Genomic DNA, 71,334 nt, shown 5'->3' with positions numbered 1-71,334 from the left:
TGTTTGAGGCTAAATCTTTTATTTCAAAGGCAGGAATGAGATTCTCAGGTGTGTTGAAGGAGCTTCTCTAGACTCCCTAGGGTTCTAAGAAACAGAGAAAATGTAGCAACATATGTATCATGTGGACAAGTTGTATTTGCAGAAAACAGTCTGAACCTGTGAAAGTGAGGGAGAAACCTTGCATTGTAAACAATGCTGTAATGGCCTATCTCTATTGGCTGGGGAGATGTTGGGGTCAAATAAACTCATACAGAAAGTTCTGGATCTGAAGCCAAATTCCTGATGGCTTGGAAAACAGTAGAGAGCTGGAGTAGCAGGAAGCTGCCTGGATGGGCAGGAAGCCAGAAACTGCACTGTGGGCTTAAGGAAGTCTTCCTATTGTTGTGAGCACCAAGCCTTGGAATGGCATCTGTATGGACAAACTGAACCTGGAGCTAAGCCACAACCCCAAAAGGACCAAAGTGGGCTTGGTTACTGATAAAAAGAGAAACAAACCTTGTTTGGAGGAGAGCTCTCCAAGTTTGGTTCAGAGCACTCCCGCAGAGTCTGATCAGCAATGAACTCACAAACTGGATTACCAAACACACAAGAAGTCAATAACCTTGAGTAACAATTAGCAGAAACAAGAAACAAAGATTTAAATTTCCCAAGGATTTCAAATATTGGAGTTATAATTACACACATGTAACATAAAACACAGATGTGAGAAGTGGTTGGGGGTTTTTTTTTGGTTGCCCCCATGGCATGTGGAAGTTCCTGGGCCAGGAATCTAACCTAGGCCACAGCAGGGACCCAAGCTGCTACAGTGACAACACTGGATCCTTAATCCACTGTGCCACAGCAGGAACTCCTGTGAGAAGTGTTTTAAATAAAGCATACAGTTTAAAAAGTGAATATTCGGAGTTCCTGTCATGGCTCAGCAGTAAGTAATGAACCGACTAGTATCTCTGAGGACTTGGGTTCGATCCCTGGCCTCACTCAGTGGGTTAAGGATCCGGTGTTGCTGTGAGCTGTGGTGTATTTCGCAGATGCCTAGGATCCCAAGTTGCTGTGGCTGTGGCTTAGGCTGGCACACATGGCTTCAATTTGACCCCTAGCCTGGGAACTTCCATATGTCTTGGGTGCAGCCCTAAAAATAAATAAATAATAAAAAGTTGAACATTCAACTAGAAACACTCAGGAATGAACAGATATAGTTTGCAAAAAATCCAAAAGAAATCAGAAATAGAAAAACATTATTGTTGGCAGCAAAAAACCTCAGTGGAGAGATTAACTAGATTGGATAACTCAAGTGTGAATTTGTGAACCAAAAGATATACCTGAAATACTGACCCAGAATGCAGTAAAGAGAAACAACCAAAAACTATGAAAAAAAAAAACAAAAAACCCAAAAGATTAAAGGACATTGAAGATAGACAAGATCTAACAATTTGATGGCATTCCAAATAGAACAATGAGAAAGGAAGAGAGGGATATATTGAGCAAATGGCCATGAATTTGAGAGAACAGCTGAACAACATAAATCCAGATCTTAAAAGCAAAGAAGAAAAAAATCAATGAAATAGAAAAAAAAAAAATTCAAGAAAAAAACTGCAGAAATAAAAGGAGATGAGTCTGAAAATGTAAAGGACATATATTATTTTACAAAATGATCCCAAGTGGTCAATGCCAATATATGACCTTATAGAATAATTGTGTTGTGCTGCGTAAGAACAGAGACCACTCCAACTGAGAAGAAACAAATTAGGAGTCTTTAATACTGGCCAGGGCCACACACTGCTTAAAAGCGGCTTGAGTGTGAAGCCCCAAACAAAGAAACGAACTGCGTTTATTTATTTATTTATTTTTTTAGTCTTTTTGCCTTTTCTAGGGCCACTCCCGCTGCATATGGAGATTCCCAGGCTATGGGTCTAATTGGAGCTGTAGCCACTGGCTTACGCCAGAGCCACAGCAACGCAGGATCTGAGCCGCGTCTGCGACCTTCACCACAGCTCATGGCAATGCCGGATCCTTAACCCTCTGAAGAGAGCCAGGGATCAAACCTGCAACCTCATGGTTCCTAGTCAGATTCGTTAACCACTGGGCCATGACGGGAACTCCACGAACCACCGTTTATAAAGGCAAACTTACATCCATGTTGGGAGGGGGTGCACATGCATAAGTAGGGGTACAAAAGCAAAGTGGCGGTTAAATTACTTTAAACCTTAACTAATAATAGTGTATAGGTTAGTAATAATGATTTATGGTAAGGGCTGTTTTTCCTGACTTAAAGCAGGCAGCTTATGCCAGCGCCAAAGAGGTAATTAGATGGGCAACCTTGTAGCATCTTCAGTCCTTCTTATCAGCTAACTTTGTTCTTCTAAGGAAGGGGGCTGTGGAGGAGACCTAGGTGCCGGGTTGATTGCTTTACACCGGCACTGTGGAATGTTAACAAGGCCCAGGCTTATGTCCTTCAACTGGATTTCAAATATAAAGCATTCTTTGAAAGTTAAAGAAAACAAATTACTTCTAATGAGGAAAACAGGCTTTGTACTTCATCACAACATTCATTCCTGGAAGACATGGCAAGTAAAGCAATACAGATAAAATCCTCAAGGAAGGAGTTCCCATCGTGGCTCAGTGGAAACAAATCTGACTAGCATCCATGAGAATGCAGGTTGCATCCTTAACCCAGTGGGTTAAGGATCTGGCATTGCTGTGAGCTGTGGTGTAGGCCAGAGGCTACAGCTCTGATTTGACCCCTAGTCTGGGAACCTCCATATGCTGCGGGTGTGGCCCTAAAAAGACCAAAAACAAACAAACAAACAAACAAAAAAACAAAAAAACAAAAAAAAAACCCTCAAGGAAAGCAGTGTGGCCCAGAAAGTCTATATCCAGTCATACTGTTCCTTTCGTATAAAGGCAAATGAGGGAGTTCCCGTCGTGGCTCAGCGGAAACGAATCTGACTAGTATCCATGAGAATGCAGGTTCAATCCCTGGCCTTGCTCAGTGGGTTAAAGATCTGGCATTGCCATGATCTGTAGTGTAGGTCACAGACGTGGCTTGGATCTGACGTTGCTGTGGCTGTGGTGTAGGCTGGCAACTGCAGCTCCGATTCGACCCCTAGCCTGGGAACCTCAATATGCTGTGGATGCAGCCCTAAAAAGACAAAAAATAAAATAAAATAAATAAAGGCAAATGATCTTAGGGATATTGCTTCCATGAACTCATTTGAACAATCTGCCAGTGGACACATTTTATTAAACAAGAGATGACTAGAAAGCACAGGTAGATAGCACAAGGATTTCAAGATAAGTAAGAGTAAAACTAAAACAAGTGTGGGGATTATTGTTACTAATAATGAATGATGGGGGTTCCCATCGTGGCAGAGTGGAAATGAATTCAACTAGGAACCATGAGGTTGCAGGTTCGATCCCTGCCCTCGCTCAGTGGGTTAAGGATGCGGCGTTGCCTTGAGCTGTGGTGTAGGTGTCAAATGCAGCTCCGATTTGGCTTGGCTGTGGCTGTGGCTGTGGCCCGCAGTTCCAGCTCTTATTTGACCCCTAGCCTGGGAACCTCCATATGCCCTGGGTGTGGCCTTAAAAAAAAAAAGAACGATAATGAATGATATTTATGAATGATAAACATTAGGAAAGATAATATAATTAAATAAAATTGGGAAGTCATGGGGAGAAAGGGGAGAAGCAAGAAGAAAGCTACTAAATTTTTTTTCATATATCATTTATTTAAAATTAGTCACGTTTGCTACAAAATAAAGATAAGTGTCACTTTAGTTCAAATACAGATCTTATGAATTGTGGTTATAATAAAACAAAAAGATGAATCATTGTACAAAAAACTGAAAAGATCCGAAGTCCCCAAAAAGGCACTATATTGAAGAAAGCTACTACTACTTTAACTGTTGTTCAGAAGAGGGCATTGATAATACTGCCTAAAGAAAGAGAAGATTAGACATTACACAAAAATACAAACATTCATAGAGATCAGAAGACATGGCATGCATATGTAACCATGCAAAAATTTCACACGGGAAATGATTTTTTAACCTTGAAAACATGAGTCATAACGAAATAACATGACATAAACATGAATAAACATATCTTTCATTTCAATACTTATGATAATTATAAATGAGTTAAACTCACCCAGTGAAAAGGGAAAAGTCAGGTTGGTATACATACCCAGAATAATTCAACATTGTAAACAAAGGGAAACTTAAAACCATCGAAAGTATAGAAAATGAAAAGAACAAAATGATAAATGAAGGGACAGATTTGACTAGGCTAATACAAACAAAAGTGGCCATGATCTTCATTTCAAATACAACTGAGTTTGAGACAAGAAGTATTAAATAAGAAAAAGAAGGGCACTTCACAAGCTAAAAAGCCCAATTCAGAGAGAGTATGTTTATGGATATCTCTGTACAAATAATAGAGCATTAGTATAAGCATAGCCCTTAAAGAAAAGTTAAAACCTATACAGAGAAATAGACAGAAACACAGTGGCAGGACGCTTTAATTCATTCCCTCGGTCTGTGATTTTATTAAGGGAGACAGCTACAATAGGAAGATACTCAAAACCTAAGTGAGAAATATCTCTGAGATGGAGTGCCCAGGCATAGCTTTTATACTCAGAGACTGTGGGATACGTGGCTGTGGAAAGAGGAAGTGGTGTATTAAAACTGGTAAGAAAAGTCCTGACCTTAATGAACTACGTCAAATATTGCAAAAACAGAAAGGGCAAGGCAGGAAATATTTGTTGGTGGTTAGGTGTATAGGCTGGAGTTTGGGTCTGAGAAAGAACAAACAAATTACCGTGTGGAAGTTTGCATAAAATTCAGGGCCTTGCCTTCCTTTATCAGACTAAAGTCATGTCAGATGCTAAGTTTGACCAGTCTTATCATTGGCTATCAGTGCCTGCTTAAATGATTTTGGTTTTTAAGCAGATATAAATTGCATATATTCCAGGTAATGCTGACACAAAGCCTAGAATCTAGCTCTACAAATATTCCAAACAAGGTCGTATTCACAGATGAATAAATCACAAAGCAGCTAGAAGTCTTCCCTATATTAACTAATAAGAAAGATTGAAAACGAATGAAGCAAATATCCAAATGAAGTTAAAGATCAGCAAAATTAATCTAAGAAAGCAGAAAGAGGGAGTTCCCTGGTGGCTCAGCAGGTTAAGGATCCTGCATAGTGATAGCTGTGGTGTGGGTTCAATCCCTGGCCCAGAAACTTCCGCATGCTGTAGGTGCTGCCAGAAAAGAATAATCTAAGAGCTGGTTGCTTGAAAAATTAAACTTTTGGCTAAGTTAATGAAGAAAAAAAAAAGCAGTTTTGTGGTATTTGCACAACATTGTAAATGAACTATACATTAATTAAAAAAAAGAAAAGGAAAAAAAGCAAAAATATACTTAGTGCAGTAATTTGGAAATTCCAGATAAAATGGATTCTTTCTAAAGAAACTATAATTTATCAAAACTGATCTCAGAAGAAAGCCTAAACAGTAGTTTCCTGGGAAAACTGGCCCAGGAACTTCGGCATGCCACGGCATGGCCAAAAAAAAAAAAAAAAAGTTTACACAATTTAATTACTATAAAAGAAAAAACAAAACCAAACCAAAGCGCCCTAGGTTCTTTTCATGGGTGGTTTTGCTGCACCTTTAAGAAACACATAATGCCAAAATTATTTAATCTATCCCATCACATAAAGAAAATTTCCTAATTCTTTATACAAAGCAAGAATAATTTCAATACTAATCTGACAAAGACTATAGGGGAAAAAAACTGGTTGTTAATCTCACTTGTAAATATTGATGAAATAATACTAAGTAAAGTATTAGGAAAAGGAGTCCCACAATATCTTAAAAGAATAACATGACAAAAAAGGGTTTATTTCAATAATACAAGGATAATTATGTATTAGGACATATTTTATGAATAGAACTGAGAAAGATCAACTCTGCAGACTTCCAAAAGAATTTGATAAAAACATTTAACATCTACTTTTGAATCAAAACTATCCATGAAAGGATAAAAATATAGGATACTTCCTTAACATGAATCCATTTTAACCTCCAAGCCAATTTATGTTCAATAGGAAAATATTAGAGACATTCTCATTAACAAAAAGGTTAAATATGGCATCTTCATTTAAAATAAACTATCAGGAGTTCCCGTCGTGGCGCAGCGGTTAACGAATCTGACTAGGGACCATGAGGTTGCAGCTTCGATCCCTGGCTTTACTCAGTGGGTTAAGGATCTGGCGTTGCCCGTGAGCTGTGGTGTAGGTTGCAGACGCGGCTCGGATCCTGCGTTGCTGTGGCTTTGGCGTAGGCGGGCAGCTACAGCTCCGATTTGACCCCTAGCCTGGGAACCTCCATATGCCGTGGGAGCAGCCCTGGAAAAGGCAAAAAAAAAGACAAAAAAAAAAAAAAATAATAATGAAATAAAATAAAATAAACTATCAGTATTCTATATTTTTTTAAAAAGGTAAAAAAATGATGGCTACTATTTTCACTTTTTTCTAGCTAATGTAATTATCTTTATAGTTTAAGGAAAATAAAATAAAATATAATAATAATAAATAAAATTAAAAATAATAAATAATAAAAATAAAATAATAATAAAAACCAAAAATACTGGGCATGGGAGTTTCCACTGTGGTACAGTGGGATAAGGATCCAGTGTTGTCTCTGTGGTGGCACAGGTTCAATCCCTGGCCTGGTGCAGTGGGTTAAGGATCTGGCATTTCTGCAGCTGTGACATAGGTCACAGCTCCAGCTCAGATTTGATCCCTGACCTGTGAATTTCCATATGCCATGGATGTGGCCAGAAAAGAAAAAAAAACAAAAACAAAAAACTGGACACAAGGTCACCTGCTCCTGTCACTTTTATTTAACATTGTACTGGAGATTCTAGTCAGGGCAATTAGGCAAGAAAATGAAATAGATGATATCTAGATTGAAAAAGAAGCAGTAAAATTATCTCTTTTTGCAGGTGGCATGGTCTTATTTATATAAAATCCTAAAGAATCTACAAATCTGTTAGGGCTAATAAATGAGATCAGCAGTGTTGCAGAGCTATAAGATCAACATACAAAAATAGGTGTATACACTAGTAATAACAATCCCAAAATGAAATTGACAACAATTTCACTTACAATAGCATCAGAAAGAATAAATATTTAAATTTAACAAAAGAGATGGATGGTTTATTTTATTTTATTTTATTTTTTTGCCTTGCCTAGGGCCGCTCCCATGGCATATGGAGGTTCCCAGGCTAAGGTTCTAATTGGAGCTGTAGCCGCTGACCTAGGCCAGAGCCACAGCAACTCAGGATCTGAGCTGCGTCTGCAAACTACACCACAGCTCACCGCAATGCCGGATCCTTAACCCACTGAGCAAGGCCAGGGATGGAACCTGCAACCTCATGGTTCCTAGTCGGATTTGTTAACCACTGTGCCATGATGGGAACTCCGAGATGGATGGTTTATACTCAAAAAACAAAACAGCATTGAAAGTAAATTAAAGAAAACTGGAAATTGAAAAGATATCTATGTTCCAAGGATGGAAGACCTAATATTGATGATATTCATTCAAATTAATCTAATTCAATACAATCCCTGCCATTTTTTTTTTTTTTTTGGAGAAATGGAAAAGCTGGTCCTCAAATTTGAATAGAATTGCAGAGAGTCCTGAATGGTCAAAACAATCTTGGAAAAATAAGTTAAAGCTGAAGGATTCACTTCCAGTGGGTGAAGGATTTGAATAGGCGTTTCTCCAAATACAAATGGCCAATAAACACATGAAGATATGCTTGAACCACTAATTATTAGGGAAATGCAAGTCAAAACTAAAAGGAGAGATCACCTCATACCCAGTAGCATGGCTATAGTAATTTTTAAAAAGGACAATAACAAGTGTTGGCAAGGAAGGGAAGAAATAGGAACTCTCATACATTGCCGGTGGAAATAAAAAACAGTTCGGCAGCTGTGGAAAACAGGCTAGCAGTTCTTTTAAAAGTTAAATCTTGAGTTACTATATAACCAAGGAATTCTAGGTATGTACCTTAGGGAAATGAAAACATATATCCATACAGACTCTTCAACACAGATATTCATAACAGCATTATCCATAGTAGGCAAAAAGTAGAAGTAACTCAAATGTTCATCAACTGATGGATGGATAAAAAAGTGGCATATCTATATAATGGAGTATTATTAAGTCATAACAAGTAATGAACCTTGACAATATGCTAAGAAAAAGAAGCAACTGACAAATGGCCACATACTGTATGATTCCATTTATATGAAATGTCCAGAATAGGCAAAATCCATTGAGACAAAATGCAAAAAAAATTGTTGCCAGAGGTTTGGGGGAGGGAGGAATGGGAAATGACTGTTTGACTATGGGGTTTATTTGGAGATGACAAAAATGTCATGGAATTAGTGGTAATAGTTACATAACTTTGTAAATACCCTAAATATCTCTAACTTACACAATTTAAATTTTGTAAATGGTAAATTTTTTGTATTTTGATTATATCTCAAAAATATTGCCTAGCTTTAAGTTATTGTATAGTAGTGAACTTTTCAAAAAAGAAAAACAAATAATTTTGACGGAAAGGAAGTAGTAAATTTGTATTATTTGCAGATAATATGATTCTATACTCAGAAAATCTGAGAGAAAAACACAAAATTTTATAGATTATAAGACAATTCTGGGGTTAGTATGAAATTAATACTCAGAAATCACTCATTTTCATACACACAAACAAGCAATTCAAAAAAAGTCTATTTACAATAGCAACAAGAAAGAATTCCTGGGAATAACCTAATCAAAAATGTGCAATAAACAAAGAAAACTTTTAACTCACTACTAAGGGAAACAAACGAAGATTTAAACAAATGGAAAGGCCTAATTTAACATACCAGGAGTTCCCTGGTGGTTTAGTGGGTTAAGGATCCATCACTCCTGTAGCTTGAGGTTCAATCCCTGGCCTGGGAATTTCTACATGCTGGGGCCAAAAAAAAAAAAAAAAAAAAAAAATGCCAACAACATAGCATAGGATGATTCAATATCATAAAACTTAAAATTATTTCTAAATTAATCTATAAACCCACCCCCCATTCTAAGAAAAAAATTAAAGACAAATTTTAAAGTTTATATAGAAAAAATGTAAATAACATGTCTGATGAAGAAAAGAAATGACAAGAGCAATCAAGCTGGAAAGTAAAGCCTGATTTAAAGTTGTAATTACAGCAGTGTGGGCTAGTGGGTAAATAGCCAGGCATATCAATAGTAGAATGGAGTCTAGAAATAGATGAAATTGCATGAATGAATCAGTATATGATAAAGTGATACTTTAAAGCCTTAGGGTAAAAATGGACTATTTAATGGATATTTGAGAATAAGCGGTTAAAAAAAAAAAGAAAAATACAAGAAGAAGTTGGATCCATACCTAACACTATAACAAAGACAGAGCTCAGGTAAGCGAAGATTAAAATGGAAAAATGTAATTATCCAAATACTAGGATAAATCACTGGAATAATTTAATTTCCTACAAACTTGAAAGATGCTAAAGAAAAGCTTGAGAAATGTAATTGCATATTTTTAAAAATTCTGCCTAGGAGGAGTTCCTGTCATGGCTCAGCAGAAATGAACCCAACTAGTATCCATGAGGAAGCAGGTTCAATCCCTGGCCTTGCTCAGTGGGTTAAGGATCCTGTGTTGCCATGAGCTGTAGTGTAGGTCGCAGATGCAGCTTGAATCTGGCTTTGCTGTGGCTGTGGCGTAGGCTGGCAGCTACAGCTCTGATTTGACCTCTAGCCTGGGAATTTACATATGCTGCGGGTGTGGCCCTAAAAAGACAAAAAAAAAAAAAAAAAAAAAAAAAAAAAAAAAAATTCTGCAGAGGAAAATTTACCGTAAACTAAGTCAAAATAGAAAATTGAGGAAATCATTTGATACTAGTATCACAAAGGGCTAATTTTCCTCATATGAAAGAGGTTGTAGGTGGTTCCCACTGTGATGCAGTGGGTTAAGTATCCCTAGTTGCTGCAGCTGTGGCTTGGATTGGATCCCTGGCCCAGGAATTTCCATGGGGCAGCCCCAAAAGAAAAACAAAAAATCACCTAGGAGTTCTCTGGTGGTCTAGGAATTAAGGATTCCGGTTGTTACTGTTGTGGCTTCGATTCAATCTCAGGCCCAGAAACTTCCTCAAGCCTCAGGTGTGGGCCAAAAAAAAAAAAAAATTTTTTTTTCTTTAGAGTACCTAAAATAACCACAGAAAAAAACAACCCAGTGGAAAAGTGGAATTCATATGACTAGACAATTCATGGGAAAGGTAATACGGATGGCTATGAAAAAACTATTAACTTTACACACAGCAGAATTAAAATTAATATGCCATTGAGATCATCTTCAACTATTGAATTAGCAAAGAAATATCTTTGATAATGTGTTGTTTTAAACAACAAACATATACAGTTATTTCTTCATACTACTACAACGAATTCTTATATTTCCCACTCCCTTCACTTAATAGTACCAAAACCTGGTGTTTTTCTTGACCTTTGTTAAATTAGAACAAGTCTCTGAAGAAGAATGTACAGTGTATCAAAATATGAGATCATCACCCCATATCTGAAACCTAGGAATTGAATTTACCTCTTACCTAAATAAGTGAAAGTTATGATGATCAAAGTCCTTTGTTGAGCAAAGCAAATATAGGGTTTATGGGAAGTATTATTTTGGGAAATACTGTTTACTAGGGCAAAAGTAGTTGAAAAATCAGCCTTAGAAGCATGGGTTACAAAAGCCCATTTCCTGTTACTGAGACATGTTTACTGAAGCGAGTTGTTGCTGATCCAACAGGTTTAAAACCAGTATACCATGACTATAAAAATTTCCGTCTTTTCCTAGGTTTGTGGGGAATTTTTTTTTTAATTCTTAAAAAATAAGTTATGTCTCCTCTTGCCTGCCCTTGATTTTAAAAAGTAGAGTCTTTCACAGAGAAGAAGCAATTTCCTTGGACTTAGCATAATTGATTATTAAAAGACCTTAACCAAGGGTATTCATTTTCTATTGCTGCCGCAACAGGTTACCACAAATTAAATGACTTAAACAACAAAGATTTATTATCTCATATGTTGGTGGGTTAGAAGTCTGACTAACCCTTACTAAATCAGGGTTCTAAAGGGCTGTGGGGAAAAATATTTCATTTCTTTTTTCAGCTTCTACGGGAAGCCCACATTCCTTGGTTTATGGCCCCCTTCTTCAAAGCCAGCGACATAGCATTCCTCTGACCTTGTTTCTTTTTTGCTTTTTAGGGCCGCACCTGCAACATATGGAAATTCCCAGGCTAGGGGTGGAATTGGAGATACAGCTGCTTACCTATACAGCCACAGCAACACAGGATCCGAGCTGGGTCTGTGACCTACACCACAGCTCATAGCAACGCCAGATCCTGAACCTGCTGATAGAGGCCAGGGATCGAACCTTTATCCTCATGGATACTAGCTGGGTTCTTTACCATTGAGCCACGAGAGAAACTTCCCCTCCAACCTTGTTTCTGTTGTCACATTCTCTCTCCTTCTCTTCCTTCCTTCTGCCACTCTCTTTCATTTATAAGGACTTTTACGATCACGTTGGGTCCACCTGGAGAGTCTAAGATGCTTTACCTACCTGGACGTCTGTAACTTGATCTTGACTGCAAAGTCCCTTTTGCTGTGTAACATGATATATTCACTGTTAGGTGGTATCTGCCATGTGGAGAGAAAGTTCAAAAAGGAGGACTTTGAAATCTGCCATATCATCAGAATTCAACCCAGGCTCTAGATGGAGTTTCAGCTGACCACACCAACAGCAAACAGGGCATGGATGAAGGCCCCAGGACAAAACTTAAGAACTGTCAAATCTCAAGATAAGCAGAGTCAAAGGGATGGGTAAAATTTTACAGGATGACCTAAAACGTCTTTCCCTGTTTCCCAAGCCCCTTCCCCTTTTTTCCTTAGGACGATATACCCAACACACAGACCCCTGCCTAGAAAAGATGCCCTTGCCCTACTGGTAGAGCCTGAGTAATCTCTGCTCAGTACTGGCAGCTGCTCTGTTGGTCAGTAAACCTGCTTACGATCGCGCTGCTCCAGTCTCTGTTTCTCTCCGCTCAGCCATCCTAACATTCACAAGTTCCAGACGTCTTTAGGGGACCATTATTCTGCCTACCACACAGAAATGGAAATGGAAATTGAATTGAGGAATACATCAGTTAAGAGTGTACTTGACTGCTTAAAAAGTAAAGGATCGTTTTGTCTCATGTACCAGGAAGTCTGGGAGACAGGACATCAAGACCGGTGTGGTAGAAATTCCTGTTATGGTTCAGTGGGTAAAGAACCCAACATAGAGTCTGTGAGCATGCAGGTTCCATCCCTGGCACACTCAATGGGTCAAGGATCCAGCGTTGCCATGAGCTGTGGTATAGGTCATAGATTCGGCTCGGATTTGGGGTGCTATGGCTGTGGTTGTAGGCTGGCAGCTGCAGCTCCAATTTCTAGCCCATGAAATTCCATATCGCCACAGGCACAGCTGTAGGAGAAACACAAACAAAACTAAGACTGGTATGATAGTCAATAATGCCATGAAGGAAGCTGGCCTTTTTGCTTTGCTCTCTATCATACTTGGCAATGATTGCCAAGCTTTCAGCATCACACAAGTGTTCCAGGGAAGAATAAAGAAGTGGAAGAGGCAGCATGAGAAAAATTCAGGTTACATTTTATTAGTCAGAATTGAGTCACGGGATCACCTCTAATAGCTAGGAAATCTAGCTATTAGAGAAGGTAAGTTTTTAATTTTCCTGCTTCTCTACAAAAGGAAGGAAAATTGAAATAAGGGTTGGAATGAGCGATAGCTGTGCTGACCTATAGAATGACTGCAACAACCAAATGAACTTAACAAAGAATTTTATCCAGTTATTGAAGAACAGGTATCAGGTATTGATTTTAATGGACTACTTGCTACAAGTGTTACTTCATATTGGTTGGTTCTATGTTCAAAATTGATAAAAAGACTCAGAAGACATTTTCCCCACACCCGCACCAGTTTACTTAGCTTTGAAAGATGCACAGTTAACACAGATGCCCAGAGCCAAACAGCAGAGGCCTTCTGACATCTGGCAACAAGGTTATGTGCAGTTTCTATACTTCTCCACTCCCCAGAGCTCAGTTCCAAGGAACAGGTGGAGGCCTTCGTGGACAGCTTCACCTTAGGGCAGCTGCCTTCCCATTCCCTGCCTGTGTGTGTCCGGAACTTGCTGAACCGTCTCTCTAGGAGTAAGTGCCAAGTCACAGGCCTCGAAGTGCAGCTGCAACTCATCTATCAGACCTCCCAGTGAATGCGTCTGTAAACCACGTGCAATCTGACCCACTAACATCCTGCATTTATCTTACATCGCTACCTTCTGAAGAGCAGAGTAGCAAGTAGGCAAATCTAAGGTCATATCCCCAGGGTCCCTGGGTCTGACATCAGAGTTTAGACCAGCTGAAAACCCTTTCCTTGCAAGTACCAGGCACCTAATAAATATTGAATTCGGAAACAAATAAGATGTAGGAGTCGGACAAAGGAAGGTCAAAATAGCACCTTAGTAAAACTTACTGGGCCTGTGGCATGCTCACACTTTTCCCAGACTTATGCACTGGCACAGATGAAAAACACAGTCTTCCCAGAACAACAATAGAGGCCTGTGTGAGGAGAGCAGACCCACTCTATGAGACACAGGTCTAGAAAGGGTGGGAGAAGGGCTGAATATGTCCAACTAGTCCTTCCTAGTCCCCTGGGGAAGAGAAAAGGAGGGGTGGGAGAAGGTCAGTGCTTCTCAACCCTTCTGGCAGTTTGACGTCATAAGGGGAACAAATGTGTAGCCAGAAAGAAAGTTCTGTGTGTGTGTGTGTGTGTGTGTGTGTGTGGTTTTCTTTTTTTTTCTTTTTTCTTTTTGGCTTTTTGCCTTTTCTAGGCCCGCTCCCACGGCACATGGAGGTTCCCAGGCTAGGGGTTGAATCAGAGCTGTAGCCACTGGCCTACACCAGAGCCACAGCAATGCGGGATCCGAGCCTCATCTGCACAGCTCACGGCAATGCTGGATCCTTAACCAACTGAGCAAGGCCAGGTATCCAACCCGAAACTTCATGGTTCCTAGTCTAGTCGGATTCATTAACCACTGCACCACGACGGGAACTCCTCTTTTTTTTTTTTTTTTTCTTTTTAGGGCTGAACCTGCGGAATACGGAAGTTCACAGGCTAAGGGTTGAAGTGGAGCTGCAACTGTCAGCCTACACCGGAGCCATGGCAATGTCAGATCCAAGCTGCACCTGTGAGACAACACTGAATCCTTAATCTGCTGAGTGAGGCCAGGGATCAAACCTTCATCCTCTGTGTCGGGTTCTTAACCCACTGAGCCACAACAGGAACTCCTGGTTTTCCTTTTTAATTACACTTTTTATTTTGTGATAATTAGAGGTTTTCATGCTGTTATAAGAAATAGTACAGAGAGAAGAACCCATATAGTCTTAACCTAGTTTTCCCCAGTGGTGACATCTTGTGAAACTGTAGTACAACATCACAACTAGGATATCGACATTGAGACACACAAGACACAGAAGGTTTCCATTCCCACGGGGATCCTTCCTGTGGCCCTTTTATAGCCACACCTGTTTCTCTACTCTCTAGGAAGATCCATTTTACTCATGCTCTGCTTTTTCATAAACAACAGGTTTATGTTTATTTTATGTTTATTCATAAACAGCAGGTTTATGTTTATGTTTACTAGCTTTGTATAAAAGTAAGAAAAATACATTTTCCTTTTTTTTATACAAAGAAAGGAATTTCTTTGCTTTGTATATTTTCCTTTCTTTTATACAAAGCAAAGCCACCTGTTTCTTCTTCTTCTTCTTTTTATTACTGGTAAGAGTATCTTTAGGCACCTAAACCCTGTTGCCTCTAGGCTGTTGACACTCTTGTAGTTTGAGAGAATTACCTGGAATCATAAAACAGTTTTTTGGGCGAGGGGGGTGGGTAGAAAAATAAGTTCATTCATAAAATATTTTTCAGACATTCTTCACTTAGTTTGTAAATACCATGATTAATATAGTTTTCTTTTTTTGTTGTTTAATGCAAAGCCATAAAAGCAGTTTTTTCATTTTTAACGTTTTATGGAAGTATAGTTGATGTACGATTTCTTTTTTCATTTTTTAAAGCTTTTATTTTTAAGATTGCTATAGCAATTAACTGTCTCCCTCCTGCTTAGCTTTTCTTTCTTTCTTTCTTCATCTTTCTTTCTCTCTTTCTTCCTCTTTCTTTCTTTCTCTCTCTCTCTTTCTTTTTTTTTGTTTTCATTTTGTCTTAGGGCCACACCCATGGCTTATGCAAGTTCCCAGGCTAGGGGTTAAATCAGAGCTACAGCTGCAGGCCTGTACCACAGCCACAGCAACTCGGGAGCTGAGCCACATCTGTGACGTACACCACAGCTCACAGCAATGCCAGATCCTTAACCCACTGAGTGAGACCAGGGATGGAACCCAAGCCCTCATGGATACTAGTTGGGTTTATTACCACTGAGCCACAATGGGAACATCCTTAACTTCTCAGTAAACAAATAGTGTGTGTCTGACTGTACCAAAAACTGAAAAATATGGAGTTTGTCTTACTACCTTGTCTCTCCAATTCTCCTGGTTTTCGAGTCCCCTCCTGGCCTCACCCTCTTCTCTCTCCCAGAGCCCCCATTACCCATTGTCATTTCCAGCACTCTCAATGCTCTCACTCTTTTTTGTTCCTTTGTTTTTGTTTTTTAGGGCTGCACCTGTGGCATATGGAGGTTCCCAGGCTAGGGGTCCAATTGAAGCTACAACTACCGGGCTACACCACAGCCACATCAGATCCAAGCCATGTCTTTGACCTACACCACAGCCCAAGACAATGCTGAATCCTTAACCCACTGAGCTCAGCCAGGGATCAAACCTGCAACCTCATGGTTCCTAGTCAGATTTGTTTCCCCTGTGCCACGACAGGAACTCCTGCTCTCACATTCTTACTCTTCTGTTTCACTTGTGCTCTAACCTCACAAATGACAATGTACCTTCTCTATTCCTACTGGGAGGCAACTTAGTAAAGAAGATACAACATAAGGTTTTATGACTGACAAATATAGATTCACATTAAGTCTGCTATTTTATCTTCAGTGGGCATTTACTAATTTTTGTTCACTATCATCCAACCTCTTTTCTTTTTTTCTCTTTTCTTCCAGTTCTGTTGAGGTATTATTGACATACGGTACTGTTTAAATTTAAGGTGTACAGCATAATTATTAAGGTAAATACATTATAAAATGATTACCACAATATATTTACATATACAGATGTCATGAGGATTAAATGTGAAAACAAACTTAAGTGCTCTGGCATGCAATAGCCGCTATAAATCTGTGACCGCTAAGCTCAGGTGAACTTCCAACACGGCTTAGCAATCTTTTTATTTGTTCTGAGCCATCTGCTTCTCCAGAATACCCTCAACAGATATTAACAAACATTTACAACTTCAGGCTGCCCATTCAGCCTCCCCCTCGAGCTAAACAGCCAGTCTCAAGTGTAACAGGAGAATGTCAAGGAGACAGAGGTACCAGATTTGCAGAATCTTGGAAGGTTTTGTTGATCTTGTGATTCATGCCAGAGTCATGATGTCTTAAGCCCTGCTCATAAGAATAAATTTTTGGAAAAAACCTATATAATTAAAGCCATCCCAAATTTACATCAGAGTCTTCTTACCTCTATTTACATGCAGTGGTTCCTTTTGCACATACGTACCCCTCTGTAATATGCAGGGTTAATTGGGTAGATGAATGGAGTGAAGTTGTAATTTGCTCTGCTGCTGAAAGTCTTCCTCTTAATTTAAGGAGTCAGACTTGAAGGTCATATCTGGTTGCTTTTCTTCTTATTGTGGGCTTCTGGTATGCTGTGGAAGTCAGTGCTATTCAGTCTTTGATCAACTGTTAGGATCAGAATGCTCCTAGTTTATCCTGGCACCAGAGATACTCTTTGAAATTATTGGTGCCTTTTTCCCAGTCGGTCAGCAGACATCAAGGTTACATATGTCTAGAAATAATTTCTGTAGTGAAGAAGGTGAATTATAGCTTCATTACAAGAGTCTATAAATCATTCTCATAACAAAAATACAAACATGTTAGTATGAAACAACACCAGCTATAAATGGATGCAGTCCCAGAGATAAATAAAAAGTGGCATAAAGGGATGTTAAATTACTTGAAAAGGTAATTTCAGAATATCTAAACCAAGACTTGTGCTTTTCTCATTGATTTCATTGATAAAGAGGCTCCCTTTATATATTTTTCCTTTCCCTCCCCCAACCCCTTTCTTCCTTCCTCTTGGCCTTTTTAAAGCTCTGTAAATAATCTAGGACCAGCATTCAGTTTGCTAGACATGACATTTTCTCATGTTTCTCATTTTCTTACATATGTTTCAATTTATTTCCTACTTAAGTTTCATTGTATTTTGCAATCACTCCCTCCCCCCATAGACACACTACTGAAGTTTTTCAATGTTTAGTTGTTTTTCTTGAATGAAATATGAGTTTCTTCTTGTTCATCCTGATTAGCTTTAAACCTTAGGACAGCAGTAGCACTGCTGACTAGTTTTCTGGGCTGTCTCTACGAATAGATAGACTTGAAGGGCAGAGACGATTTCATCAGTCTTAGAATGGAGGCTCTCTTTCTTCTTTAAGGAGACGTTCTAAGTCTTTGGCTTCGATGGCAGTGATTTCACTGGCTAGAATAAAGTTCGTGGCTTGAATAAGGGGAAATACCTATCCACCTAACCTGTGGTTTTGCTCTTGAGGAAGGGCATATACCAACATGGAAATGTTAAAAAAACTTTCTGATCTTGTATGTCTATGAACACGCCGCCTGGAACCCTGTGACTAGGCATTATGGTAATATTGAGCATTATTATTGTGACCTCTTGCTTACAGCACGTTTATATAGTAGAAATGCAGGGACAATAGGAGTAACTGTAGTAGTAACAGCTGCAGGATGCAGACTCAATTTCCAGTGTTGCTGCAAGCTGTGGGTTTGGTCGCAGATGTGGCTCAGATCTGGTGCTTCCGTGGCTGTGGCGTAGGCCTCAGCTGCAACTTCACCTTGACCCCTAGCCCTGGAATTTCCATATGCTGCAGGTGCAGCCGTTAAAAAGAAAGAAAGACAACTATTGGAGTTCCCATCGTGGCGCAGTGGTTAACGAATCCAACGAGGAACCATGAGGTTGTGGGTTTGATCCCTGGCCTTGCTCAGTGAGTTAAGGATCCGTCATTGCTGTGAGCTGTGGTGTAGGTCGCAGATCCCACATTGTGGGCTGTGGCGTAGGCTGGAGGCTAAAGCTCCGATTCGACCCCTAGCCTGAGAATCTCCATATGCCACGGGAGCGGCTCAAGAAATGGCAAAAAGACAAAAAAAAAAAAAAAAAAAAAGAAAAGAAAAGAAAAGACAACTATAAATGTAATAAAATTCATTGAGTGATAAAAAAATAAAAAAAATAAAGTAATCCAATGGAAGATTAAAAAAAAAAAAAAAGGAAGAAGGAAGAAAGGAAGAGGGAGGGAGGAAGGAAGAAGCACAGCTTCTCGCTGGAATGACTAGAATTTCAGGCCTAATTTCAGGAACTTCCCTAGCTAACAGTCAAATCGGAGCTGCAGCTGCCAGCCTACACCACGGCCACAGCAGTGCAGGATCTGCGCCGCATCTGAGACCTACACCACAGCTCATGGCAAGGATGGATCCTTAACCCACTGAGCAAGGCCAGGGATTGAATCCGAATCCTCATGGACACTATGCAGGATTCTTAACCCACTGAGCCACAACGGGAACTCATAAGCTGACCTTCTTTCTCAGAGGAGAGAATTCAGCAAGGTTCTGGAAGTCTTGCCACCAGCAAGTGTCTGAAAGAGGTGCTGGCACATAGGAATTGATGTGAGGCTGGGTACACCTCTAACTTTTACCCTTCTCTACAAAAACTAATTATCAGGGTGAACTTTCTGCTCTTTTTATGTTGCGCTAAAGCTATAAGCAATGGCTCGGTGAACATATTGGTAGTTTCCTAAAGAAGAGAGTAAAATTCTTTGCTGGGTCCATATTCCATTATGCCTTTGCAGTAGGGGTTATACCAAATGCATAAAACTTTTTTTGGAGATAAGATTCCCTTTAGGCTACTTAAAGGAAAAAAAAAAAAAGATTCTTCCTCCCAATCAGAAGTTCTCAGAATTAATCAATCCTCTCAAATTGAGCCAACATATCTATCAGTTGAGAAACTTGCAGGGCTTTTTATAATAACAGGACTTGTTATATTGGTGTGGCATTCAAGCTAGAGAACTAATCTGGGGATTACCAGTTGGCAGTTAGCAGCGTATCGATGGAGCTAAAGCCACTGGTATAGAAGAACTAAAGAGAGAGTGTTTAAAATAATAAGAAAAGAGAGGTGAGGTTTTCCCTCTTTGTTGTGTTTTGTTTTGTTTTGTTTTATTTTTTTGCTTTTTTAGGGCTGCCCACGAGGCATATGGCAGTTCCCGGGCTAGGGGTCAAATCAGAGCTGTCACCACTGGCCTACACCACAGCCGCAGCAACGTCAGATCTGAGCCGAGTCTGAGACCTACACCATAGCTCGCAGCAACACCAGATCCTTAACCCACCTAGTGAGGCCAGGGATTGAACCTGTGTCCTCATGGATGCTAATCAGATTCGTTTCCACTGAGCCATGAAGGGCACCCCTGAGAGGTAAGTTTTGAACTATGGAGAATGCCAATAGTTAAAGAGAGGTAAAAGAAGCTCAGCAACGGAGGCCGAGAAATGGTCATGAAAGGGTGAGGAGAAAAGCCAGGGAAGAATGGTGTCAATGCAGCCATGGGAAGAGATTCATGAAAAACAAATGCTACAGAGATTAAGGAAGGCCCACAAATGTATTGGAATTTTCAACCAAGAAGTCCTTGCAATATCCCAGTGAGCTTGGGATCTCAGTTCCTTTAGAGAGGTTGGAATGCCGGTCAAATTGCTGTGGACCCAGGAAATGGGAAGTGAGGAGGTGAAGGTGTGTGTGGACTCTTCTTTCAAGAGCTCAGCCTTGCAGATAGAGTGATAACTGGAATAGAACCTGTAGTCTAGGAAAGGTTTTGTTTTCTCTTTTTTCACAAGAAGGTATATAAGTGAAGCTACAGGAGTATAACTTCACAGCATCTAGAACCAAGATGAGGAAAGAGCTAATGAAGAGTTCAAGGTGTAAGAGAAAGCGGATGACTGATAGAGATGGGAAGCGTGTGGTGGCCAGACTCCATGATCCCTACCTCCTGGTATTCACCACTCTGTCACCCGCCTTGTACCAGGGGTAGTCTTCGAGATCTCTTGAATAAATGGTGCTGCGCTGCTTCTTAGAAGAGGTTATCAAAGACCATGTAGCTTCTGCCGGTGGCATTCCTTCCCCTTGCCCCCTCCCTCTCATCATTTGCTTTGGAGGAAGGCAGCTGCCATTTCACAAGCAACCCTATGGAGAGGCACACATGATGAAGAAGTGAGGCTTTTTGTCAACAGCCATGTGAGAGAGCTTGAGGGTGAATTCTCCAACTCAGTGAAGGCTTCAGATGGTGGCAGCCTGGCTGACATTTTGGCTCTAACCACATGAGATACATTGAACCACTCAGCTAAGCTTGGCTTCCAGACTTCACCATCTAAAACAGTGTGAGCTAATACATGTTTATTGTTTTAAGTCTCAAGTAATTTGTTAGGTAGTGTAAGGGAGGAAAGGGGTTTTGTCAATCCTCTTAAGATCCCTGGCTGGTTCTGAAAATTAAGCTGACAGAGACAGACTAGCAGGAGAAAAGCATACACATTGATTTCATATACATTTTCTGTGACACAGAAGTCTTCATAAGGAAAAGAAGACCCAAAGAAACAGTTTAGTCTTGTGTATTTTATGCAAGGTTTGGTGAAGTGTGTGGCAGTCCTATAGAAATATGACAGGTTGGAGTTCCTGTTGTGGCATAGCAGAAACAAATCTGACTAGCTTCCATGAGGATTCAAGTTTGAACCCTGGCATCGTTCAATGGGTTAAGGATCCAGCGTTGCTATGAGCTGCGGTGTAGGTCACAGATGTGGCTCAGATCCCATGTTGCTGTGGTGGTGGCGTAGACTGGCAGCTGCTGCTCTAATTTGACCCCTAGCCTGAGAACTTCCATATGCTGTGAGTGTAAAGTCCCAAAAATCAAAAAGAAAAAAGAAATAGAAAGAAAGAAAGAAAGAAAGAAAGAAAGAAAGAAAGAAAGAAAGAAAGAAAGAAAGGAAAGAAAGAAAGAAAGAAAGAAAGAAAGAAAGAAAGAAAGAAAGAAAGAAAGAAAGAAAGAAAGAAAGAAAGAAAGAAAGAAAAATATGACTGGTTAAGGAATATAAAGTAATTGCAGTAAACTGAGGGCCACTTAGCAAGGGCTATTTGTTGGGGTTCTTCTTGGTTTCCCTTCATCTTTAGAAATAAGAATGTTCCTTTCCTTTGGTTATAAGGAGGGAAACTTTCACATGAGGGTTTTATGATCTGTTTCAAGAGAGAAGGGCAAAGTGACCTTGCTTCTCTTGTTTTCTCAAAATTCTTCAGCGTAAAATTGTCAACATATAGGAGATCCTGCTGCGGTGCAGTGGTTAAGGGTCCAACTGCAGCAGCTCAGGTCACAGCTGCTGCTCAGATTTCATCCCTGGCCTGGGAACTTCCAAATACCCAGGGGGTGGCTGATAAAGAAAAAAAAAATGTCAACATACAAAGATACCATATTTGGGGATAGCATGTCCTGATAAGCAGAAATATATAAATAATACAAGAGGAATTGGCTTTGGGCAGGAGGATAGACTCCATTTCCTCTGAGAAGCTACCAAGTCTGGCACTTCTTAAAATTTCTTGTTCTTTAAGTTCACCCTTTATAGCTTAGGTATAGCTTGGGGCATGGTCTTAATCCATTTTTATTGCTCATCAAAACATATTTAAAACACTAGAATCTTCTACTTTTTGTAACATCCCAAAGTTGGACATGATATCTTTTTTCTCAGCCAATATTTATTCAATAATTAGTTTGATAAAGATTTACTATGTGACATTATTATAATAAATTTTAGAGAAAGCAATGTTGCTTTTAAAGTAGCAACTTTTTGAGTGATAGATGAACTATTTACTATTCAAATTATCCAGCAACAAGCCTTTACTGAACAAAGCAGTATGGGTATTAGTGTGAAAAAATACGTGAGAATTACCCAGGCAGAGAAAAATGACATCTGAGAACGTATCAAATCAAAATTTGTTCAAAGCAAAAATCATGCTTGCATGACCAACAGTAGAGTACCAGTTAAGACAAATTGAATACTCTTGATCACAGAGCAATGAGAAATTCTTCCAGCAAGTGAGTGTAACTGCCAAATGGGATCATATATTTTTTTTAATGAATGAAGGGAAAACTAATTTTGAGAATATAACCAGGTGGAACTGAAATTGATTTTTTTTTTTTTTTTTTTTTTTTGTCTTTTTAGGGCCACACCCGCCTCATACGGATGTTCCCAGGCTAGGGATTGAATCAGAGCTACAGTGGCTGGCCATAACCTCAGCCACTGCCACACCAGATCCGAGCCGTGTCTGTAACCTACACAACAGCTCATGGCAACATGGGATCCTTAACCCACTGAGCAAGGCCTGGGATCGAGCCTGCGTCCTCATTGATATTAGTCTGATTAGTTTCTGCTGAGCCACTTTGGGAATTCCTAAAGCTGATTCTTGAAGTTCTGCTTCAAGTTATCCTAGAGAGTTGTGCTCCCTTTTTAACCATTTATGATTAAATGTTAAGTGTCAAGCATAAAAAAATTATTCTGCTGGTGGATGTGACATTGCAGTAATAAACTTGTAAAGTTTTCAATCATTTCCATTATTTATCTTAACCTTTACTCGTATTCATTTTAGTAAGGACTTATGTGCAAACCATTGTACAAAGATTAAAATGCCAAATTAGCCTTTAAACATTTAAAGAAAGTGGGTTTTTCCTTAACCAGAGTTTTTAACCACTTTCTATTGCCCTTTATTGTATTTTGGATTTCACTAGGTTGGAGCAGGCTGGACCATGGTGAGTGCTTGGAACTTGACCAAGTCATGGGTCTAGGCAAACATGGCAAGATTAACAGGGCCAATTGTCATTTCAGAGAAAGGTCTAACCCGCGGGCAAGGCATGGTTTTCATGATTTCCCACTAATCTAGTCACTTAGGATGGAGCATGATAATGTGAGAAAAAATATTCTATACATGTATGTGTAATTGGTACACCATACTGTACAGTAGAAAACTGTACAGAACACAGTAAACCAGCTATAATGAATATAAAAATAAAAATCATTATATAAAAAAATAAAATCTATAGGAAAAGTTACAGTACTTAGAAGACCTTGTTTTTTTTTTTAACAACTTTATTGGAGTATGGTTGACTTTCAATGTTGTATTAGTTTCAGGTGCACAGCAAAGTGAATCAGTCATACATATAAATATAACCATTCTTTTTGTATCTCGCCTCTGAACACTGGCACCAATTAAGTCTCAGAAACAGAGTTTTGGGTGAAATAGAAAGAATAGCTTTATTGCTTTGCCAGGCAAAGGAGGCCACCGCAGGCTTAACGCCCTCTAAACTGCGTCCTCTCTTGAGAGGGGATAGCAAGGGGTCTTACAGGTCTAGAATGAAAAATAGGACTGTTGATAAGGACTAGGGTGCTGCATTCTTCTCCCTCTATAGAGCATTTCAAAGTCATCTGGGCCAGCATCAGGTGGTCCAGTGATGGTTGCTGGTGGTCTTTGGTGTTATGGCACCTTGACCTTCTCTCTGGAATGGAGATGGCTTACAACGGGGAAAGGATATTAAGAAATGTTTCAAGGAGTTCCCATTGTGGTGCAGCAGAAACGAATCTGACTAGGAACCATGAGGTTGTGGGTTCAATCCCTGGCCTCGCTCAGTGGGTCAAGGTTCTGGCGTTGCCGTGAGCTGTGGTGTAGGTTGCAGACGCGGCTAGGATCCTGTGTCGCTGTAGCCGGCGGCTACAGCTCTGATTAGACTGTAGTCTGGGAACCTCCATATGCCTTGGGTGCGGCCCTAAAAAAAGACAAAAGATGAAAAAAGAAAAAAGAAATGTTTCAAAGGAAAAGAAACACCAAGTGCAATATAACTCTAACTGGAAAGTAATCATTTGTAAAAGAAAGCAATTAAGCAAGGAAGAAAGCATTTGTGAAAAGCTGGTTAGACTAAGCTAGAGGACCAAGGCAGGGCAAAGCATAATGGAGACTGTTTTAACTGGTTTTTAGTTGTAACATTTTTTTCTTTTTTCTTGTTGGCCATCCAGAGGCATATGGCGTTCCTGGGCCAGGGATCATATCCAAGCCAAACTTCGAACTAGGCCAAAGCTGTGGCAACACATGGATCCTTAGCCCATTGTGCTGGGCCAAGAATCGAACCTGCATCTCAGCACTCCCAAGTCGCTGCTGATCCTGATGTGCCACAGCAGGACCCCCTAACATTTTTTCCCCATATACTTTATTACAAACTATTGAGTAGAAGGGACTTGATTTGAATTCCATTTTACTATTTAGTAGTGATGCTGAGCAAGAGATTTTACCTCTCTGAGTTTCAATGTCTCTTCCACAAAATAGAGCTAAAAATATCCTACCATTATCGCATTCTGCTCTTTTCTCAAAGGTCAAATGAGCCTTGCATTAAATATATGTGAAACCATTTTTTCAACTTTAAAGTACTGTACATCTACAGATGGGATAAATTCATTTGAGTAATAAAAAAAAAGAAAAAAATAATGTACTATACACATACTATTTTTATTGTTGATACAATTATCATTTCTTCTTACCTTGAATCTTTCTGTTCTTGGCAAAAGTTATGATAGGCTTTTGGTCCTGAATGTAATTTGAGAAAGGCTAATACCTAATGCTGAAAAAAAGAAAAAGTACATCTTCTTAAAAATTATTAACAGATTTGAAATTAATTTTTGATACCGAAAATAATGCCTAAAACAAATCAACATTACTGAAAAACATTAAATATTTATCTCCTTGAGACAGCAAGGACTGTATCCAGCACCCTAGAACAATGGTATTTGGTATTTTTTCAATACCAAAAAGTGACTTATTAGCATTTGCTATTGCAAATGGTTACCACAAAAACAAAATTAAGGAGGTTTAATTTATAGAAAGGCAAGTCTCTTAGGATATTTACAAGTGTTTTTCATTTATTTATTTAAAGTATAGTTGATTTACAATGCTGTTCCAATCTCTGCTGTACAGCAAAGTGATCCAATCATACATATGTGTATTTATGTGTGTGTGTATACATACACATTCTTTTTTTATATTATTTTCCAACATAAACTTTCCCAGGAGATTGGATATCTCCCTGTGCTATACAGTAGGATCTTGTTGTTTATCCTTTCTAAATCCTTTGTATCTACTAACCCCAAACTCCCAGTCCATCCCTCTCCCTGCCGCCTCTCCCTTTGGCAACCACAAGTCTGTTCTCTATGCCTGTGAGTCTGTTTTGTAGATAGATTCATTTGTGCCATATTTTATTTTATGTCTTTTTAGGGCTGCACCCATGGCTTATGGAAATTCCTAAGCTAGGGGTCAAACTGGAACTGCAGCTGCTGGCCTACACCACCGATCACGACAACACCGGATCCACTAAGTGAGGCCAGGGATTGATCCTGCATTCTCATGGATACCAGTTGGGTTTGTTACTGCTGAGCCATGATGGGAACTCCTATGCCATATTTTAGATTCCACATATAAGTGATATCATACGGTATTTGTGTTTCCCTTTCTGATTTACTTCATGTAGTATGAGAACCTCTGGTTACATCCATGCTGCTGTAAATAGCATTATTTCATTCTCTTTTATGGCTGAGTAGTATTTCATTGTATTTATGTATGACATCTTCTTAATCCATTCATTTGTCAATGGACATTTAGGTTGTTTCCATGTCTTGGCCATTGTGAATTCTGCTGCTATGACCATTGTAGTGCATGTATCTTTTTGAATTATAGTTTTATTTGTATATATGCCCAGGAATGAAACTGCTGGATCATATGGTAGTTCTATTTTTAGTTTTCTGAGGAACTTGCATTCTGTTTTCCATAGTGGTTGTACCAACTTATGTTCCCACCAGCAGCGTGGGAGGGTTCCCTTTCCTCTACATGCTCTCCAGCGTTTGTTATTTGTAGACTTATTAATGATGACCATTCTGACCTGTATGAGGTGTATGAGCTGTTTGCATATTTTGGAGATTAAGCCCTTTTCAGGTGCATAATTTGCAGATACTCCCATTCTGAAGTTTGTCTTTCCAATTTTTTTTTTATGGCATCCTTTGCTGTGCAAAAGCTTATAAGTTTGATTAGGTCCCACTTGTTTGTATTTGTTTTTGTTTTTATTTCTACTGCCTTGGGAGACTGACCTAATAAAACATTTGTACAATTTATATCAAAGAATGTCTTGCCTATGTTCTCTTCTAGGAGTTTTCTTTTGTCATGTCTTATGTTTAAATTTTTAAGCCATTGTGAGTTTATTTTTGTGCACGATGTAAGGGTGTGTTCTAATTTCATTGATTTACATGAAGCTGTCCAATTTTCCTAGCACCACTTGCTGAAGAGTCTCTTTTTCCCATTTTATGTTCTTGCCTCCTTTGCTGAAGATTAATTGACAGTAGATGTGTAGGTTTATTTCTGGGATCTCTATGCTGTACCAGTGACCCATATGTCTGGTTTTGCACCAAATACCAAAATGTTTTGATTACTGTGGCTTTGTAGTATTGTCTGAAGTGTAGGAGAGTTATGCCTCTTGCTTAGCTTTTTTTTTTTTTTTTTTTCCTTAGGATTGCTTTAGCAATTCCGGGTCTTTTATGTTTTCATACAAAATTTTGGATTATTTGTTCTATGAACAATCTGTGAACAAGTTTTTTTTTTCTGATTATAAGCATAATAAATTCATTGTAGAAATTTTGGATAGTCTATATATGTATAAAGAGGAGAATTTTATAGCTTGTAATCATAAATAATTGCTGTTGACATTTTGCATAGTTTTTCCAATTTTCTTCTCCCTCTTGTCTGCCTTTTTCCACATTTTAAATTATAAGCAATACTATAACATACAATCTTTCAAAACAATTTTTTGGATGTAAAAATATAATTCAGATCTAAAAATCTAAAAATCTTTTTAGAAAACATCTGAATTTGTTTCAGAAGTAAATATTTTTCCTCCAAGTATATTTTTCTTTCTTTCTCCTTTCTTTCTTTCTTTCTTTCTTTCTTTCTTTCTTTCTTTCTTTCTTTCTTTCTTTCTTTCTTTCTTTCTTTCTTTCTTTCTTTCTTTCCTTCTTTCTTTCTTTCTTTTCTTCTTTCTTTCTTTCTTTCTTTCTTTCCTTCTTTCCTTCTCTTTCTTTCTTTCTTTTTTTCCTTCCTTCCTTCTTTCTTTCTTTCTTTCTTTCTTTCTTTCTTTCCTTCTTTCTTTCTTTCCTTCTTTCTTTCTTTCTTTCCTTCTTTCTTTCTTTCTTTCCTTCTTTCTTTCCTTCCTTCTTTCTTTCTTTCTTTCTTTCTTTCTTTCTTTCTTTCTTTCTTTTTTTTCCTTCCTTCCTTTTCTTTCTTTCTTTCTTTCTTTCTTTCTTTCTTTCTTTCTTTCTTTCCTTCCTTCCTTCCTTTTCTTTCTTTCTTTCTTTCTTTCTTTCTTTCTTTCTTTCTTTCTTTCTTTCTTTCTTTCCTTCCTTCCTTCCTTCCTTCTTTCCTTTCTTCCTTCCTTCCTTCCTTCTTTCCTTCTTTCTTCCTTCCTTTCTTTCTTTCTTTCTTTCTTTCTTTCTTTCTTTCTTTCCTTCTTCCTTTTTTCTTTTCCTTCTTTCTTTCTTTCTCTTTCTTCTCTTTTCTTTTTCAATCACACCTGTGGCATGTGGAAGTTCCCTGACCAGGGAATGAATCTAAGCCACACGCCAGAGCTGCAGCAATGCTGGATCCTCAACTCACCTCACCATCTGGGAATCAAACTGGCACCTCCAGAGAGATGAGCCAGATCATTAACCCACTGTGTCACAGCAGGAACTCCCCTTCCAAGTATATTTCTAAGGACTCAAGTTCAAAACTTTGCACTACTTGGAACCCCTTCTCTCTTTTTATTTTTGGAAATTATCTGAATTGATTTGATTCTGAATCAAATCATACTAATTCTTTCCTTTCTATTCCTATTACCATGGCCATGGCCCAGGCCCCTGTTTCCTCATCTCTAGATTATTACTATTATTTTTTCAGGGCTGCAGCCATGGCATATTGAAGTTCCCAGGCTAGGGGTTGAATCGGAGCTGTAGCCACTGGCTTATGCCACAGCCACAGCAACTTGGGATCCAAGCCATATCTGCTATGAACACCACAGCTCATGGCAATGCCGGATCCTTAACCCACTGAGAATGGCCAGGGATCAAACCCACGTCCTCATGGATGCTAGTCAGATTCGTTTCTGCTGAGACTCGATGGGAACTCCCTAGATTACTGAAGTAGGTTTTTGACTAGTCTCCTTCTTTCTAGTCCTTTTTCTCCAAAATCTATTTTACAAACATCTTTAATGCATCATTACTCTTCTCAAAAATACCAACTCTATAGTCTGTAGCAGAGGTCCCAAACTGGAGCTCCAATGCTGGATGCAGTCTCCAAATATGTTGTGTTACAACTCTCCAGTGTTCTGAACAATGATTTTTAATTAGCTGGAAACATTTAGATGGGCCATATGCTTTACTGATTTGTGTTACCTGCTTGGCCTCTAGGTTTTTAAGTATGGTTGAACTGATTTTACATTGTATAACTCCAGGGGCACTGTGCCCATAGCACCCCCTAGAATTGTACAACATACAACCTGCACAATCAGCACTATTCTAGCTAGCAGTCCTGCTAAAGCTTATGGACATTTGAGGTTCTACCCTCTAGACTGTACAATTTGAGAAAGAAAACCAATAACTCATCTAACCCTGTCCACCATAATAGCTAATCAAGCCCATCTTGTACCAGAGCCTGGAAAAGGCTGACTTTCCTAAAAGCCTTACGTGCTAAGCCATGAAAGACAAGAATATTCTAAAAGCCATGAATTCCAAGATTAGCCATAAAGTGTTTTTTTTTTTTTAATTCAAAAGACAGAAACATCTTGTTTCTCTTTTTAACAAAATGGACCCAAAAGTTAACCAATCAGAATTGTCTCCTACCATAAAACCATCTGAGTTATCACCCGACCTTGTGGCTTCCTACACAAATGATTTTTTTCTTGATTAGGTGTCTCCTTTGCAAATGTAAGTTAAAACTCTAGTCAGTTCTTTGAGTTTTTTGCCTCTGAGTTTTGCAGAATAAAGTGTAAACTTCCTTAAATACCAATTCCGAGCCCTTTATAATGTGGATCCTGTAACCCTAAAGTTTTCTTCTTTGCCTAAACATTGTATTTGAGACAAACTTATTTTCCTCTTAAGATAATCTTCTCAATTCTTTGTTGCATTCCTCCTTCATCTGGTCCTTCTGCTCTCCTTTCCCTCTCCTCTTAACCTACATCCCTTCTGTTCTTTAAGGCCTGTGTTGATCCTACCTCGTTCATGAAGCCCTTTTTGGTTTCATCCTTTTTTACCCCTCTTTCTGCCCTTATTGTCTACATCATTATTTATTTGACACTGTGTACATCCTACATGTATATTTATTTTTCTCACTCATTTTTAATTATCTTCTTTTCATAGTGTAAGAGTAACACGTTCAATTTAAGATACACAAATATAGAGGAGCAAAATGAAATGTTAAAACGCTTGCAATACGACAATAAATACAAGAAATAAACTAAATGAATTATGTACATTATCTCGGGATGCAAAAGGGTCCTTTAATCTGATGAATGTAAGGTATAAACCTTAAATTTAGAAATGATAATTTAACTTTGTAGAAGTGTTAGATTTCCAAGTTGTCGCCAGACATGTTTTTCCAATCTTCTTGCTTGATCATCCACCCATAGCCCCTCCTCACGTGATCTCATCAAAAGAGTAATGTGAAAGTGGTGTGGTTTCTTGAGGTGGGGCTCTTGGTCCTAGAGACCTTGAGTCCCCCAGGTTCCCACCTTTACTATCTCTGTGTTTTGCTTTGTGTTCGCATTTTGTTTTGGGTTGGTTTTTTCCTTAAGTTCCACAGCACCCGTTCTTCAGCCCCATCCTGCTGAGCTGGCCTCGGCACCAAATATTTGTTCCATGGAGTAAAAACATGAAGAATATTTTTTTGTTAGGTGACTTTTCAACTTTTAGAAATGTGTCAGTTCTGTTGATTTCAGAAGGGGTCGATTTCCTTGTCCATAGCAAAGGGGAAAATGGCCAGCCTCTGCAGACCGTGATTATTAGCATCACATATCTCTACAAAGCACTTTTGCTGTTGCAAAGAGAAAGTAAAAATGGGTAGAGCATTGATATGTATGATAGAAAATGTCAGTATTGCTAGAGCCTTTGCTTTAAACAGAATCTGACCAGTTCCTACAAGAAAATAATGGAAATTTTGGGAATGCAGGGAATGAAACTACTAAACAGTAGATAGGAGTTCATCACTATTCGTTTAGTCTTAGACCTAAAGAAAAGCTGTTGGACTGGTCATTAATACTTATGACATGTGAAGAAATCTACATTACTTTCAAAAAGCCAGAAAAGGAAGATTTTTCCCTTCCTAGGGAAAATATAGTAACATCTCTGAATAATTTGTAATATATAAAGCTCCTTCAAACTACCACGTTGCCACTCTATGTTCCAATCTGTTGAGTGGGTGAGAGCCAAGTACAGTTTGGGAGGTTCCTTGCTTCTGTAATCTCTCTGCACCCTGTCTAGCTTTCACCCTGAATGTCTCTTGGAGTTTTCATCCTTGGTCGTAAACAATTGATATTTTCTCAAACTTATGTAAAGTACAAAGAAACGCTTCTTTAGCACACTGTGTTATGTTTATTGATCTATAGTAATCACAGTAGAAAATGGTGACCTTGCAATGCAAATATAAGAAAGCATTGAGAAAGCTGGTGGTTAGGGATGGAAGCTTGGTTGGGGTGAGAGAAGTGGTGAACAGCACAACGTGATGGGAACTGAGGTTGTGCTAATTCTTTGAGAAAAAAGTCTTTTGTCCACATCAAAGGATGTAAGTGGGAAATTTCATTAAAATTACACAGGCACTAATGCTAATCCAAGCCCTTCTTGTCCCCTTTCCAAACAAACTGTCAGCCCAAGTCCAACTACATAAAAATGCTGGAGATGGCACTGCCATAAACTTTTCCAGGAAATATGTATCTTCATCCTAATTTCCATTCTACCCTCTTTTAAAAGCCAGAGGTAAGTGAAGGAAGAAAATAATAACATTTATTAAGCACTTGACATGTGTCAGATGCTATCATATCTACTTTTTTTTTTTTTTTGCTTTTTAGGGCTGCACCCATGGCATACGGAGATTCCCAGGCTAGGGGTCAAATCAGAACTGCAGGTGCCAGGCTACACCACAGCCACAGGAATATGGGATGTGAGCTGCAACTGCGATCTACACCACAGCTCACAGCAACGCCGGATCCTTAACCCACTGAGCGAGGTCAGGGATCGAACCCGCATCCTCATGGATACTAGTCGGGTTCATTAACCTCTGAGCCACAACAGGAGAAACTCCTATCTTTAATAACACATTTATTCTTCTCAGTGATTTGATAGGTATGTACTATCATGGTTTCATTTTGCAGATGAGGAAACTGAGGTACAGACTAGCTAAGTAGCCTGCTTAAAGTCACTGTCAAAAGAGCTATGTCAAGAGTTTCCTCGTGGCTCAGCGGGATAAGGATCTGGCATTGCCACTGCTCTGGCTTTGGTTACAGCTGTGACAAGGGTTTGATCCCTGGTCCTGGAACTTCCACATGCCATGGATATGACAAAAACAAAAACAAAAACCAAACAAACAAAAAACTGTAAAAAAAAAAAAAACTATGTCAGGAATGACTGAAACGTGACCTGAGGACCTCCACATTTGCACCTGTGCTGGACTTTTGCTGAACACTCTGAATTAGCTGCTAAATAGTTCCTGAGTTGCCAAAAGGAAAGAATAATGCTGGGAATTAGACTTTGAACTGGAAAGAATAATGCTGAGAACTACTTTGTCTTTTTTTTTTTTTTTGCCTTTTCTAGGCCCGCTCCCACAGCATATGGAGGTTCCCAGGCTAGGGGCCTAACTTGGAGCTATAGCCGCCAGCCAACAACAGAGCCACAGCAATGCAGGATCCGAGCCGTGTCTTCGACCTTCACCACAGCTCACGGCAATGCTGGATCTTTAACCCACTGAGCAAGGCCAGGGATCGAACCCACAACCTCGTGGTTCCTAGTCAGATTCGTTAACCACTGAGCCATGACAGGAACTCCTGCTGAGAACTACTTTGAACTAAGGACGAGATGTGATCCATAACCCAACTGTATGTACGGAATGAGTTTACCTTCTGATCCAAACTCTTGGTAAACAACATATAAACCTGTATGAACTTTGCCTTTTTTCCCATAAAAATGTTTACCCATTTTCCGCCAGTGGGAGGAACTATTATGGGTTCCTCTGGAATCTGTGATCCTTGAATTGCAATTCTAAGACCCCAGGAAATCTGCCTTTTTGTCTTTTATAATTTGAGGGTCCTTTTGGTTAGTTGTCACAAAGCTAATAAATGGTAGAGGCAGGAATCTAACTCAGCCAGCTAGGCTTCAGAATCCATGCCCTTAGCTATTACCTTAGGAACATGAGTGGGGTGGAGGAGGGAACTTAAAGAAATAATAACTGCTGCAATTTATTGAACATTTATGTATTGAGTACATTCAATCCTCAGAACCACCCTCTAGACTATTAGCATCCTCATCTGCTAATGAGCCACGTAGAGGCTAATTAGTATAAAGAACCCTTAAGTCCTGAGAATTTTCCACATGGCCCCACCATGTCTCTGCCTAAAGTCATGCCTCCCATTGGTTCTTGCATGGCATCTTAGTTGCTAACTGTTCCTCCCACTCATCTTGATAAATCCAAGTCTCCAAAACAAGAGCTACTAATCTGCAACAGTTCTCTCCACTTCTAAGAAGCTTTTCTGACCAAATAGTCCCCAAACTAGCTGAATTTTGGCTGACAATCCCCTCCTCCATCCTAGCTAAAATTCTATAAAACTCTTGCTCCTTCTTTCTCCAAGATGGACCATTCCTTAGCTCTTTCAAGAGCCTTCTTAGGCCTGACTTATTAATTAATTAATTAATTTATTTATATGGCCACACTCATGGCATATGGAAGGTTCTATGCTGGGGATTGAATCTGAGCCCCAGCTGTGGCCACATCAGATCCTTTAACCCACTGTGCTGGGCAAAGGATAGAACCCGAGCCTCCAAAGTGACCAGAGCTGTCAGATTCTTAACCTACCATACCACAGTGGGAACTCCAAGGCCTGACATTTTGAAAGTAAACTTTTATGCTAATGTTGCTCTGGCTGTTTTTTTCCACATTAATTTTCCAAAAGCCACATGTCTAGGAAGTAATAGAACTACTATACAGAACTAGTAGTAATTTTCACTTTTAAAAATGACTCATTGACTTGTTTGCAATTTGAAATGCCCTTTTTCATGGAAGTGATTTCATAGTCTGAAGGCAGCCCTTTAGGCTGTTATAACCACTCTGAATTGCCAGAAGTGGAGAAATAAATCAGTAATGAAGTGAAAGATTGGAATTGAGTAAATGAAATAAGTAAGCTTTAGCAGAATGACCGTATAATTTCTTGTTCAACTAAGAGACATTGTAGAGTGAAAGAAGAGCTATTAATAATTATACAACGGAATTCCCTGGTGGTGCAGTGGGTTAAAGATCTGGTGTTGTCACTGCTGTGGTGCAGGTTCGATTCCTGGCCCGGGAACTTTTCTGCATGCTGTAGGTGTGGCAAAAAATTATAATAATAATTATATGAGGACTACAGGTATAAACTGGGACTCTCCTGGACACACTAGGACACATCTTCTCTCTAGGTTTAGATCAAAATTGAATGACTTTGAGCAAGTCATCCTAACCTGCTTGAGTCTCAATTTCTTCATTGCAAAATGGGAGAATTGACACTAGCTAATGGGGTGGTTGTGAGAATTGAGAATGTATGGTGCACACCTGAATTTGTAAAGTACCATAGAAATATACATTTTTAATACTAAAAATTGCTACTATACCAACCTGAGGTTTTTTGGTACATTAGAACACTGTTGCACTGTGTATTAATTGTGAATTTATGTTGCTCTCCCTATTAAGGTAGTCTCTTTTCAACTGTGGTGAGAGGCCAAGAAAGCAAACCAAACAGTAAGAGGCCATGGGCACTCCATCCCCTCGCCAGGGCACACCAACTACTTAGAGAATAAACTCTACTTCCTTCCAAAAATTTTTTCTTTCTTGAAACTGAATGCTAGATCCATTAATCTAATATTCTATAATGAGAATAATAATTTGCTTGTCTAATAAACGTAAGTTGTAACCTGCCTGCACTGATCAAGCTCCCTTTGGTTGTTCTTACAATCTGCATACCCCTCAAGCTTCACTTAGCTTAGACAATATATCTTAAGACTCTTAACCACCCCTGCTAGATAACACCTCTGACATATGGGTCACTATGGCAACAGTTGCCTAAGTCGTTTTTCAGCAACTTAGAGCTAGTTCTTACCTGATTCAGACCAGTCAAGACCACTGACCAGTCAACTGAGCTTACGTGAGTGTTCGATCGATGACTTTTTGACATCAGAAGGTCAAAACTCTACCCTCAGAACATAGTGATGCAGCCACTTTCTGAACATGCATCCTAATAAGAGCCATGAAGTTCAACTATACTTGTGCAGACCACCACCTATCTCACCACCTTACCCGATGCCTCAGACCATGCTGCCTTTTTATCCTACAAATATCCCTAAACCTTATCTTGATGGAGGTGGGCTTGAGACTTGTTCTCCTGTCTCATTGCTTGGCTGCCTTGTAAGTAAATCTTTTCTTTGCTGCAAATGTCAACATCTCAGTGATCAGCTTGCTGGGAGTCAAATGAAACTAGTTCAGTAACACTTTGTTTAATAAAATGAATCAGTGTTGGTGAGTGAAACATCAAATTCATAAACACAAACCCCAATCGCCAAGCCAGTCAGAGAAAAGTTCCCTGGTATTCAGTCCCCAGTCCTGGAGCCCAAGCCTCAGTTTACCTAAACTCTGCACTCAGGTTATCTTATCCTTTGGCTACAACTCAAACATCTCCAGATCTTCCTCCAGGGTGGCACTAATTAGATCAATGTTTTTCAGCCTTTGTTGACTGTTCATTTCTCATTTTAATATTATTTTTATGAAGTTCTTCAGTGGCCTAGCGGTTAAAGATCCAGTGACGTCACTGCTGTGATGTGGTTTGATTTCTTCCCCCCAGAAACTTCTGCATGCCATGGGCATGAGGAAGCCCAATTCTATAACAACCAGTACATGCCTGGGGATCTGTTTTGTGGAATTCATGCACCCCTTAGATCAATTAGAACACTTGTAGCCAATTAGCCAGTGTATCCTTGGCTTAGTGGAGATCTGGTAGTATCAAGTCTGAAACACAACTTGGTTTCCATTCTCTTGTCTCATGGTCTGAGAGCCAGCTATTCAACTTCCTTCCTCCACATTGCTGAGCAGGGCAATTTCCCCATAGAACTGAAGGTCCTCCAAATACCAACATCTACATGACCTTGTTCTCAATTTTCCAAATCTTTTAACCAGATAAAGTTATTATTTTCAATTCTATGTGTGTTTACTACATACATTTATTCATGTATTTGACAAGTGTTCATTGAGCACCTAGCAAATGGCAGTCATTGGACTAGGTCTAGGGATAAATATTGAATAAAACTCAATTTTTGCTCTCAAGAAATTTATATTCAGTTGGGAAACACAAAGGACTGCAAATAAATAAATAATATATCAAATGGTAATAGGTGCCTTGGAGAAAGAATACGATAGAACAAAGGGAATAGGCAGTCTGGTGATGGGAGGCAGAAATACAAAATAGTATATAGGGTGGTCAGAGAAACTTCACAATGAAGGTGACATCTGAATAAAGACCTGAAGAATGTGAGGGAGGAAGCCGTATGAAGAGTCTTCCAAACAGAAGGAAGAGTAAGGGCAAATGTCCTGAGGTGGAAGCATGCTTGCATTCAGGGAACAGAAAGCAAGCCAGTGTGGCTGGAGCTGAGGGACCAAGGGGAAGACTATAAGGAGATGAGGTCAGGATGATTAGACCTAGGTTTTGGTTTTAAGATCCTGAGTGAAATAGAATGTCATGGGAGGTTTGGAGGCAAAGTGTAACATGATCTGGTTTGCATTATAATAGTAGGAAGAATAGTTGCAGAGAGGTTAGCTGGGAAGTTATTGCAATAATCTGCACAGGAAATGGTGATGACTGGAAACAGACTGGTAGCAGTGAAGTGATACAAAATGGTCAGATTATGGATATATTACATTTTTAATTTAAAGCCAATAAAACTTGTTAAAGGATTCAGATATAGTTTGGAAGAGAGATGTCAAAGGCCACTCTAGAATTTCTGCTCTAAACACATAAGAAAAAGATGTTCTTCACTGAGATGGGAAGAGAAGGAAGAGGTTTGGGAGGAAACTGGAAGTTTATTTTTAGATAAGTTGAGATTTTGATGCCAAGCTGATGTTCAAGTGGATATGTTGAATACGCAGGATTTCAGAGGAAGGCTCAGGGTTGGATGTATCAACTGGGGGATTATCAGCTTGTAGAGGAACTTTAAAACCTTACAACTAGTTAAGCCCATCTAAGGAGAAGAGAAGACAGAGATGGGACGAGGTCCAAAGAGTGAGTTTTGTGGCACAAGGAGAACTTAGAGTCTTGGGAGATATATAGGAATTAGCAAAGAATACAGAGAAGTAGCAGCCAGTGAGATAAGAGGGGAATCAAAAGAGTGATGACATCCAAGCTAAGGAAAGAAAATGGTCATAATCACACTCTAAAATAATACACTTTTTTACTTTGTTACATGATGTAAATGTACTTGCTTATCTCTTTCCCTAGACTGTTGTATTTTTGAGGCCTAGGAATACATCATGTCCATTACTCTATCTCCAGGGCTATAGTTAGCTCAAGACCTACCACACTTCAATTTTTCTTCATGGGAATACTCTTCCTTTTATTTTTTTCAGAATAAAAATTTTGAAAAAAAATTTAATTAGAGAAAAGTTGAAAGAAAAGTACCATGAACCCTGGAACCCCCTTAACCTAAATCATCAGTTATCAGTAAATATGATCCTATTTTCTTTTCTTTGACCATGCACACAGCATATGCATGTCCCCAGCCAGGGATCAAATCTGAACCACAGCTGCAGCCACACCAGATCCTTTAATCCTCTGTGCCAAGCTGGGGATAGAACCCACAACTCCATAGCAACCCAAGTCATTGCATTTAGATCCTTAACTACTTGTGCCACAGCGGTAACTCCACTATTTGCTTTCCTCTTTTTCTCTCCCTTTGAAACTCAGTTACAGATATCCTGACCTATTATTACACCTAAATAATTTAGCATCTATTGTTTAAGAAAAAAATATTCTCTTACAAAACCACAGTGCTTACCAAGTGCAGGAAATCTAACATTGATACACTATTATTATCAGTACATAGTCCATATGCAAATCTTGCCAATTGTTCCAATAGCCCCTATAACAATACTTCCTTTTCACACATTTCGTGTAGTTCTAGTCCCTGTGTCTCTTCAGTCTTGTTTAATCTGGAACAGTTCCTCAGATTTTGTCTTCTATGGCTTGATATACATATATATTTCTTTTATTATGACTGCATATAGAAGTTCCCAGGCTAGGGGTCAATCAGAGCTGCAGCTGAGACCTACGCCACAACCTCAGCAATGCTGGATCCAAGCTGCATCTGTGACCTATGCCACAGCTCAGGGCAATACCGGATCCTTAACCCACTGAGCAAGGTCAGGGATTGAACCCACAACCTCATGGACACTATGTCAGTTTCTTAACCCACTGAGCCACAATGGGAAGTCCAGCACTGACATTTTTTTTAAGTATACAAACCAATAGGTTTTTAGAGTAGGATTTTCTCAATGATTCCAAGTTTTTAGATTTGCTCCATTTTAGGCAGTTAATACATAAGTGATATTATATGCAAATTAGAAACTTAATATTGGTTGAAATCCCTCTTAAAGTAATTAACTAGTTTCTTATAGGAAGATGTCAAGTCAGAAACTGAGGGGTCTGAGATAATCCCCTACTTGCAGAGAGCTAGAAAGGGGAGGAGGACTGGGGAGAGGTGGAGAGAGAGACCCTAGTAGAAACACCAGGTCTCTGGATCAGAGATCAGAACTTTATTTATTCACAGGGCCAGAAAAACATTGCACTTTTTGTCCCTCAGGCATAACACCCCTCAGGTGACACAGTGAGAGCTTGGGGGCTAAGCCTACATGTATGGAGGGATCAAACTGTAATTGAAGGACTCTGAAATATGAATCTAGGGGTTTATATAAAAAGAGAAAACCATTTCTTGTTCCTTTTCCTGAAGAAAGGGAGAAATCTTTGTCCTGATGTAAACTAATTTTCCTTAGGAATGGAAGGGCAAGAGTATTGGAATCTTACTCTTTGGAAACTAAATTCTCTAAATTGTATAGAGAAGATAAAATCAACCTCTCTGAAATTACAACCAGAATTTTTGCGTCTTTTAATATGTACACACGTAAGGAGCTAGTTCTCAAAATCCTTCCCAAGGTCTCTCTAGGGAGGAGGAAAATTCCCCTATCCTGGAATGCAAGGCTTTGACTCTAGGTAAGATATAGAAGTTTTATTACCCTATTAATGGCAGCAAAAGGCTTGGCAATCAAGGCTGTAAAGAACAAATATTCCTGGAGGACATAAAAGCAAAACTTCTCATCTTCACAGTAGACCAGTATCCATGTTCAAGACACTAGGATTTTTCAGGAATACAGAAATTCAGGGAACACTTATTTTCTGAAAGACAACAGTGCAAAATTTCAGAATGGGCAAACATGGACATCCTTTCTTCACCATTTCCTTTTTTTTTTTTTTAATGACCGGGCCTGTGGTATGTGGACGTTTCCTGGGCCATGATTCAAATCCAAATCACAGCAGTGACCAGAGCCACTGCAATGACAATGCCAGATCCTTAACCAGCTGCACAATAAGATAACTCCTCCCTTTTAATGCATCTTTTCTTTGACTTTTGGGACTTCTCTGAGACTCTATAACTTCAATTTGGGGGTATGAAGCACATTCTGCAAATATTCTATGCTGCAAGACATATCCCATGTCCCCAAATTTTAAAGTCCCATATATTTAGGGCAAAGAATCATTAGAAAGAGAGCAAATTAACTTAAAATTAGCTATCGATGAATTACATGATCTTAATAGTGTGGTAGACTTTTAAGAGTACAAATATCTATCCCACAGAGGTGAAGGGACTTAAAGAATGAAGTGAGGTAAAGTTTATTGTAATTTGTAAAATACCATATACATGAATCTCAATTTGTATAATAATTATTACCGATACTACTACACTGAGGCCTGGGTACAGGGCAGCATCGTATTTTTGTTCACGGCTTGTGTTGACATTTAGTACACAGGCCTTTACTTTCCTGTTTTCTGTCTCATGGTCACAAGATGGCTGCTGCACCTCCAGACTCACATTTATATACACTCCTCATAGAAAGAAGGATGTGAAGTAAAGGATTTCTTTTATTCAGGAAGGGACACTGTCCTCAGAAACTACTACCTTCATCTTAGTGTGTAAAAACATGTCACATGACCAGCCTAGATGCCAAGGAGGATGGAAAAGTGTTTTTTGTTTTGTTTTGTTTAATCTTTTTATGGCCACATCTGTGGCATATGGAAGTTCCTGGGCCAGGGACTGAATCTGAGCCACAGGTGTAACCTATACTGCAACTGCAGCAATGCCTGATCCTTTAACCCACCGAGCCAAGCCAAGGAACAAACCTGTGCCTCCACAACCACTGGAGCTGCTACAGTAGATTCTTAACCCACTGTACCACAGTGAGAATTCCAGAAAGTGTTTTTAATTGGGCACAGAGCAACTTCAAATAAAATCAGGGTTCTATTAGGAAGAAGGATTGGGTTGGGGGTAGGGAGTAGATATTGTTTGAGCAGACAACTAGCAATGTTTGCCCCCATCTAGCAATTTTACCTCTAGTAATTTATCCTACAATTATACTCACCTCTCCTTGCAGAACCTGTTGGTGCCTCCACCTAGTTCCCTGGGGAATCTTTGTTACCATTTTGCTGGGCCTATCCCCTTAAGGCTGCCCTGAGATAATGAGAGCCACCCGGACCTGACATGCCTGGAGTCCTGTGCTGCTTCCATACTCCCCCAACCCCAGGGTAGCCCAGAGCCAGTGACTATCTATGTTGGGGTACTTTGTTCTGATCCCTAGCCTAAAGGCAGAAAGATTCTGCTTGAGTTTATGCTCCAGAGCTCCCTGTAAGGTTGATCTAGGCCCCCTGAAACCACATTCTTGCTTTACTTCTTCTCGTATGTCCTGCTTCCCTCACTTTGGTAGGTTTTTCCCTAAGAATGTTCTCCTAACAAGTCCTTTGCACAAGAATCTCCATCAGCATCTCTACTTCTAGGGAGACAGACCCAAGACACACATGCATGAGATGACTGTTAGGGCCTACATGGGGGCTCATTGTTAAAATGGCTTATTGTGCTGACCTCACAAATAAAATATGAGGTCACAGTGACCCGTGAGACTGACCGCCTTGCTCAAGCGACACCCTGTTTTCACCGCTGGTACCTACTTTCCCAAGACTACAAGACCCGCCTACCGTGGGACCCTGCACACCTCCAGCTTTCTCAAGATGATGAGAAAGATTATGTCCCCCTACCATGGGACACCTCCAACTTTCTCATGACTACCTGACCACCAGAGTCCAGCTGCAGCTAAAGATAAACTAACCACTCTCCCTTCAGGGGATCCAATTTCCTATCCGCAGGGTATAAGAAGGATCTGTCAGAAGGGTATAAGAAGGACCTGTTAGAAAGGCAAGTGGCTGGCTCTTCTCAAGGGTCAGTCACCCTCTCCTTTCCCTTAATAAATTTCCTTCTCTTTGCCTGCCCACCCGGCTCATTCTCCTTTCCTCTGCACTCGCCTTACAGTGACAACATTGCTTCATTATTTGTAACAGGAAAAGAGCTAGCATGCTAAATGTCCACCACTAGGATACTGGTTAAATAAAGTGCCATAATATATAAAATTGAATACTTGGGAGTTCCCGTCGTGGCGCAGTGGTTAACGAATCCGACTAGGAACCATGAGGTTGCGGGTTCGATCCCTGCCCTTGCTCAGTGGGTTAACGATCTGGCGTTGCCGTGAGCTGTGGTGTAGGTTGCAGACGCGGCTCGGATCCCGAGTTTCTGTGGCTCTGGTGTAGGCCGGTGGCTACAGCTCCGATTGGACCCCTAGCCTGGGAACCTCCATATGCTGCGGGAGCGGCCCAAGACCAAGAAAGAGCAAAAAAAGAGCAAAAAAAAAAAAAAAAAAAAGAGAGCAAAAAATTGAATACTTGCCATGTAAGCTGTTAAAAAGAATAAGGTAGGGGGCGAGGGATGGCCTGGGGGTTTGGAATTGGTATCTGCACACTGAGGTATATAGAATGAATGTCCAATAGGGACCTGCCGTATAGCACAGAGAACTCTGCCCGATATTCTGTGATATTCTATGTGGGAAAAGAATCTGAAAGAGACTGGATATGTGTATAACTGAATCACTTTGTTGTACAGCAATTACTACCACCTTGTAAAATCAACTATACTTCAATAAAACTTTTTGAAAAATTAAAGAAAACAAAAAAAAAGAATTAAGGTAGCTAAACTCACACCATTGGTTCCTCTGGGAAAGAAACTGGGGGTTGAAGGACAGGTGGGAAGTATGTATTTCACTGCACCATTTGTTCTTTTTGTAGCTGGAACAATTTGGTTGTATTGCATATTTTTAAAGTAGAATTAACATTAAAAATTAGTGTGGATTAAGCAAGGAAATTGATACTTAAATGAAAAATCCCCCAGTACATATACAATTAAATGACTCTAAAAAATAGTCACATTTACTAAGAGATTACTCTGTGGGCTCTGCCTTCTTTTATATCTAGTTTTCAAAGTCATCTATTGCCAACACCAGCTCAGCAGGTGAGGTCTGAAGAGTGGGTGCTGTGAAACTTAAGAAAAAGTTAACATAAAACAAGACACAAAGACATTTATCTTAATTTAAAGTGGGAACGGGGCGGGTGGGGGGGGGGGGAGGCACGACACCTCAAGGTCTCAGAGACCAAGAGCGCAGCCTCAAGAAACCACACTGCTTTTATTGTGCTCTTTAGGATTTCATCAAGTGAGGAGGGGGTTGTAGGTGCCAGATATAGATAGTTCTTTTATTATTTTAAAAGTTATTTTATTATTTTAAAATTCACATAGCTAGTAGCTGGTTAAGCTTTTATTCTGACCTTTAGGCATTTAAAAATCATTAGCATTTGAGGAAGCTTGGCATCAGCTGTCTATGCATAGCATCTAGAGAATCATCATTGTGCTTCCGCAGAGGGCATGCCTATCTGCAGCAACCCAGTGTGCCTAAATTTGCACCTTGTTCTCCTTGCTGATGCATATTCTGCTAATGACTGCTCATAAACCCCCTGGGGCCATGAGTTTCCTCTTTCTCTTGTTTTAACAGGACATACCATGCTGTGCAAATGGTGGCGTGCCAATCTGCACAGGTCTGGCATGTCTAGACCAACGCATTATGTCCTCATTCAGCTGACCACATAAATAATTTATGCCTTTTGGTCTTTGTTCTTAAGCTTAAGTTATATGCCAGCACTGCGACTGTTTTTTTTCAAGCAGGAATATGGGGTAAAGTAAAGCAGGACAAGATGGAGTTTTCAGCATAGAAAATAGAAGGAAAGAGGCTACAAAAAGATTGTAGAAACATGTCTCCCAACAATCTATACTCCATCACCTCATAATCCTCTGCCACTTAATCCTCTGCTGCTGCAATCTGGCTTCATCCTCTCCTCCAAAATGACTCACAACCAAGATTATCCATGACATCAGCGACTCCTTGCCTTTAAATGAAGTGGTTGCTTTTCAAGCCTCATCGTCAATGTGTCTCAGCAGCATTCTGTGGCATTATGCTCTCCTGGGTTTCTACTTACCTCGTCATTCATTTCTTCTTCATCTCCTTAATCAGTTTATCCCCTTCTGTCGGTCTATGGACAAATACAACACCAGTTTTATGGCACCTCCTCTGAGCTCCTATTTTCAACAGCATATTTAACATTTATGCTTGGAGAGCCCAGTGAATGGCATCACCATTCACCTGAGTTCCTCTTTCAGGAAAATGGGGATCATCTTTTCCCTTTAATGCTCATATCGAATCAATCACCAAATCCAATCCATTTTAATGTTTATTTATTTATTTATTTATTTTTGCTTTCTTGGGCTACACCCCTGTGGCATATGGAGGTTCCTAGGCGAGGGGTCACATCGGAGCTGTAGCCACTGGGCTACACCCACAGCCACAGCAATGCCAGATATGAGCCTTGTCTGCAACCTACACCATAGGTCATGGCAAATCCAGACCCTTAACCCACTGAGCAAGGCCAAGGATCAAACCTGCATCCTCATGGGTACTAGTCAGGGTTCGTTATCATTGAGCCACAAGGGAACTCCCATTTTAACTTTTAAAGGTGTCTCTGATCTGTTCATTCCCTCCATCTGCATTGTTGCCATACTGTTTTAGCTACTGCCATAGTCTCGCTCCTGGTTTAGTGCATTTTAACTTGCCTTTCAACTTGCCTTTCAAACTCTATCTCCTCTATTGCAGTGATCACACTGCACCCAGAATAATCTTTTCAACATATAAGTTTAATGCACTCCTTTCAAACTTTGCAATGGATTTTCAGTAGATTTCAAATAAAATCCAAATTTCTCATCAAGGACTCTAAGGCTACATGATCTGGACTTTGGCTGTCTCTCCAAATGTTTCAAAGCATTATCCCTCCAGCATCCTTTGATTTCCTTCCTCAATCCTGGGCCATTATTTTTAATTTTTTATTTAACTAATTAATTTACTTTTTATTTTTTGCTTTAGGGCCGCACCTTCAGCATGTGGAAGTTCCCAAGCCAGGGGTTGAATCGGAGTTGCAGCTGCTGGCTATGCCACAGCCACAGCAATACAACGAAGGATTTGAGCTTCGTCTGTGACCTACTCCACAGCTCATGGCAACACTGGATCCTTAACCCACTGAGAGAGGCCAGGGATCAAACCTGTATCCTTATGGATACTAGTCGGGTTTGTTTCCACTGAGCCACTTGGGAACTCTTATTTGAGCTCTTAAATATTGCTATGCATGGAGTTCCCACTGGGGTGCTGTGGGATCAGTGGCATCTCTGCAGCACCAGGATGCAGGTTAGATCCTTGCCCAGCACTGTGTGTTATAGGATTTGAAGTTGCCATAGCTGTGGTGTAGGTCGCAATTGAGGATCAGGGGCCCCCATATTCTGCTGGGCAGCCAAAAAATAAATAAATAAAAATAAATTTAAAAAAAAAGAAGAAAGAAAAAGAAAAGAAAAGAAAAACTGCTACGTAAATTTCTTCTTCAGTACCTTAGCATATCCTATCTGTTCTGCCTGTAAAGTTCCCTGCCACCTTATATTTTGTTAATAGTTCTCTTTTTTTCGAGTTTTAGTGTAAATGTAACTTCTTCAGCTTTAATATTCCTGATATTCTAGGTAAGTTGAGGTCACTGTTATATAATTTCCTAGTGCCTATATTTTTTCCTTTATAGCTCTTATAAAAATTTGTAATTTATTTGTTGGCCTGATTCCTCTAGACTGGGGATCAGCAAACTATGGCCCATGGGCCAAGTGTAGCTCAAGTCTATAAATAAACTTTCATTGGAACACACCAGCACCCAATCATTTATGTATTGCTGGTATAGGCCCTACAGTATTTACATTCTGGCCCTTTACCAAAAAAAGTTTACTGACATCTGCTCTAGACTAGACAGTAATCTCTGTTAGATTAGGGATACTATCTGTTTTGCTTATGTCTTCCTAGCACACTACTAAAAAAATTGAAGGACTCCTATAAAAACTGATTACATAAATGAGTGGTAATCACTCTGCTAAGTAGTTTACATAAAATATTTTAGCCTTTACAACAATTTTATGCAATAAGCAGTATTTTTTTTCTTTCTTTTTCTTTTTTCATTTTGGACCCACCAGCAACATGTGGAAGATCCTCGGCCAGGGATCAAACCCATGCCGACATCACAGCTGTAACGTTAATGGATCCTTAACCCACTGCACCACACAGGAAATTCTAAGTAGTATTTTCTACACTTTATAGATGAGGAAACCCTAACCCTAAGATCACATAGCTGACAAGTAGCAAACCAATATTTGAATTAAGTTGTAAACTATTTTTCTTCTACAGATTTTATTGAGAAATGATAAATTGATATGAAAACTCTTCAGGGTAGAAGACCTACAGAGACATTTCTCCAAAGAGACAGATGGATGGCCACAAAAAGATGCTCAACATCCCTAATTATCAGAGAAATGCAAATCAAAATTACAGTGAGTACTACCTCACACTGGTAAAAACGGCTATCATTAATAAGTGTACAAATAACAAATGCTGGAGAGGGTGCAGAGAAAAGGGAATCCTCCCACACCATTAGTGGGAACATGAGTTGGTGCAACCACTATGGAAAACAGTATGGAGTTTCCTCAGAAAACTGAAAACAGAACTGCCATATGATAAGGCAATCTCACTCCTGGGGATATATCTGGACAAAACTATAATTCAAAAAGATACATACACCCAATGTTTATAGTAGCACTATTCACAAAAGCCAAGATATAGAAACAACTTAAATGACCATCAACAGTGGATGGATTAAGATGTGGTACATAAATGCAATGAAATATTACTCAGCCATAAAAAAGAATGAAATAATGCTATTTGCAGCAACATGGTGCAACTAGAGATTATCATACTAAGTGAAGTAAGTCAGAAAAAGACAAATATAATATGATATAATTTATGTGTGCAATCTAACACATGGCACAGATGAACCTATCTACAGAACAGAAATAGACTCAATAAATGCTTGAGAGGGTGTGGAGAAGAGGCAACTCTCTTACACTATTTGTGGCAATATAAATTGGTGAAGCCACTATGGAAAACAGTATGGAGATTCCTCAAAAAACTAAGAATAGAACTACCATTTGATCCAGCAATCCCACTCCTGGGCGTCTATCCAGAGAAAACCATGACTCAAAAATATATGCGTACTCCAGTGTTCATGGCAGCACTGTATACAATAGCCAAGACATGGAAACAACCTAAATGTCCATCGACAAAGGAATAGATAAAGAAGATGTGGTACACATACACAATGGAATGTTACTCAGCCATTAAAAGGAATGAAATAATGGCATTTATAGCAACATGGATGGACCTAGAAATTATCATGCTGAGTGAAGTTAGTCAGTGAGACACCAACATCATATGCTATCACTTATATATAGAATCTAAAAAAAAAAGGATACAGTGAACTTATTTACAGAATAAAAACTGACTCACAGACTTTGAAAAACTTATTTATGGTTAACAAAAGAGTCAGGTTGGGAAGGGAGGGGATGGACTGGGGGTTTGGGATGGAGATGCTATAAAACTGGGTTGTGCTGATCATTGTACAACTATAAATGTAATAAAATTCATTGAGTTACAAATCATTTGTAGATCCTCCTGAAAAGTGGTGGAGTCTGTTTCCCCAATATGTTAGTCAGGGTTCTCCAAAGAAACAGAACCAATAAGATAAATATAATTAGAGACATAAATATAGATAATAAACATAGGTATGAAATAGCTCACATGCTACAGAGATCAAGAAGTCCCAGGGTCCACCATCCGCAAGCTGGAGAACCAGGAAAGCCAGTGGTGTAATTTAGTCCAAGTCTGAAGGCCTGAGAATCAGGAGGCTGATGGTGTAAATCCCTATCTAAGTTTGAACATCCAAGAACCAGGAATGCCAATGTCTTGGGGCAGGAAAAGTTGGATCTCTCAGCTCAAACAGTCAGAGTAAATTCATCCTTCGTTTTTGTTCTAGCCAGGCCCTCCAGGGATTGGATGATGCCCAGTTGGTGAGAATGATCTTCATTCAGTTTACTGATCCAAATGCTAATCTTTTCTGGAGACATCCTTACAGACACGCTCAGAATTTAAGTTCTGCCAGCTTTCTGGGCATTCTTTAGTCCAGTCAAGCTGACTTAGAAAATGAACCATCACGCCTACTCCTTGAGTCTTGGGTTAATCTTATGACTTACTTTACACAATAAAATGTAGAAGTGATGATCTATGACTTCCAAATTTCAGCCTCCAAAGGGCTTGTACTTCTGCTCTTGCTCTCTAAGAATTGTGCCCTGAGACTACCATGTAAAAAAGCCTAGCTTAGCTTACTGGAGGATGAGGCCATGTACAGAGGTGCACCAGTTGACAGCCAATGCAAGTGCCAGCTACGTGAAGGAGACTGTTTTGGACAGATTCCTGTAGCCACATGAGTGGTTCCAAGCCAGACCAGTAGAAGAACTACTGAGATGATTCTAGACCAAATTATGACCAACAGAATTGTGTGCAATAAATGGATGATGTTTTAAGCTACTAATTGTGGGAGGTGGTTTGTTATGAAACACAGGCTAATTGAAACAAGTTTGTATCAGAACTCAAAACATAAAGTTGCTAATTAGGGTCATCGGCGTACAGTTTGGTCCTCAGCTCACAGATGTGGAAGTTTTAAATAGTTTACAAATCCAGAATTGGTCAAACTCCATGAATACCTTGAAACTTACCAGAAAATCCAAGAAAGAAAAATTCAGAGTGAAAATCATATATTTTTTTGTGTCCTCTGTTTACATAACTGGGAAGCATCTATACAATCAGAAATTACTTAGGGAAGAATGGATTTAGGGCAATGGGAAATTTATAGTTATACAAACAAATAAATTGCTGTTCCAAACTATAATGACGTAAACTATCCTTATCCTACAATAGTATTTAACTATGGCCCAACCAGAGTCAGTTTCTCGGGACTATGAATAGTCAGTGCCAAAATAACGTAAACTATCCTTATCCTACAATAGTATTTAACTATGGCCCAACCATAGTCAGTTTCTCGGGACTCTGAACAGTCAGTGCCAAAATCTTGCTCTCTTGCTATCCTTTACTTACCTCTTCTGACCTTTGTTTTTATTGCCAAATTTCTTTGGATGGTAAAAAATTTATCAATTAAGGAGTTCCCATCGTGGCGCAGTGGTTAACAAATCTGACTAGGAACCATGAGGTTGTGGGTTCAATCCCTGGCCTTGTGCAGTGGGTTAAGGATCCGGTGTTGTCATGAGCTGTAGTGTAGTTCGAAGACATGGCTCGGATCGCAAGTTGCTGTGGCTGTGGCGTAGGCCGGCGGCTACAGCTCTGTTTAGACCCCTAGTCTGGGAAACTCCATATGCCATGGGTGTGGCCCTAAAAAGACAAAAAGCCAAAAAAAAAAATTATAAATTAGCAATTTTGAGTACAATTATATTCTAGTCTTTTCTTGCTGATATTACACCCCATCACCTTAATGTATCTTGGTGTTTCCAAGTATTCTTTTCGTTGTTGTTGTCTTTTTAGGGCTGCGCCCATGGATGGAGTTTCCCAGGCTAGGAATTGAATCAGAGCTGTAGCTGCTGGCCTATGCCACAGCAACATCAGATCCGAGCTGCATTTGCAAACTACACCACAGCTCACAGCAACACCAGATCCTTAACCCACTGAGTGAGGCCAGGGATGGAACCTGTGTCCTCATGGATGCTAGTCAGATTTTTTTCTGCTGATCCACAATGAGAACTCTTCCAAGTATTCTTATTTCACAGGTGTTTTTCATTGGTCTTTTGACTTTGTTAATAAGTCCTTTCCTTATGCCATGAATAACTTGTCTTTGTGGACAAATTTATCATTTAAAAAGCTCTCTTCTAGGTTTTGTATGATATTTTAAAGGCCAAGGACCTCTGGCTATTGGAAATAAATTTTTAAAGAAAAACTTTCAACCCTGAGTCAGTGCTACAGGAGCAGGCTAGTTGACCTGGTAACAAAACATATGTCCTCAATATAAATAGGAAGAGAAGTTTCCCATTCAGGAAATGAATCTGATTAATAACCACTAGGATGCAGGTTCGATCCCTGGCCTTGCTCAGTGGGTTAAGGATCCGGTGTTGCAGTGAGCTGTGGTGTAGGTAGCAGATGTGGCTCAGATCCTGCATTGCTGTGGCTGTGGTGTAGGCTGGCAGCTACAGCTCCGATTAGACTCCTAGCCTGGGAACCTCCATATGCTGCAGGTGCAGCCCTAAAAAGACCAAATACATATATATATATATATATATGAAGAACAATGTCAATTATATCTCAGTAATGCTGGTATTGCCATAAGCTGTGGTGTAGGTCACAGGTGTGGCTCGGATCCCACATTGCTGTGGCTGTGGCTTAGGCTGGCAGCTGCAGCTCTGATTCGACTCCAAGCCTGGGAACTTCCATATGCTGTCTGTGCAGCCCTTAAAAAAAAAAAAAAAAAAAGCAGATTTTAGGAGATGTTTACGCACATTGCTATAAACTTGCATAGAGTAACATTCTAGTGGTAGTTCTTTTATTGTCATATTTTAAACATGTAATCACACAATGTGGAAAAGTATTGTTAATTGCTACTCATTTCATTCTTACTGTAAGATCTTATTAATTCTTTACTGCATTTTGCCAATAAATGTTTTTAGGCCTGCCTTTTGCTTACAATGCTAACTAATGGAGATCCATGGTTTGGCTTTGTTAATAAAAGCCATTCTAAATAACAAAAGTGGTCTCAGAAATATAAAGAACATGCCCCTCTCCCCAGTAGCACAGGCAAAGAGATAAATTTCTTTGATGTAAACTTGTTTAAAATATCCGTTTTTTGTATAATATTAAATAGTAGATATTCACAAAAATACCTGTCTTTTTTTTCTGTGCAATATGGAGATGGTGTGAATATTTATAAATATTTCCAACATGTTCTATTTCTTGTTATTATAAATCTGTCCTTAGAAGTACAATTTAAAAAAAAAGAGTCTTGTAAAACTACTGAGACTTAGAAATTTAGTTGCTATGTCCTTAAAAATAATCTTTGGGAGTTCCCTGGTGGCTCAGCAGGTTAAGGAACAAGCATTGTCCCTGCAGCAGCTCGGATCACTGCTGTGGTGTGGGTTTGGTCCCTGGTCCAGGAACTTCCATGTGCCATGGGCGAGGCCAAAAAAAGAGAGAGAAGTGCTTTCAGTCTAGTAGTGAATTACAGGAATGCCTCCCCACAAGATGTCTCTGCCTGGGCAAATCTGCTTCAGTCTCAGGGCCCAGAGTTCTTATAGGAAATCTGATTATGCAGACACATTCCTCCTACATGCTACATGACCATCCTTGGTGCAGACCTCCTAGAGGCAGATGCACATGATAATAAATTTTGATATATATGTTAACAAGACTAACAATCTGATATATCTCTCTCAGTGCCTCAGGAACACAAGACAACCTCATTAACCAGTGACTGTGTTAACTCCAAGAGTTTAGCTCCCAGAACTTGGCCAAGTGTTGGTGCCATGACTCCAGATACTCCTAGAAATATGCAGATGTGCTATGCAAGCTCTTTGAAGTTTATAATTCTGATTGGTTGCTCTACTTAATAATTTGTTGCCCTGTTGGTAACGTTGTAACTGACCTCTTTACATGCTTAAAAATATACATTCTTATCAAACTGCTCACTTTTTCCTCTTTTCTGTCATACATGTTGTGGGAGGAAAACCTGTGACTTTGCTTGATTTATTTTTATTTAATTTTTTTTTTTTCGGTCTTTTTGCCATTTCTTGGGCCGCTCCCCCAGCATATGAGATTCCCAGGCTAGGAGTCGAATCGGAGCTATAGCCACAGGCCTTTGCCAGAGCCACAGCAACACAGGATCCGAGCCGTGTCTGCGACCTACACTACAGCTCACGGCAACGCCGGATCCTTAACCCACTGAGCAAGGCCAGGGATCGAACCTGCAACCTCATGATTCTTAGTTGGATTCGTTAACCACTGCACCGCGACGGAAATTCCTGATTTATTTTTAAAAAGTGTCTCCATCAGTCTTAATCTAGCTAAAATGAACAACTAGCAAGCAATTCTAGCACCATACAATTTAAAAATATTTTATTACAAGAGTAATTCATGCGTGTAAACTGTTCATAATACACAGTGCAGTACAATAATAATTTTTTTTTTAAGGGCTGCATCCCTGGCATATGGAGGTTCCCAGGCTAGGGGTCAAATCGGAGCTATAGCTGCTGGCCTACACCACAGCCACAGCAATGCAAGATCTGAGCCCTGTCTTCGACCTACACCACAGCTCACAGCAACGCTAGATCTTTAACCCACTGAGCGAGGCCAGGAATTGAACTTGCATCCTCATGGATGCTAGTCAGATTCATTAACCACTGAACCATTATGGGAACTCCATAATAATAATATTTTCTAGTCTAGAAATAATGAATTGAACGTTTCAATGATCGCCCTTTTAAAAATAACATCTTTATTGAGATATGATTCACATGCCACAGAACTCACCCATTTAAAGTGGACAATTCAATGGTTTTTAGTATATTCACAAAATTGTGTATGCATCACTATAATTAATTTTAGAACATTTGGAGTTCCCACTTTGATGCAACAGGATTGGTGGCATCTCTAGAGTGCTGGGATGCATGTTGGATCCCTAGCCCAGCACAGTGGGTTAAGACATTGCTACAGCTGAACATTTTCATCACCTTAAATAGATTTCCTGTACCTACTAGCAGTCACTCCTATTCTGCCCACTCACCCCCTTACCCGAAGCCCTAGGCAACCATCAATCTGCTATTTCTGTAGGTTTATCTCTTCTAGATATTTCATATAAATGGAATCATACTATGCAATCCTTTGTGATTGGCCTCTTTCACTGAGCATGTTTTCAAGGACCATCCATGCTGTAATATGTATCAGTATTTCATTTCTTTTTATTACTGATTAATATTCCATTGTACCATCTATACTCATTTATGCATTCATCAGTTAATGGGTATTTGAGTTGTTTCTACTTATTGGCTATGACGAATAATACTGCTATGAATGTTTGTGCACAGGGTTTTGTTTAGACATATGTTTTCATTTCTCTTGGGTATAGATCTAGGAGTGGAATTGCTGGGTTATGTGGTAACTGAACTGTTTGAAGAACTACCAAACTGTTTTCAGTGGCTGGGCCATTTGACATTCCCACCAGCATTGTGTGAGAGTTCTATTTTTTCCACATTAAAAAAAATTTTTTTTTATTATAGCTGATTTACAATGTTCTGTCAGTTTCTGCTTTATTTTTTTTCACATTTTTATTTGTCTTTTCATGATTGCTATATGAGGTGGACTTTTTCTCTTTCATATTTTCAGATAAAATCTCGGATGAAAAATCACAATTACCAACTTGAGGCTTTTCTGAGTTCTGCAAAACAATTGGGTTCTGAGAGAATAGCTTCTTGGTTATCATTGTACTTTTCATTGTTTAGTTGGTAATATTGCATTGTAAGGTTGTTAACATCAAATGATTTCTAAATTCATGTGCCACCAAGAAATAGTGAATTCACCATTACTGAACCTATTTAAATAGGATAACTAGTTCGCAGAGACATTAAAAAGGCAATATATAGGTGGGTGTTTGGGGGAGTGCTAAGATCAGCCCACGTTTTTGATTTGCCAGAAGACTTACAAGACTCGCTAACAAGTTAAACTCACAGCTGCAATTTACTACGGCATAAGCTATAGAGCAAAAGCCATAGGAAAAAGTCATCCCCGGGTGGTGTCTGGAGAGGTCCAAGACATATTCCGAGTCCTTCCTCATCTGGAGCCGCATCAGCTATGCTTCTTCTCTAGAGGCAATCTACTGGGACAGAAGTAGAATGTCTCTGCTCTGGAGTTCCCGTCGTGGCGCAGTGGTTAACGAATCCGACTGAGAACCATGAGGTTGCGGGTTCGGTCCATACCCTTGCTCAGTGGGTTAACGATCCGGCGTTGCTGTGAGCTGTGGTGTAGGTTGCAGACACGGCTCGGATCCCGCGTTGCTGTGGCTCTGGCGTAGGCCGGTGGCTACAGCTCCGATTCGACCCCTAGCCTGGGAACCTCCATATGCCGCGGGAGCGGCCCAAGAAATAGCAACAATAACAACAACAACAACAAAAAGACAAAAGACAAAAAAAAAAAAAAAAAAAAAAAAAGAATGTCTCTGCTCAGAGCAATCCCTTTAGGATTCTTATGAGGGACTGGTCACATAGGCATACCCTGCTCTGTGACTGGCAACAGCAACCATAACTCGGGGGACCTCAACAATGAAACCATTTCAATGAAATCAGTTCTACACCTGGTCAGTCTGGATTTTGTGCAAAAAAAAATTGATAAGCTCACGTGGCATGGTCCATTGCACCAGGTATAAACAATAAAATTATCCATAAAGTAATGACATAAAGAACATTCTGAGGACCACATTCTACAGATTGGCCAAAATCAATCATGGTTCCAGGAGGCCTTGGCCATGTGAGGACTGAGCAACTGGACCTTATGTGTTGAGTTACCTCAAAGGTGGCTCCTTAACATGAATTTCCATCGTTCTATTTTATTATTATTATTAGTCTTTTTAGGGCTGCTAGTCAAATAGGAGCTATAGCTGCCGGCCTACACCACCGCCACAGCGAAGTGGGATCTGAGCTGTGTCTGCAACCTACACCACGCTCACCCGGCAATACCAGATCCTTAACCCACTGAGAGAGGCCAGGAGTTGAATCTGTGTCCTCATGGATACTAGTCAGGTTTGTTACCACTGAGCCGCGGCGGGAACTCCTCCATCATTCTAGAATCTTATATATCAATAAGATTTACACACTAAAATGCAATTTGCCCTCAAATTGAGAGACATATTGAGGAGAAAACTCAGACTGCAAAGAAAATAAGGAAGTGAATAGAATTAATCATGAAAAGGACAACATAATGGAGTTCTCTTATGGTGCAGCGGGTTAAGGATCTGGCATTGTCACTGCAGTGTCTTGGGTCACTGCTGTGCCATGGGTTTGAAACTTCTACATACCACAAGCGCAGGGGAAAAAAAAAAAAAAGACCACATATACTAAAGTTTACATAGAAGTTTCAATCTATTTGCTTTGGAAAAATAGTCATGAGTAAAACTTAGATACAAATTGTGTTTTATTTTATTTTATTTTATTTTACTTTATTTATTTTCTGGCCTTGCCCATAGTATGCAGAAGTTCTGGGACCAGGGATGACAATGAGCCACAGCAATGACAATGTCGGATCCTTAACCTGATGAGCCACCAGGGAACCTTATTTTTTTATTTTTTTGTCTTTTGTCTTTTGTTGTTGTTGTTGTTGTTGTTATTGTTGCTATTTCTTGGGCCGCTCCCGCGGCATATGGAGGTTCCCAGGCTAGGGGTTAAATCGGAGCTGTAGCCACCAGCCTACGCCAGAGCCACAGCAACGCGGGATCCCAGCCGCGTCTGCAACCTACATCAGCGGGATCCCAGCCGCGTCTGCAACCTACATCACAGCTCACGGCAACGCCGGATCGTTAACCCACTGAGCAAGGGCAGGGACCGAACCCCGAAACCTCATGGTTCCTAGTCGGATTCGTTAACCACTGCGCCACGACGGGAACTCCAGAACCTTATTTTTAATTGGAAATGACATATCGAGTCTATTCTATGGCCTAGAGCAGGGAGTTCAACTTCTCTTTGGGATGACCTGAAAGATGACTCATTAGGAAAGTCATCTAAAACATGCAGGAATAAAAAACATAAACATCTAATCAGGGTCAGAATGAGGAAACAAAAACTATAGTTATCAGGAGGTTAAGTTTGGACCAGATACCAGGGTTACATTGGCCCTTTTAGGAAAGGGAAGTTTAAACAGCTGAGAGTGGAACCACAACATAGATGAGGAAGTAAAAATGATTAGTAGAGGAAAAGAGTGGAAGCAAAAAGGGAAATGGGCCCCACAATGATTGCTTTTTATTTTTCTTCCTTCCTCTTCTCTCTCAACAAACTTACTGGATACCTATATAAGAAGCACTAAGAGCACTTTCTGTCTTTAATGAGTGTTCTCCAAATAAGCCTGAGTCACATGTGTCTGGATATTTTCCTAATGTGTATAAACCCCTCAGTTTATTGAATTTGCACCAAGGACTCTTGAAAGGAAGGCCACTTCCTAGGAATGTGTGGACAGACAATGGGTTGATTTATAGCTTTGAGGAGGACTGGATTTTTTTTTTCTTCCACTCAGCTAATATAAGGGCAGTGGAATTTATGATGTGCTGTTTAAAACCTAAATCTCCCCAGGCAAACCCCAAGGTCAGTATCTTTACTGATGATTTTCAACTACCTTAACTAGTTAGATCATCTCACTTGATTAGATAACCAGAGGGAAAGAAACATTCCTGGGAACTTCTGCTTCAGTCTCTCCTGAAGCCAAGAGTGCTTGCACAAAGCTTGGTGGTGCAGTCTGTTGTAGAGTCCCATCTCATCATGACTGAGTAAGGACCCGGGGAGCTTGTGTTTATTGTTGTTTTCAGCTACTAAGTTTTGTGGAAATTTTCTACGCAACCATTGATAAATAGCGAATCAGTTGAGGCAAGAGTTGGTCATTTAGGTATCTGGATGAAATAAGACTGAATGGTCCCTTTATTTTGTGCTTCGGAGAGAGTTTTTACAGTCCCCACCCCTCCCTCTCCTACAGTCCACACGCCACACCCATTTTGGGGTGGATGAGAGAGATGCATTTTTGCACAGGAAGAAGGGCGATTGGAATACTAGCAGACCACAGATATGTTCCCAGGCAGGTCAGTTTTATGCGAGTACCCATGAAAGCTGAGACTCAAAAATTGGTTCTTTTAAAACTATTCATGGTCTATAAACATAATGGGAATTCTTTAAGTGCCCACAGGTCCATATCCCAGTTTGAAGACCACTGGAAATGAGGTGCCATGCTGCATTGGGAGACCCTTTGAAACAGGAAACAGTGAATACGGTAACATGACCCTTTCCAGAAGGATTTCAGTGGGTCGCTCTTGCTGACTCTCAAGCTTTATTCAACCTAGAAGTGAGGCAGAGTAATGAATAATGATTTAGGTAGTTAGGGTAGAAACATGGGCTTCGATGCATTCTTTGATGTGGTTGTTGATTAATATCTATGATTTGGGAATTCCAGGAAATAACATTCTCACAGGCCTTGCTTTCTATAGAAAGTATATCTGCTTTACGTCTAGGTGGACGTTAACCTCTCACTCACCCCTTGACTGATAGGGAAGGAATGAGAGGAATGGCGACTCCCAGTCTAAGGGAAAAGAAGAACAAAGTAGCCATAAAACTTATGGGGCATATCCATCTCTATTGGATAAGGCCTGATACAGGTGACTGGACAAGGCCATTGGGAAAAAGAAATGATGTCTGGACCCCACATTGGTACCCCCATCCTTAAGAAATAAACACCTCTATAGAAAATAGGAGGGGGAAATTCCTTTCTTCCCCCACTCAGTGTCTGTGCTGAGAGCTGTTTGCTTTTCTATAATGAAATCTTTTGCTTGTTTGCCACCTGTGTGTATTCTTGAGGCTCATCTTCCTTCAACTCCATGAACAAGAACCCAGATTCCAGTAGGAGAAGGGCTTTACAAACCAGGCTTTTCCTCAGTTGGGTCTTCTGGCATGATGGAAGACATCTGTGCATTGGCCCCACCTACCTGCCTTTGATGCCCCTCTGAGAGATGAAAAACAAGTGTCAGCTTGTTTGGTTTGTTTAAGACAACTTTTTTTCCCCTGCTGGAATGCCTTCATTTTAGTGTTTGTTAATACAGATCTTCTAATTGTTTCTTTCTTCCTCATACACATCAGCCCAACACAGGACCTCTTACACTTAATGACACGTGCTGCATGGCAACTCTGGATACATTTAGCCAGCATGGGATATTGTGAGATAAGACTCGACAATAGCTATTTAATATTTCACCATCCCTGCCAATGCATAAGCACGTTTTAGAAGTCTTAATCCATCAACGTGGTCCTACCGTATAGCATAGGGAACTACATCTAATCCCCTAGGGTATAACCATATTAGAAGAAGATGAAAAAAGAATATGTATATATGTATGACTGAGTTATTTTGCTGTACAACAGAAATTGGCACCAGATTGTAAATCAACTAGACTTCAATTTAAAAAAACAGAAAAACAATAAAATAAAATCTTAATCCAATTAATAACTGACCTGATAAAGGCCACAAGTAAAGCTCCTTTTCAATTTTCTTTGCAATTTTTTAGGTTTTGACCAACTCTCATGGCTTCACTTAGCATCTGTACATCTATAACAAGATGCTGAGGTGTTCCCGTTGTGGCTCAGTGGAAACAAATCCGACCAGTATCCATGAGGATTCAAGTTCGATCCCTGGCCTTGCTCAGTGGGTTAAGGATCTGGCACTGCTGTGAGCTGTGGCATAGGCTGGCAGCTGCAGCTCCAATTCAGCCCCTCACCTGGGAACCTCTATATGCTGAGGGTGAGGCCCTAAAAATGACCCCCCCCCAAAAAAATGCTGAAAATGACTTTTCCTGATTAATCAAGAATCAGGGACTGGCATTGAAAGCTGAAACAAAGGAAAACCAAGAAAGAGACATTTTAAAGACAGCCACCCAGGGAGTTCCTGTGTGGCGCAGTGGTTAACGAATCCGACTAGGAACCATGAGGTTGCGGGTTCGATCCCTGCCCTATGCTCAGTGGATTAACGATCCAGCATTGCCATGAGCTGTGGTGTAGGTTGCAGACGCGGCTCGGATCCTGCGTTGCTGTGGCTCTGGCAAAGGCTGGCGGCTACAGCTCTGATTTGACCCCTAGCCCGGGAACCTCCATATGCCGCGGGAGTGGCTCAAGAAATGGCAAAAAGACAAAAAAAAAAAAAAAAAAAGACAGCCACCCATCTTTGGGGCTTGATTCCACCCCTGGGCTTATGAACAGCAGAATGAGCCTCACTCATACCAGCTTTCATCCCATCCCTCACTCCAATCTATGGAAAACAGACCTGAGGAGGGGTGAAGTGAGGGGAGGGGAATCAGAGTTACACTTAGCCATGTGGTGCTTTAATCCTTCACACAACTAAGTGTAGGGAGAAGCCTCCAATAGAAACACTGAGAGACGGGTGTCTGAAACACGGATGCTGGCATTTCCCCTTCAATTAAACTTTTGCTTAGAGACATCGGTGCCAGAGTGAAGGGCAGCCTTCAAGTGGTCACAACTCTCGCTGTCTGGCATGGCTGTGATACACGTTTCCTCGGCCACAAAGACTGTTGCTCAGGGGAGAGGATCCCAGCAGTAAAAAGGTAGAGGACAGGTTATGTGGAAGCAGGCTGGGGTGAGTGGGTGAGGTCGGAGGAAAACCAGGATTCAGGTCTGTGTGGTGGAGGCCCAATAACCATGCTGGCTAAACCTTGCCCACACTGCCACCACCTTCAGGAGCATCTTCAGTTCCCTAAGTCATAGCTCTGGCAAGAAATGAAGGACAGGTAAGTTTTGAATTAGTTACATGGTTGCAGTTTCCTTTCTTTTTTTTTTTTTTTTTTTGGTCTTTCTAGGGTCATGCCCGCAGTATATGAAGGTTCCCAGGCTAGGGGTCCAATCGGAGCTGTAGATGCTGGTCTATACCACAGTCACAGCAACGCGGGATCCAAGCCATGTCTGCAACCAGTACCACAGCTCACAGCAATGCCGGATCCTCAACCCACTGAGCAAGGCCAGGTATCAAACCTGTGTCCTCATGGATGCTAGTCAGATTCACTTCCACTGAGCCACAGTGGGAACTTCGAGTGATTGCAGTTTTCAATCAAACTGGACTGTTTTCATAACTGAAAGTGAGGAATCCAAATGGAAAATCATGGAATCCCTCCAGGATGGTTGTTAAAAGATTTTAAAAAGGGAATTCAACAGGGCATGACTGAAAGCACTGATGAGAGGACAAAAAATGTTTTTCATAAAGGCAACCTACTGAATTGAAACTCATATAAACTTGTTACTGGCTGATAACTTCACAATTTACATCCCTTGCCCTGGATCCATATTCTTAACAGCCTCCTGGGCATCTCTGCTTAGATGCCACACTGAATTCTGTATGAAGACCATAGACAGTAGTTGTTAGGAGGGGCCCAGAAGCCAGACTGACCCGTTCATTCCTGGCTTGACACTCTATTGACCCTTGGCCACTTATTTAGTCTCAGTTTCTTCATCTGTGAAATGTGGATAATACTATATTCCTCGTAGGGTTGTTGTGAGGACTAAATTATCTATTTGGCTGGCACTAGACAGACATAGCAACTAGGAAAGCAAAGATTTAAACCCAGCTTTATTAGAGTCCATGCTGACAATTACTGAGATATACTCATTTCAAAAAATTGATTACTGGAGTTCCCATTGTGGCTCAGTGGGTTAAGATCTTGACATAGCGTTGGTGAGGAAGCGAGTCTGATTCTTGGCCTCCATCGGTGGTTACAGATCTGGCATTGTCATGAACTGTGGTGTAGGTTACAGATCCAGCTCTGATCCTGTGCTGCTGTGGCTATGGTATAGGTCAGTAGCTGCAGCTCCGATTTGACCCCTAGCTTGGGAACTTCCATATGCCGCAGGTGCAGCCCTAAAGAGAAAAAAAAAAAAAGATTATTTGTTGAGATGACAATGTTTTGGACATATTTAATAACAAAATAAATTATTAAAATTAATTTCAACTGTTTCTTTTTACCTTTTTTTTTTCCATAGAAAATTGAAAATTGTATGTGTGGTTCGCATCTATTTCTGTTGGACAATGCTGCTTGGGAGCTTGTCATCACCTGTAATTTTCTCGCCTCCAAAATCTCAAACATCTCACTTGCCAAGCACAATCTCTTTATTACATTTCGCCTAACATGATCTCACTCAGCTTCTCAGCTCATGCACAAATACACATAGTCTATCATTTCACTTAGTAACCTCCTATTCATCCTTTAGCAGCAAATCAGTTGTCACTTCCTCAGAGAAGCCTTCCTTGACTTCTTTAAGCCAGATGCCCTATTATAGCATTCCTTAATGTCATATTCTCAGTCCTTTTTATCTGATTCCTTATTTCAGGTACAATTTTCTGTTTATTTATGTGACTATTTGATTACTAACTGGGTCCTCCACTAGAATATAAAATCCATAAGGGGGTAAACTGTATCTATTTCGACTCAACACTGATTGCTCAGTATCTACCACAGGCCTGAGTCCATATTCAAAAAGATAAATATTCACCACATAAGTATTCTCACTCAAACATTTTCAGCTCACTGGGAACTATACTCTACTGATACTAATATTCCATATTTTGCCCTTATTCATGTCCTCTTCTGATTATACTGATTTCCATCTAGGTGAGACCCCATGATTAATCACTGCTATGACTTCTTGCAAGTATTTAATTCCTCATCCCTTTGTCCTCTTTTGCGTCTTTCTGGCTCCAGCTCCAGATGAACCCAGTGCTCCGCTTTCTTTGTTCTTACACCTGAGTAGCCTTTATCCAAGCCCTGATGGAGAAAAGAAAACCAAGCGTGTTGTCCATTCTACCTTCATAAACTTAGGGATAAACAACAAGGTCCTACTGTATAGAGCAGAGAACTATATTCAATATCCTATGATAAACCATAATGGAAAAGAATATTTTGGGAGCTCTCACTGTGGTGCAGTGGGTTAAGAATCTGACCACAGCAGCTCTGGTTGCTTCAAGGTATGGGTTCAATTCGATGTCGCTGTGGCTGTGGTGCAGGTCGGCAGCTCCAGCTCCGATTGGACCCCTTACCTAGGAACCTCCATATGCCGCAGGTGTGGCCTTAAAAAGACAAAAAAAAAAAAAGACTTTCCCAGGCAAATTGATCACATGGTCATTCTATTTAAAGGCCTCCTCTGTGTCTCATTCAGATTGTATACTCCTCTACCTTGAATTTCATGTTACCTTATTTTTCGTTTTTTTATAGTATGTGTACACATTTCTATATACTATGTTGCTCCTTTTTACCTGTTTTTAAGCATAATATAAACTGAATCATACCACATATATTATTCTGAGATCTGTTTCTTTCATGTAACAATGTTTCTGGGATTTATCTATGATGTGAGTATCTACAGTTCTTCCAGAATGTTCTCCTTTATTTTAATGATGAATATACCACAATTTAACAATTGTGTATTGACATAAGGCAGTTTTTAGATGGGGACTATCATCACAAACCAGGTTGTTAAAAGTATTCCTGTCTTGGGAGTTCCCATTTTACTCAGTGGGTAACAAAACTGAAACTGACTAGTATCCTTGAGGACCCAGGCTTGATCCCTGGCCTCACTCAGGGCATTGGGGATCCAGCATTGCCATGGCAATAGGGATCCAGCATTGCCATGGCGATAGCATAGGTTAGCAGCTGTGGCTCCCATTTGACCCCTAACTTGGGAACTTCCATATGTCACAGGTGCGGCCCTAAAGGTATTCTTGAATTGTCTCCTGATGCCCATACAGGCATCCTGAGGTTCTGATCTAGGTAGAGAGTTACTGGGCTCCAAGGTTTTGCCCATGTTCAGCTTTACTCTATGATGCAAAACCATTCATTTAGTGCTTGTACCAATTTCCACCAGCCTTAAATGAAGGTTCTCATTATTTTACATCCTTGTTAACACAGGGTATCATCAAATTTAAAATTATTTTGCAAGTCCAGTGCCTAAGAAATACTATCTCACTGTGGTTTTTGTTTTTTGTCCTTTTAGGGCTGCACCTGCAGCATGTGGAGGTTCCCAGGCTAGGAGTCTAATCAGAGCGTTGCTGCCGGCTTACACCGGAGCCATAGCAATGCCAGATCTGAGCCGCGTCTGCAACCTACACCACAGCACATCAATGCCGGATCCCCAACCTACTGAGCGAGGCCAGGGATCGAACTCACAACCTCATGGTTCCTAGTTGGATTTGTTTCCCCTGCGCCACAGCAGGAACTCCCTCACTGTGTCTTTAATTTGCATGCCTTCACTTCTAATGAGGTTGTATTTTTTTCCTACATATTTATTGTTCCTATCCTATGAAAAGCCTTTTACCATTTTTTTTTCATGTATTTTTTTTCTTTTTTATTTGTAGAAATGTTTTAAGTATTCTGGATATTTAATCTTTTCAGTTAGATTGATTTCTAATATTTCATTTTTGTTTATGGATTATCTTTCACTTACTGTACAGTGCCTTTCAATAAAGAGGCTCTTAATTTTAATGTGTTTCAAATTTGTCAGTGTTTCCTCTGTCAAGTGCTTTCTATGTATTAAGAAACATTTGCCTATTTTATTTATTTATTTATTTTGTCTTTTGTCCTTTTTAGGGCTGCACCTGCAGCATGTGGAAGTGCCCAGGCTAGGGGTCAAATCAGAGCTGTAGCCACCGGCCTATGCCAGAACCACAGCAACGCCAGATCTGAGCTGCATATGTGACCTACACCACAGCCGAGGGCAACACCGGATCCTTAACCCACTGAGCGAGGCCAGGGATTGAACCTCCAACCTCATGGTTCCTAGTCAGATTCGTTTCCACTGCGCCATGATGGGAACTCCACATTTGCCTACTTTAAAGTCATAAAATATTTTTTTCTTTTGTCTTCCAAAAGTTTTGTAGTTTTGTCTCATATTTAAGGCTTTACTTTACCTTTCATCCCTTTTTATTTCAATACCACTTACTCGAGCCATTCCTTCTCCACTGATGTGTAGTTTTCTCATAAGTCATATTTCTATACACACAAGGAAATTTTTCTGCGCTCTCATTTCCGTTGCATTGATTTTTTTTTTCAATCTCATAGCTAATACTACTTTTTTTTTTTTTTTAAAGCAGAATATTTGACTGTGGTTGACCTTTTGTTCTTCAATAATAATTTTAGAATCATTTAGTCAAGTTATAAGTTAATCTTAGAAGACTTTAGAGATATCAATCCTTTTTAAAAATTGCTTAGGGGAGTTCCCGTCGTGGCGCAATGGTTAACGAATCCGACTAGGAACCATGAGGTTGCGGGTTCGGTCCCTGCCCTTGCTCAGTGGGTTAACGATCCGGCGTTGCCGTGAGCTGTGGTGCAGGTTGCAGACGCGGCTCGGATCCCACATTGCTGTGGCTCTGGCGTAGGCCTGTGGCTACAGCTCCGATTCAACCCCTAGCCTGGGAACCTCCATATGCCGCGGGAGCAGCCCAAGAAATAGCAACAATAACAACAACAACAAAAAGACAAAAAGACAAAAAAAAAATTGCTTAAATATTTTATTGAAGTATAGTTGATTTACAAGAAATAGCAACAATAACAACAACAACAAAAAGACAAAAAGACAAAAAAAATTGCTTAAATATTTTATTGAAGTATAGTTGATTTACAGTGTTGTGCCAATTTCTGCTGTACAGCAAAGTGACCCAGTCAAATATATACATACATCCCCTTTCTATATTATCTTTCATCATGTTCTAGATATTGAGCCTTCTTATCCAAATCATGGTATGTCTCCACTTATTAAGGTTTTCCCTCATGTACCTCAAAAAGCATTTATAATTTTCTCCAGAAAAGATGTGTATATCTTTTTTTTTTTTTTTTGTCCTTTTTTTGCTATTTCTTTGGGCCGCTCCCGAGGCACATGGAGGCCCCCAGGCTAGGGGTCGCACCGGAGCCGAGCCGCCAGCCTACGCCAGAGCCACATCCGCAACCCACACCACAGCTCACGGCAACGCCGGATCGTCAACCCACTGAGCACCGGCAGGGACCGAACCCGCAACCCCATGGCTCCCAGTCGGACACGCCAACCACTGCGCCACGACGGGAACTCCCTGTGTATATCTTTTGTTAGATTTATTTTTAAGCACTTGAATTTTGTTTTGCAAAGTATGTCTTTTGGGGTGTGTTTTTCCCAACGTCTTGTTACAAAAAACTTTCAAACACACAGGAAAATTGAAATAATACAATGACTATCTATATTCACATGGATTTGTTCACTGTTAACTTTGTCCATATTTGTTTTAATGTCTGTGAGTGTAATTTTTTTGTTCTACCATTGTCTCAGGCTTTGCTTTGCAAGTGGTGGACTCTAGAATAAGTAAGACGTATGCTGCCCTTGTGGCACAGTGGGTTAAGGATCTGGTGTTGTTACTGTTGTGGCTTAGGTCACTGCTTCAGCACAGGTTTCAATCCTGACCCTGGAATTTCTGCATGCCATGGATGTGGCCAAAAATAACCCCCAAACTAGGATATCTAACTTTAGGGTCACAATAAGACATTCTAAGGACATCTTGTACTTCCTGACCAAATACTGACAATTGCCCATTTTTTACCCTCTGTTTTGTCTCAACCAGACTTGGCTCAGGCTTCATCTTCCTCCTCCAGGTTCCTGAACTCTGCTTGCCCTGAGCATAAGCAAGCACACACAAGTTCTCCAGAGAACCAGCTGACCTCAGCTAGACCCTCATCCTGTTAGACCTCACTGGTCTTTTCTTTTGCTTATCCAATTTCCCCTTAAAAGAGTCTGCTTATCTTGCTTCCATTCCTTCACCCTACAAAAGAAAACGGTTTTTCTATTTGATTTTAAAATGCTTTTAGATTTTTGATATCAGAGTGTTCTCCCACTGCACTAGATTTTCTTTTCAGTTGAGTCCCTCCTCCCTCTCTAAATCCAGATTTGTTTTTATTGGACATTTCCCTGCCTTAGTCCTGAAATCAGCCATTTTCCACTTAAAAGGAAATGATTTACTTTTCTATTGTATCTGGGTGTATTTAAGGCTTTTCCATTTAACTATTTGAAACTAAGTTGCAGATACCATGATGCATCATCTCTAAATATCTTAGCAAGCTTTGCTAAGGAATAAGGGCAGTCTCCCTCATAAACATAATCTGTTACCCTGGCAAGAATATTAACTTTATTTATTTATTTATTTATTTTGTCTTTTTGCTATTTCTTGGGCCGCTTCCGAGGCATATGGAGGTTCCCAGGCTAGGGGTCGAATCGGAGCTGTAGCCACCAGCCTACGCCAGAGCCACAGCAACACGGGATCCGAGCCGCGTCTGCAACCTACACCACAGCTCACGGCAATGCCGGGTCCTTAACCTGCTGAGCAAGGGCAGGGACTGAATCCGCAACCTCATGGTTCCTAGTCGGATTCGTTAACCACTGCGCCACGACGGGAACTCCCAAGAATATTAACTTTAAATCTACAATACTATATTCAAATTTCCCCCAAGTGTACCCACAGCCTTTTATTGCTGTTTTTTGGTTTGTTTCTCCTACTCAGAATCCAAATAAAATTCATCCATTGTGTTTGGTGTCCCGGTCTTTTTTTTTTTTTTTTTTTCTTTTTCCTTTTCTTCTTAGGGCTTCACCTGTGGCACATGGAAGTTCCCAGGCTAGGGGTTGAATCTAAGCTACAGCTGCTGGCCTACACCACAGCCACAGCAACTTGGGATCCCAAACCCACCGAGCAAGGCCAAAGGATAGACCCTGAATCCTCATGGATGCTAGTCAGATTCGTTTCCACTGTGCTACAACAGGAACTCCCATAGTGTTAAATTTGAACAGGCAATGTCAATATCAGCTCACGATCTTTCAGCAGGCAGATGGTTAGGTAAGAGCAGAGAAGGGGAGCATGGGACCAGATGGCAGGAAACCACACATCATGCAAACAGTGGGTGCCCATGAGCAGACATAGAAAAGCAGGAAACCTCCAGACTGATAGGAAACCAAACATTTTGGGGGCATAAGTGCCCTGGAGGCAGACAAAGAAAGGTGGAAAAGGGCACCAATCTCCAGTGGCCAAATGCACCCTGTTACTTATTATGCCCTCATTATAATAAAATTAGCTTTGCTCACAAGAAGTACCCATCATGCACCGATGCCATGACACTTTCAATATAAGCTAAATAAAGACAAAAATCCCTCCTCCTTTTGGAAAGGTGGAACTGAAACGAAAAATAAGGAATATGGGAGTTCCCCGTCGTGGTGCAGTGGTTAACGAATCCGACTAGGAACCATGAGGTTGCGGGTTCGGTCCCTGCCCTTGCTCAGTGGGTTAACGATCCGGCGTTGCCGTGAGCTGTGGTGTAGGTTGCAGACGTGGCTCGGATCCCGTGTTGCTGTGGCTCTGGCGTAGGCCGGTGGCTACAGCTCCAACTGGACCCCTAGCCTGGGAACCTCCATATGCCTCGGAAGCGGCCCAAAGAAATAGCAAAAAGACAAAAAAAAAAAAAAAAAAAAAAAGGAATATGACCCTGAAATCCCACCTTCCCAGTGAATATTCTGCCCATGCAATTAGTTGCCCTTCATAACTGCTGTGCCAGAAAAATGCAGGGGAGCTGCTCACTTCTCTGCCCACCTCACTTTAAGAGGTGTGTCTCATTTAAATAAATCCTCACTTTTCTTTCTCAATTTCCTTCTCATTTCTGAATTCCTTTCACAACAAAACAAGAACCTAACCTTTGGGAACAATGATTTAAAAACTGTATGACTTCCAAATTTTGTTCACAGGATTGGCCTGGAAGCAATAATACTCCACTGCCATTGAGCATACCTAGTGCCCAGATTGTAGTTTCTAAATACCATTCTCCTCTAGAAGGGATCACTGCCTTTTTTTTTTTTTTTTTTTTTTTTTAAGAGCTGCACTCGTGGCATATGGAGGTTCCTGGTCTAGGAGTCGAATCAGAGCTACAGCTGCTGGCCTGTGCCACAGCCACAGCAACATCAGATCCAAGCTATGTCTGACCACAGCTCACAGTAATGCCTTAACCCACTAGAGCAAGGCCAGGAATCCAACCCACAACCTCATGGTTCCTAATCGGATTTGTTTCCCCTGTGCCATGATGGAAACTCCTCATTGCCTTTTATTTATTTATTTATTTTTTTTGTCTTTTGTCTTTTTGTTGTTGTTGTTGTTGTTGTTGTTGTTGTTGTTGTTGTTGTTGCTATTTCTTGGGCCACTCCCGCGGCATATGGAGGTTCCCAGGCTAGGGGTTGAATCGGAGCTGTAGCCACCGGCCTACGCCAGAGCCACAGCAACTCGGGATCCGAGCCGCGTCTGCAACCTACACCACAGCTCATGGCAACGCCGGATCGTTAACCCACTGAGCAAGGGCAGGGACCGAACCCGCAACCTCATGGTTCCTAGTCGGATTCATTAACCACTGCGCCACGACGGGAACTCCCTCATTGCCTTTTAATTGGAAATAGGTGTGTTTTCAGGTAAGGGAACTGAAATATAATATAAACATAGAATTCTTGTTGTGACCTTGAAACTACATATTTCCTAGTTTAAAATCACGGCTTTACCACCCGCAAATTTTGTGGAAAATGGACAGAAAATATTAATGACTCTGTGTTTCAATATCCTTATCTATAAAGTAGGTGAGAATAACACTTAGTTCACAGAATTTTTGCAGAAGATTAAATAACAATACTTGCAAAATTCTTAGAATGGTAACTGGAACATAATAAGTGCTCCAGATATATTAGTTATTAGCATCATGATTTTTGTAAAATTAGTAAATAGAAATTTTCATTTTTCAATCACTTTTATTTGGTAAGGGATTTCAGCCTTTAAGTTTTCCTTTTAAATGTATAGTGTGTATGTACATTTAGTGTGGTCCTCTATTTATGTACAGATTAGTTCTTAATTTTTTTTTTTTTGTCTTTTTTTTGTTGTTGTTATTGTTGCTATTTCTTGGGCCGCTCCCGCGGCATATGGAGGTTCCCAGGCTAGGGGTTGAATCGGAGCTGTAGCCACCAGCCTACGCCAGAGCCACAGCAACGCGGGATCCGAGCCGTGTCTGCAACCTACACCACAGCTCACGGCAACGCAGGATCGTTAACCCACTGAGCAAGGGCAGGGACCGAACCCACAACCTCATGATTCCTAGTCGGATTCATTAACCACTGCTCCACGACGGGAACTCCTAGTTCTTAATTTTTTAAGCAGCTGTTTGGATCTCAAATTTGTTTTCAAAAGAAAGAATGAAATGAACGGTGATTTAGTTCTTCAAATGGACCATTTAGTTCTTAATATGTACACTAACTCTGTATGAAACTAAACTTCGAGCAGTTAGAAACTTGAGGATTGGGTCATTCTGGGTAACAGGTTTCTTGCATTATTTAATGTTCAGTTTTGAGTGTTCAACAGAATGGCAGAAGCTCCTCGAGTATTTGGTGGAATCCAAGTTAAAAACGCAAAAAAACCAACCATCTCTGAAATCTCTGAAAACTAATAACAAACCAGAAAAATCCAAATATAAGCCACTCTGGGGAAAAGTGTTTTATATTGACTTACCTTCTGTCACCCTGTCTGAAAAACTGCAAAAGGACATTAAGGACCTAGGAGGACGAGTTGAAGAATTTCTCAGCAAAGCTACCAATTATCTTATTTCAAATAAAAAGGAAGCTAAATTTGCGCAAACCTTGGGACGAATTTCTCCTGTACCAAGTCCAGAATCTGCATATGCTGCCGAAACCACAGCACCTCACCCCAGCCATGACGGAAGTTCATTTAGGTCTCCAGATTCAGTGTGTTTGAGCAGAGGAAAATTATTAGTTGAAAAAGCTATCAAGGACCATGATTTTATTCCTTCAAATAGTATGTCATCAAATGCTTCCCATGATATGGGGAGTAAAAATTCTTCATATTGATGATATTAGGTACTACATTGAACAAAAGAAAAAAGAATTATATCTCCTCAAGAAATCAAGCACTTCTCTAAGAGACGTGGGGAAAAGCGTAGGTATTGGCACACAGAAAGGCAGAACAGGTAGACTCAAAAAGCCTTTTGTAAAGGTGGAAGATAAGAGCCAGCTTTATAGGCCATTCTATCTTCAGCTAACCAATATGCCTTTTATAAATTATTCTATTCAGAAGCCCTCAAGTCCATTTGATGCAGATAAACCACCTAGCACCCAAAAGAAACTCAGGTTAAGCTAAGAATCCAAATGGAGGGTGATAAATGTGGTGGAGTCCCCATTTCAACTCCAGTTGAAGAAGAAGAAAAAAGGATACTGTGAATGTTGCTTGCAGAAGTGTGAAGACCTTGACAGCCATCTTCTAAGTGAGCAACACAGAAACTTTGCCCAGAGTAATCACTATCAAGTTGTTGATGACATTGTATCTAAGTTAGTTTTTGACTTTGTGGAATATGAAAGGGACACACCTAAAAAGAAAAGAATAAAATACAGTATTGGATCCCTTTCTCCTATTACTACAAATGTTCCAAAAAAGTCTGAACCTAAAGAAAAGCTGGAATTGCAACATAATTCTCAGAAAGATTCCAGGGAAAATAACACACAGGTGATGGAGCAGAGCTTCCTACATAAAGAAACCTGAAAGAAGGTTTGTGTCTACCTCAGAACACGTCCCCCACCCTTCAAGTGAATTTTGAGGACTTGAGGAAACATCTAATAAATGTTCCATGTTAAATCCAGCTGAAAATGATATAAAACAAAATTTTACACTTCTACCCCCACGTAAAAATAAAAAGGAATGCATTCTTGACATTTCTGAACAGTAATTAATTATAAATGAAAAGGACTTAGAAGAAGTAAAGGTAGATCACCATCCATGTCGGCCACAGACATCTATACAAGTTTCTAATTTCAATACCGATAATAGTACATCTCAGCCAAGACAAAAGTCAGACACTGTGCTCCTTCCAGCAAAGGATCTGAAGGGAAAGGACTTTCATTCAGTATTTTGTCATGACTGATCTATTAGCAGTAAACAGTTCACAGGAGGACCTAACAATTCAGGCAAAGACTCCATCCCGAAGCCCTCCTGAGGAACCCAATGCATGTGACATCAAGAATATGGATAGCTTACCTTCTGGTAAAATCCATCGGAATGTGAAAATATTATTAGGAAGAAATAAAAAAGAAAATCTGGAACCAAATGTGGAGGTAAATAAGAAAAGGACTGAATTTCTTACTACACAAGAAGAAAATAGAATTTGTAGCTCACCGCTGCAGTCTCTACCGGACTTATTTCAGACTAGTGAAGAAAAGTCAGAATTTTGGGGTTTTACAAGCCTCATTGAAAAGAGTGATACATGTGATGTTTATATATTTGGGAAGAGGAAAATTCAAATCTGTTATCAATGTTTTTCTCTTCCCTTCAACTTCTATATTTACTGGCTTTTAGACTTAAAAAATACGTACCTTTCAGAAGAGATGAAGATCACACTCTTGAAATTTTTATAAATATGTATAAAAATGCTTAAGCTTTGGAGCAGCTTGCCAATTTTGTTTACAGAACCAAATGTAAATATTAACAATAAAAGTGAAGTTTGCATTTAAAAAATAAATAAATAAATAAACAGACACCTCAATTCAATAGAGCCGGGAGACCAGAAGGGGGAGCTCCCACACCCTGTGGCAACAGCCAAGTGCAACCGGAGGAAGAGAGACTCCTCTACTTTCCTGCCAAGGACTCCCTGCCCTGGAAAAGCCCTGGACTCTTTGTTTATCGCAGCCCTCCCACTTCCCCTTCTCCTCTAAAAAAGCATTCTCCTTCCCTTGCCATTCCAGACTTACACGTGGCTCACTTTAGTTGCAGATGCCAAACTGCAGTTCTCTGCTGATTCTGAATGAACCCACCCTTGCTGGAGAAATAGCTGGCAGTCTACTTATTTTAGGTCAACACATTTCATTAACACCATTCAGACATTCTTTTCTTTTTTTTTTTCTTTTTCTTTTTTTTTTCCTGTCTTTTTAGGGCCACACCCGAGGCATATGGAAGTTCCTGGGCTAGGGGTCGAATCAGAGCTGCAGCTGCCGGCCTATGCCACAGCCAAAGCAACTCAGGATCTGAGCTGTGTTTGCGACCTATAACACAGCTCATGGCAACACTGGATCCTTAACCCACTGAGGGAGGCCAGGGATCAAACCCACATTCTCATGGGTTCTAGTTAG

General features: G+C 40.1%; 1 long non-coding RNA gene and 1 pseudogene across 4 annotated transcripts; one reads left to right on the top strand and one right to left on the bottom strand.

The window, feature by feature from the left end:
- Nucleotides 15,984–47,612, bottom strand: LOC110260712. Of its 4 annotated transcripts, XR_002344054.1 has the most exons (6): nt 47,129–47,612; nt 43,202–43,451; nt 39,011–39,170; nt 24,973–25,052; nt 20,394–20,590; nt 15,984–17,156 (listed from the first exon to the last, which is right to left on the bottom strand). It is a non-coding gene; the product is annotated as an uncharacterized LOC110260712 (long non-coding RNA). The 4 variants fall into 4 exon arrangements; XR_002344053.1 differs by lacking the exon at nt 20,394–20,590 and having other exon boundaries at nt 47,129–47,605; XR_002344056.1 differs by lacking the exon at nt 20,394–20,590 and having other exon boundaries at nt 43,398–43,451; nt 47,129–47,600.
- LOC110260583 lies at nt 68,539–70,564 on the top strand (annotated as a pseudogene).

Source organism: Sus scrofa, chromosome 5 (assembly GCF_000003025.6).
Source record: "Sus scrofa isolate TJ Tabasco breed Duroc chromosome 5, Sscrofa11.1, whole genome shotgun sequence".
Taxonomy (NCBI): Eukaryota; Metazoa; Chordata; class Mammalia; order Artiodactyla; family Suidae; genus Sus; species Sus scrofa.
This window is presented reverse-complemented; position numbering and strand designations above follow the sequence as displayed.